Source organism: Phyllostomus hastatus, unplaced genomic scaffold, assembly GCF_019186645.2.
Source record: "Phyllostomus hastatus isolate PE091 unplaced genomic scaffold, TTU_PhHast_1.1 phas_scaffold_1674, whole genome shotgun sequence".
In the NCBI taxonomy this organism is placed as follows: Eukaryota; Metazoa; Chordata; class Mammalia; order Chiroptera; family Phyllostomidae; genus Phyllostomus; species Phyllostomus hastatus.
This window is the reverse complement of record NW_025334011.1, coordinates 31792203-31864291: the sequence shown is the minus strand read 5'-3', so window position 1 is coordinate 31864291 and position 72089 is coordinate 31792203. Positions and strand designations below refer to the sequence as shown.

Below are 72089 nucleotides of genomic sequence, written 5' to 3'. Positions count from 1 at the left end.
AAGGAGCAGAATAATCCAAGCTGGGCTTCAGAACATTCAGTCACAAAGTAGTAAGTAGGATGGATCAGGAAGACAAAGTGAGAAGCAGAAAAACATTTAGACACAAGTGTGTTAGGGACTGGGAAAGGATTTGATGACCTGAGCTAGGATGGTGTCAATGAGAAGAAAAAGGAAGGGGTTGTGAGCCCTGGCTGGTGTGACTCAGCTGGTTGGAGCATTGTCCCACAAACCAAATGGTGGCAGGTTGGATTCCTGGTCTGAGCACATGCCCAGGATGCGGGGTCAATCTCTGGTTGTGGCACATACAAGAAAGCAACAAATCAATATTTCTCTCTCTCTCTCCTTCCATTCCTCTCTCTCTAAAGGAAATTTTTAAAAATATCCTCAGGTGAAGATTAAAAAAAAAAATGAAAAGAGAGAACAATAAAAAATGATGGTGTTACTTAGACTCTGCTTTACTGGGGAGAAGATGACATAAGACAGAACACCAAAGGAAGAACAGGTTTCTTTAGAGGAAAATGATGTTTTTCTTGGAAGAAGTTAAATGTAATTATAGGCAAAACATCTGAGAGGACAGGGTCAGTACAATAGGGAGAAATTCCAGCACAGAATTCACTCAAGAGAGAAAGAAAATCACAGTACCCATGTAGAGCTGATGTGGTTATGAATAAGATAAAAACCAGAAAAGAGAATCAAAGGCATCTTCATTAGGGGAAGATGATGGAGAAAAGGAGTCTGTGGAGATGTCTGATGAGGAGGAGAACCAAGTAGTGCCACAGCAAGCAAAGGAAAAGTTTCAAGAAAAAAAAATTAACAAATGCTTAAAGTCAAGAAATCTGAAGGCTGAGAAAGTCATTGTTTTGATAAATCAGGTATGATCAGTGGTCTTTAAGACAATAGTTTAGTAGAATGATGGGGAGGTCACCAAATAACGAAGGCTAAAAAGTGAGCAGATGAGTTGTAGGCAACAGATGTATATTCTTTGGAAAGTTTGATGAAGTGGAAAGATGTGACAGTATAAGAGTAATAGAATGCAGAAAAGGATACTGGTTTTTTTTAATGAGGAGACCTTGACATACAAGAAGAGAGAAGAGGTCAATGGAGAAAGGGAGAGAGAACATACAGGGACATGGAAGAACAAGGTCGTCAAGAAGAGTCAAGGAGAGAAGGTGCACAAATCAGAAGTGGCCTTGAAAAGAAGAGGTCTTTCCTCTGGGATAGTAGAGGACATGTGAAGATTTAAGATAATTTTAAGGGGAGATCAAAGAGGAACATAAGAAGTTGAAGTCAGATGGATGTGATTTAAATCAGGTAGGAAATAAGGTAAACTCCTCATGCTTTTCAATCTAATAAATACTAAGTACCAACTCCATGCCTGACATCATAGAGACACAAATGAATAAGACAGTCCCTGACTCAAGATCACATTTAATTAGTACTGATACTCCTCAGAGTCATTTCAATCATTAGCTCAGGTGGCCTCACTCTTAAAGGAAAAAAGGGCAAATATTCCCTTTCAACCCCAGATCACATTAAGAAAGAGTAAAGGCAGTTATTTTGTCCGAAGGAAAATGATGCCAGGTGGAAGTATGGTAATGGAAGAAGGAATGAAGAATAATAATGAGGGAAAATCTAAACAAACATCTACTGTTTAAAAACACACTAATAATCAATATTTTGTAGGGTTTAAAATATGTATGGCATTAAAGTACAAGGTAAAAAATGCACAAAAGGCAGGATAGTAAATGAAGTTGAAGAATCCTATGATCTTTTCATTGCCCAGCAATGGTAAAAACACTAGTGCATACCAATAAGTCAAGTTTGAATGTTGTAATTTCTAGGGTACCCACTAAAATATTTTAATGAATATTTAATAAACTAATAGAGAGGTAACATGAATAATAAAGAACAATGTTTGGTAAATCTCATATCTATGTATGGCATTGTACAGGTAGCATCACAAATTAATCAATTCTTAGACTCACAAAGTTTGGAACTGGAAAGGGTCTTATAAATAACCTTGTCCAAGATGAGGCTGTTAAGATATGGGAAAGCTAAGTATATCTTTCAAGATCATAATAGTGCCATGAATGGGACCCATCTTTCCTAATATTTAGTTAAATATTTCTTTCATGTTACATCTTCCCTTTTACAGTGACAAATTTGATTAAAAGAAACAGCCTAAAGAAAAGTATTTGAGTCTTGATAAATAATCTCTAGGAAACCTAACCCTAAAGCTCACAATATGTGAAGTGTCCATAGTACTTAGGTCATCAAATAGCTTTATTTACAGTTGAATAAGATAGATAATGTTTAAAATGTAAACATGAGAAACATAGGTTAAGTGAAAAAAATAGTGTTCCCCCAGTAATTGGGATACCAGTACAGGCTCCTTCAAATGTTGAAGGTTTTCTTCCACACTTATATAAAGAGCCAGACAGTCCACTATTACTCTGCATTGGATTTGATAAGAGTAACAATCAGGCTCACCAAATCACTCCCTTTATTGGGAGGAAAAAAAATGTATACATTTTTTAACTGTCCTCCAAATGTTTGATCGATCACAGCAAGTCAGAGGTGAGAGTGAGAGTCATATTCATTACTCTGTTATTGTATTGGAAGTCCTGCGTGCATCTTAGGATTAACTGTCCTTGTTCCCAAGGGAACCCTGGTACGATTATTGTTTAGGTGTCAGCATAGATTGAGCTCTTGGTACAGGGCCTTGGAAGCCAAGGCCAAAGAATGCCCAGACAAATACTCTGAGATAGGACTGAGCAAAAACTTGCTGATAGTTGTGTGGGCTGGAAAACTGTCTCTTCACAGGTATTGACAAATATCTAAATACCATTTTCACCAAAGCTGTGGCTGTTGGCCTCTTTAGTGACAATGGTTGGAGTTGAAAACAGGCAAAACAGTACATCTTCAAATGGAGTTCTTTAAAGGCCACACCTCAGGGCAGGGATTTGAATGTGTAGAAACAGGTACCAGGAACATGTAAAAGATGGACCAGCAGTTCTAGGGTCCAGGCAAAACATGTAAGAAGGTAGCAGCATTGCAGTTTGGTAAATCTTATAATACACACAACTTTACACCTTCAGCCAAGGTATAGGACCTACCAGACCAAAACCACTGACCATGTCCAGGCCAAAAGAGAGGACAACCAGAGGACCAAGGCTGAAAGGTAAACATCTGATGAATGAGTCACCTGAAAAGTATCAGCCATCATCTCAAGAGCAACACCAGCCCAAGCAAACACATTTGCAATATCTAGTTCACCTAATTCCAACTATTAGGCTAAATAAACATCATGGATTTTAAAAATCTGGCTAGTGATTTTAACACATTTATAATTTTTTTTTATTTTAAATTATAACTCATTTGAAAATGGGTTACTACCAAGCAGTAATACTGTTTAATACCAAAAATTAATTCCATTAAGTGTTTATTTTATTTTTTTAAAGATTTTATTATTTGTGTTTAGAGAGAGGAGAAGGGAGAGAGAAAGAGAAGGAGAAACATTGGTGTGCAAGAGAAACATCAGTTGGCTGCCTCTCACATGCCCCCAACAGGGGACCTGGCCCACAACCCAGGCATGTGCCCTGACCAGGAATAGAATCGGCAACCTTTTAGTTTGCAGGCCAGCATTCAATCCACCGAGTCACACCAACAAGGGCCATTAAGTATCTTTTTAAAATTTCAAATCCTCAGATCACCCTGCCTCCAATCCCCAGGGTTTCTCATTTAGCAAGTGCATAGTGAAGCTTAAGAATCTACATTTTTTTTTGAAACTTCTGAAATGGTTCTGATATAGGGTTCTGTGGGCCACAATTTGAGAACACCTCATCAAGGAAGGAAAGCTGAAAGAGATCACTTTCACCTACAGGACCTATAAGACACACAGATTCAAATTTGTGAAAGACCCAAGAATATCTTTGTTTGTTTGTTTGTATAAAAAGCAAACTGAGACCTTAAGCCCCACATTTGGAAGCAAAAAAAAATTATACTGAAAATGCTCATTATTTAATCAATGTACAAAGTATAGATGTGGAGGAAATAACATTAATAATCAAAATTGTGCTGTGTTCCACCTCAGATATAGTACAGGGTTTCATAGTGTCATGGTTGAAACAGCAAAGAATATAGCCAGGTTTCTATTCAAAGAACAAAAAAAAAGTCATACATAACTCAGAAAGGACTCGAAAGCTTAGAAGATTCACAGGTAGCAGTGCTGAATTATACTGACAAGAAAAGATGTGCTCATTGTTAATATCAGCTGATTTAATTTAGTGTGGAACTTATGTTCTTACTTGATTTGATTTCATTCTTCTTCTAATCAAGGGAATTCTACCCATTAACTGTATAATGTCTTAAAAAGTAAATATGGCACTTAACATTCATTTCCACCATCACATATGCATTAGGAACTTTGTGCCACCTCCTCATAATCCTTCTCTAGAGCGGCCAGATCTTCCCTGGCCTCTAAAAACTCATCTTCTTCCATGCCTTCTTTGATGTACCAATGTAGAAATGCCCTCTTGGCATACATAAGGTCAAACTTGTGATCCAGGCGGGCCCAGGCCTCTACAACTGCTGTGGTGTTGCTCAGCATGCAGACAGCCTGCTGGACCTTGGCCATTTCGCCCCCTGGCATCACTGTGGGTGGTTGACTGTTGATGCCCACCTTGAAACCTGTTGGACACCAATCTACAAACTGAACGGAGTTTCTTGACTTCATGGCTGCAATTGCTGCATTCACATCCTTGGGAACCACATCCCCCCTATAGAGTAGACAGCAGGCCATGTACTTCCCCAGTCGAGGATCACACTTGACCAGCTGGTTGGAGAATTCAAAGCAAGCAGTGGTGATATCTGACACAGAGAAGTCCTTGTGGTAGGCACTGTCAGCAGAAATGATGGGGGCAAAGGCTGTCATGGGGAAATGTATTCTTGGATAAGGTACTAGATTGGTCTGGAATTCATTTAAGTCCACATTCAAGGACCCTTCAAACCGAAGGGAAGCAGTAATGGAAGATACTGCTTGACTTATTAACCTATTAATGATGGTGTAAGAGGGGCGTTCAACACCAAGTTTATGATGGCATATGTCATAGAGGGCCTCATTGTCCACCATGAAGGTACAGTCTGAGTGCTCTAATGTGAAATGGGTGGTGAGGATGGAGTTATAAGGTTCTACTATAGCAGTGGAGATCCTGGGGGCTGGATAGACAGAGAACTCCAATTTAGTCTTCCTGCCATATTGTACCGACAGCTGTTCCATTAAGAGCGATGTAAATCCTGATCCAGTGCCTCCGCCAAAGCTTCGGAAAATCAAAAATCCCTGCAGTCCACTGCACTGCTCTGCCTGGGAAAGTAAACAAGATATCAAAACTCAGTCAAATAAACCAAGAAGCAGTGGTTCCCAAAACAAACCAAAACTTTCGTGAAGGACTGATTTACCATTATCAACTGCACAACAAACATATTTATTTTGAAACATTCTTGAGTCATTACTTCTGAGGTGGCAATAGAGATTTACTGTAAGTAAAGTATAAATATCCAACTGTCTTTTGCTGCCCTCCATAATTATATCTGTATGTGATCTAAAGCAAGGTCTCTATCAATAACAAAGAAAATGACTAGCAAAACATTGAAGCAACATAGTTTCCCCCCATAGTAAACAAAGGGCCTAAGTTTGTATGACCAGTCAGTCTACTGGGCTGGTGTAAAGGCATTGTATTACCTAGTGATTATGGCAAATACCAAAACATGTCCTCAACAAAGTGTTTTCCAGACACACGTCCTTAAAGAATTAAGTGTCAGTAAACAGAGTAACTAATCTTCAGGTAGGATCTTCAGGTGTCTTGTTAACTTTACAAATGGTGGTTACTATTGAAAAATTACAAGTTTTAGGGTGCTTTGGAACTCTCTGATAACAAGATAAACTGTGAGTTAGCTGAAGCCAAGGGTAGATGGGGACTAGTGATTAAAGAAAAGGAAATCCTGGTGTCTGCAAACATGGAGGGATCTTGTGGGCATTATGCTAAATGAGGTAACTCAGACAGAGAAAGACAAATATTGTATCATCTCACTCATATATGGAATTCAAATAAGCCAAACATATAGAAATGAAGAGAATAGTGGTTGCTAAGCACCAGAGTGGGTGGGGGAGGGGAATGGGGAGATTTTGGTTGAAGTATACAAACTTTTAGAAGATAAAGCCAAGATCCAGGCCTCCAATGTCCAGCATGGTGACCATAGTTAACAATATTGTATTGTTTACTTGCAAGTTGCAAGGAGAGTAGATCTTAAATGTCTTCACTACAAAATTTTTAAAAAGGTAATTATGTGAGGGGATAGGAGTATTAACTAATCCTATTGTGGTATACCTTAAATTTACATGTTGTATGTCAATTACATCTCAATAAAGCAGGGGGGAAATAAAATATTTCCTTAATAAATCTTTTTTGAAAAAATAGAAAATGGGGCTATACAAAAGGTGTGAAGCCTGGCTTTTCCTACATAACACAGTGTGAACAAAGCCCACATCAGGATACTTCCCAGCTCTGAGCACAGCAGGAGGCTCTGAGGAGAGAGGTTAGGTGGTGATTATGTTGGTGGTAGAACTGCTGGTGATGCTTAGGAGGTGTCCCAAAGAATCCCAGGCACTCGGGCACATTTCCCCCAACCCAGCTGAGAAGAAGAGAGCCACTTGCCAGTTTTCGGATTCTCTCTAGCACAAGGTCGATGATCTCTGACCCCAGAGAGTAGTGGCCTCGGGCATAGTTATTTGCAGCATCCTCCTTCCCATTAATGAGATGCTCTGGGTGGAAGAGTGAGCGGTACTTGCCTGTTCGAATCCCATCTGCAGAGGGAAAAGCAGGTCAGCCACTCTACTCCATCAACTGCTAGCCTTCTGCTAATTCTCACACAGCCCTGGACCAGGGCTCCCCACTTCTCCCCCTCCTCTCCTCCCCCAATGTTGTGGTAAAGCAATGGGTTTAAACTGCTGACTTGGCCTTCCTTAGTCTAGGAAAAGGTATAACTAGTATGCTACAAATTGAAAGTATGCTTTTCCATCATATACCCTCTATTCATTTCTTAGAGCTGCCGTAACAAATAACAACAAACCAGGTGGCTCTTAAAACAAGAGAAATTTATTTAGGAGGCCAGCCGCCTAAAAGCAAGATGTAGTCAGTGTTGATTTGTTCCCGAGGCTCTGAAGGAGAATCTGCTTTGTGCCTGTCTCCAAGGTCTGAGGACTGCAACAGTTCCTGGGGTTCCTTGGCTGGCAGCTGCATCATGCCAGTCTCTGCCTCTATCATGCATGCCCTCTCCCCTGGGTGTTCACTCTTCTTATAAAGATACAGATCACTGGACTTAGGGCACACTAATCCAGTATGACATCATCTTATTTCTAAACAAAGTCATATTCTGGGGTTCTGAGTGGACATAGACTTTTAGGAGACACTCTTCAACCCACCACACATCCTGTGGCTTTTTGGCATTTTAAGACAAGTATTTCTTAATCCACAAAGAGCCAACAGTGTGCTGGAAAAGTATGAAAGAAGATACCAATGCAAATTATTACTAGTATACATTAAATATGCTTCAACAAAGAAGGTGTGGCATGCTCAAATGCCCACACAACTCAAATAAATTTAACATAAATGCTTGTGGCAGGTAAATTGGTGGTAAGATGTTGGCAGTATCCAATACAACCAAGTACAACCCTTGCCTGGTTTCATTGCCTTTTAAAACCCTGGGAAGCATAAGAAAAACAGCATGTCAGAGGCCCATGTCCCACTCCCCTACCTTAGAATTACCCAAATAGCAGGGCTCATGAAGAATTCTGCAGTGGTGTTTTGAGGGTTAAGCAGGCTTTTGGAATGTTGTTCTGGTTGTTATAGTGTGCTGCTGCATTGCATAGCAGTAAAGAGCATATGTTCAAGAATTAATATCCTACATTTATACCTTGCCTTCCTCACTTAGCTATAGAGCAAGTACTTATATCTCTAGCCTCAATTATTTTACCTCACAAATAAGGGTAATAACAAGACCTACCCCACTAAGCTATTATGAGGCTTGAATGAGATCATAGGGCATGATGCATGGCCCATTAAACAAGAATCATATATAATAATGATAAATTTGACTTCATGGCATACATTTATGCCAATTCATCTTATTATATACATCTTTGGCCTTAGCTCCAGACATCCATAGTTAGTCATGGAAACTCACTGCCTTAAAGGAAATGCACTAATTTTCTAAGAGCAAGATGGTTCTCTCAGGTCACCTTGCTCTTCTGTATATAATATGACCACAAATTTTGTACACCCCCAAATGTTTAAATTTACTAAAATTGAGTTTAAATGACTTTTAACTAACATACACATACCCCCCAAAATCCTACCAAAGTTGGGGTTTTTTAAAGCTATATTTATAAACAAGACATAAGTGGGAATATAATTCTGAGTGGGCTCTTTGTTTCTCACCAGAAGATCTAAGTCTGAGTTCAATGAAAGGGTAGAATTGAAGGAATTGACAGAAGCCTGCTTCTTCATGACAATGTCCAGTTGAGATCTTAAGGGTAGTGAGTTCCATAAATTCTCTCAGTGAAAGCCACTCTCTCAGAAATCAGCAGTACCACTCTGTTCACTCAACTTCCTGAACTTCTCCATGTTGATCAATGACTTAAGTACCTGGCCCAGCATCCTCAGGGACCCCCCCTTGGTTTTCAAACACATATTTGACTGTTCCATGGGTTCCTTAACCCTAAAGCCATTCAGTTCCACTCCACTTGAGTCATCATCACTCACAACTATTAACTCTAAAATCTTAAAACTTGCAAAATTCTTTCTCTGACCATACTTCATTTCTTCCCCCACCTGAGCCCATGACCCAGACCCAACTATCTTTCCAGTCTCCTCTCCCATCACCCTCCTATTCACACTGGAAGGTCCAGCCATGCTGAACTCTTGTTAAACTTGCACGTTCCTCTATACCTCTGAATTTGCAAATGCTGTTTCCTCAGGAGGAGACCTTGGATGACTACCTCTGTAACTCACAGAAATTTCTATTATTATGAGGTTGTAGCATATGAAATTGACATTTTTTTGTAAAAAATGGTCATCTGTTGGCAATTTTATATGGCTTAACTTAATACGTTTATTAGTGTTGTATTAACTATTTTACATTTTCTCCTTCACTCAATTATGCTGCTTTCTGTTCAAAGAGAATGGCTTTATGAGAAGGCAAACCTAGAATCACAGAAGTTCAACCCTGGATAACTCAATTACCTAAGGCAAGTTCTTTAACCTTCCTAAGGTGTAGTTTCCTCACCTGTAACTTGGAGATGACAATGTTTCCTAATGGAGCTGTTGAAAGATCACTTGAGCCTCCCTAGCCAACACTACATAATCTTATTTATATAGACTGGACTGTATAATCTAACAGCCCCACCCACTAATCATTGATTTGTTTGTTTTGATTGTGGCCCTGGTAAAGTACACTAAAACATAAACCTTATCTTACCTATAACAGTTGGCTCTAGGTCAATGAAGAGTGTTCTGGGCACATGCTTCCCTGCTCTTGTCTCACAAAAGAAAGTATCAAAAGAGGCATCCTTATGCTCCATTTTAGCAACTCCCAACTGATCCTTTTTACTGTTGAGAAGAAAGCCATCCGGATGGATTCCATGTTCCAGGCAATAGAGTTCCCAGCAAGCATCCCCAATCTGGACACCAGCTTGGCCCACATGAATGGAAAGGCACTCCCTCTGAAATAAGCCAGAATGAGTTAGAACTGAGCAGGCCTCTCTAGAGCTCATGAGTCACGTCACTCAGCATTTCTTCTTACAACTGACAGACACCAGGTACTTTACACCAACAGGAGGAATTTATTATGAGGCAAATTGGAAGTATTCATGCAAATCAAAAACCAGGATACAGGAACAACTGAACCAAGGAAGTTGATTCCTTTAAGATGTTTTTCTCAATAACATAAATTAGGCACCTATTGTGTAACTGCTTAAGCATGAATCAAGAAAAATACATATATATATACACACACACGCACACACACACACACACAAAATCAAGCTGTCTTATCCAGAAAAAAATTAGGTAGTTATCAGAAAGAATAAAACCAATATCAATGTATAGATTTGACACATATTAAAACCATAACAGATAAATTAATGATGTTATCTTTTCATATCTTGAGAATAGCAAGCGACATTTGCTATTCATATGGGCTTTGATTAATAAGGATGTTCTAAGCTTAAAAGTAGTGAAAAATTTACCAAGGAAATAAGCAATAGATTTCACAACTCAGATATACATAAGATAATTTTTAAATACACTGATTTTTTTTAAAAAGCCCTTGAGATATCTACTATATACATAGGCAAATGGCATCAACAAACAAATACAAAAGAAAAGAAATAACCTAAAAATGTACAATGGCATTCAAAATATTATAATTTATAAGGGTGATAAAACAAGGACCAATCTACTTAATCGTTCACCTATTGTTGACCATTTAAAGGAATGTACATCAATATGATGGCATGGAATGCAAGCCTCAAATATTTACCAAAAAAAAATATGACATGGAAAATGTTTATGATAAAATGTTAAGTAATAATTATATAAGTTGTATAAGTTATATAGTGTATGATGTCAAATACATTTAAAAATATAGAAAGAGTATTTTTTAAATATATAAAAATATAATTATAGTTATATCTGGATAGCGATTTTTTTTCTTATTTTAAACTTTACTGTTTTCCTTTACCATCATCAGCCTCTACTCTCCTAACCCACTTTTAAATCACTATTCATATTTTTTAAAGCCTTTAAAAAAGGTTTTTCAAAAAACCTTTTTATTTATTGAGTAGACAATATCTATTCATCTAAGGAGAAAAAAAGAAAGAATCCTAAAAATTGAAAGTGACAGGAACTGCTGATTTTAATATAATTGAGTTTTGATTGCAGGTAGACATGGGACAAGTCTAAGCAGGTGTCTTACAGGGCAATAAGGCTGTTTTTGAATCACATGGGGCCCGTCAGGCTGTCTGCCTGATAAGCTGTTAGGCAACCCTGCCTTGGTACTCTCCCAAGGTCTGAAATTCAACTACAAAAAGACTCCTGGTCAGAGGGAGGCAGGAGGCCCTGGCCGGACACACCCCTGCAATCAGACTTGGACTCTATCCTCACTCGGCACATCATGCCTTGTACTTTGCCTCCTTGATTTACAAGTCATAACATAGTCCTTTTGCTTTATGAGAAATTCAGTCTCACTAATTGAATACTTCCCCCTTGTTTCTTCTCTGTACAACTATCAGTCTCTCCTGACAAAGGCTGTGAACTTGATTTAGAAAGCACTTCACTTAGTACCGACCGATATTCCAAACTCTCAGGCACATAAAAATCAAAACGACACATTCCACCATAAAGAACCTCCTCACACCCCTACATTTAAAGTCCTGTTGGACTTTAAAATGATCTCAGTACAATAGCTGCTATAATCAGATCAAAACTCATCTAAATCCCTAGATTTAGGTAAAATTTTAAAAGTAGGGAAGGGGAACTCATTGTTTCCACAGCATGAAAACTACTTATGTGTAGATTTCTCTCACAGCATCCCTCCTCAGCTGCTGACCACCCCAGTCCACATCAGATGCACACGTGGCATTTACTCACAATAATCACATACAAAAAATCACCAACATAAAAAAAAAAAAAAACAGTTGCTGCCCTGGCCAGTGTGGCTCAATTGGTTGGGGCATCGTCCCATAACCAAAAGATTGAGAGTTCAATTCCTGGTCAGGGCACATACCTAGGTGGGCAGGTTTGGTCCCCGGTCAGGGTGTGTGTGGTCCCCAGTCTGGGCACTGTTGGGAGCTACCCAATCGATGCTTCTGTCTTGCATCAACGTTTTTCTCTTTCCCTTCCTCTCTCTAAAAAGCAATAAAAAATTGTCCTCAGGTAAGGATAAAAATTTCTTTTATTTTTAAAATTGCTGCTCTGTGGCCTGTTACCCAAATAGTTCAGACACAGGAGTGGCACTGTCTTTTGCAAACTCAGCAGGAACATTTGGCCCAACAAGGACCAACCTTTGCCCTTACTGGTTTGAGAAGCAGGTGAGTCTGTAACATAATTGTGTCCCAGGTTACAAAATGCTATTTTTACTTTATTCCTCTCTTACCTTTTTCCTCCTTCCCAAACTATGTTAAAATATTAACCAAACGCTCTGGCTGGTGTGGCTCAGTGGATTGAATGCTGGCCTGGGAACCAAAGGGTCAGCGGTTCGATTCCCAGTCAAGGCACGTGCCTGGGTTGCAGGCCAGGTCCCCAATAGGGGGATTTGAGAGACAGCCACACATTGATGTTTCTGTCCCTCTCTTTCTCTCTCCCTTTCTCCTTCCCTTTCTCTCTCTAAAAATAAATAAATAAAGTTTAAAAAATATTAACCAAACTATAAAATAACAAAATATTATAAAATACCCACTGAATATCAATATTGTATGTCAGAGCACATTAATATATGGTCATAAGAAATAATACAGAAGACCTCCTATACCTCTTACCCATTTTCCCCAACGGAAATATCTTGCAAGATTATAGTAAATATCATACCCAGAATACTGAATTAATACAGTCAAGACACATTTCCATTACCATGAGGATCCCTCATGTAGGAAGACATCATTTTTAAGAGCAAAACAATTTAAACACCCTTAAAATGTTTGACAGGAGTGAAAAGATCAAAGATGAAAAAGCAGTTTGAAAGGTTACTTCCATTTCAAAATTAAAAATTCTGAGAAATTAAAATTATTGTGATTGAAAGATAGAGATTAAAGGGAAAGTGGATCTTAAGAGGTGGTCCCCAAAGGACTAAACTCAAGAGAACAAAGATGTTCATGCACTTTACCTGCCACACACTTATGAAATCAGTAATGGGTAACCTGGGTGTGAAGTCCCCAGAAACTCAAAAATTACAACTGAAGGTGAAGTAATTGATTTCTACAGAAAAATCAGCACGCCAGGTCTAAAAACAATGCAAAAACTAAAGGAAGCAGCAGTTCATGCTTCAGCATTTCGGTTAAAGGCAATGAACACCTGCATATTAACTATGCTTTTGCTAAAAGCAGCAAAAACAAGAGCTGAATAGAGTTTATTTAAATCTGCTTCAAACGTGGATATTAAAAGAAACAAATGGTTCTTTAAAAATTTCTTTTCTCATATCAAGAATTGATTAAGAATCACCTGGTAAGGAAGAGGGCTAAATATGATGAGCAAAATTTGATACAACACCAAAGCAACGCTGGCAACAAGGTACAAGCACAGTAGTCACTTACCATGCTGAGCTGAAGGTGCCCCCTGGTAATGAGTGACAGATTGCCCAGGTGAGCCTTATCACAGCGCAGGAAGTGACTCCACCTGAGGGCCTAGCTGCTGACTTCACTTAAAGCAGCACAACCTCTTTTCAGTTTTTCAGCTGCTGACTCACAAATTAGCTCTGGTGGCCTGAACACCCTGAGATAAAGCTGTGATAAACTGAGATTTGCAAAGAAATCAGACGAAAATGAGAAAAATCTCTTTTGTAATGTAATTTTTAAGTGCATTATGTTTAAGTAATGCTCTCCTTGAAAATCTAAGTCTTCAAAGAAAAAAGTTTCCTCAAGTAGTAATAATTGGAATTTCAAGTCTGGAGAAGTCTTCTGATGTGATAGTTTTATATCAACTTGGCTAGTTGATAGTGCTCAGTGATTCAATCAAACACTAATGCGGGTAATGCTGTGAAGGCATTTGGTACACGTGGTTAACACTGACAACTACTTCACCCTAAGTAAATATTGCCCTGGATAATGGGGGGGTGGGCAACAGCCTGACCTAATCAGTTGAAAGATGTTAAAAGCCAAAGAGCTTATGTTGCAACCGATCAAGGCCAGGTAGATCCATTCTTGCCTCCAGGAGATGGAAGAAAATGCACAGTGCCATGGGGATGCTTGATGTGCCTTTATTCACGGGTGGGTGAGCCATGCTGGCTAAAGGTATGAGTCTAACTAGTGAGAAGCCCCTACCTGTTTAAGTACTAGAGGGGAACAAAGAAAACTGCCAAAACATTATATAACGTAACATAGCTCTATGAATTAGTTTGTCAGACGCAGTCTCAAAGCTATGAGAACACTGGTTATCAGGCCCTTCCAAGGCTATGAGAACACCGTTCCTCTTAGTTACCCAGGACCTGGGTGAGGAAGCTGGATGGCTTCCACTTACCCTGCAGAGAAGCTTTAGCTTCAGCTCCTTTGCAAATTGCCAGTCTCACTCATCAATTTCAGACTTTACAGCACGCACAATCACATAAACCAATTATCTGAAATAAATCTCCATACATAAATACACTATTCCATTAACTCATACACATATAAATCTCCACATACATACATACACACACACACAAGAAGCCTTAAAGGAAAAAAGTATGACCCTGGTTGGTATGGCTCAGCTGGTTGGGCATCATCCTGCAAAATAAAGTAACAAACAAAATAGAAACACTCACAGATAAGAAAACAGACTGACAGCTCTCAGAGGAGAGAGGAATTGGCGGGCTGCGTGAACAAGTTGAAAGTATTAACCAAAAAACAAAAAATAGTCATGTACACAAGCAACGGTATGTTGATTACCAGAGGGAAAAGTGGGTAGAACAGGTAGAACAGGGAAAAGGGGGTATAAATGGCAACAGAAGGAGACTTGACTTTGGGTGGCGAACACACAATACAATATACAAATTATGTGTTATAGAATGGTATGCCCAAAACCTATATAATTTTATTAAGCATGTTGCCCCAATAAATTCAATAAAATTTTTTTAAAAAGAAGGTTTGCTTCATAAAATAAATTTATCGCAAGTGGAAGTTTCCCATTGGCAGCTTAAGAAATCATACCTTCCATATCTTTAAAGCATTCTTCTAATTCTTATTTTCCTGCAAAATATTAATATGAGGGTTTGATGAAAAACTGAAATGTCTACGATGCAGTAGAAATTGGATTTTTCAAAGTGGCAGATGAAAAAGAACATGGAGCTGGCAAGAACTGTGCATCCCCAGCATTTTTCCTCTAAAACCCAAGATACATACATTCGGTAAATACACTGTGACCTTACTGGTTGCTGAAACCAGCACATGTATCACTTGATATGCAGTTTTACAAAAATAGAGTTTGATTTATTTAGATAATGTAAGAGAATAAATTTTAGAATTGTTAATTTATATATTAATTGATATTATTATACTAGTTGTTAAATATATTTAAGGTCAACATACATGATGAGTGGTATCATTGCATATGGCCTAAGGTCTTAGAAGAAATATTTGAGGAAGTCCCCCAAGAGAATATTTGCAAATCTATGGTTAATATTCTATGATTGAAGAAATATGGAAAATATTTAGGTCTAATTAAGGTAATGAGAATATCTTCTCAGGAAGGGAAATCTAGACTCTAAAGATATGTGAAAGCTGAAATTGAATCAATTACCTCAAGCCCTGCCCTGAAGAATTTGTTAATAGAGCAGGGCAGTTTGCAAGGAGCTGGGATAAAATGGATTCAGGGAACATTTGTCAGTACTGTTCTGGCAGAGCGAGACATTGCCTTTGTGGGCAGGGGCATTTGGACATCAGAAAGTCTACACGTTAGAGAATCAAGACAGTTCACCAGGCGTTTTCATGTCTTGAATGACCAACCCTCAGCATGGTCCACTTCCCTTTGCTCTGTTTCTATAGTCTTCAGCAATTTTCTGATTAAAATTTGTCTTCTATTTAGTCTTGCCCTAGTATCTAGTACAAGGCCTTAATATAGTAGGAATTCAATAAATATTTGTGAATAACTGAACAAAATAGTAAGTTCCCAAGTGTCTGAACATTGAAAAGACGTGCTCTGCAAAGAACAACAGTATTCTGATCATGAGAAAGAAATCCCTCCCCACTGAGAGTCCCTACATCAACATCCAGTATTAGCTAGTGCTTTGAAAATTGATTATTACAAGTTCCCAGAGGACTATTTCTAATTACACCAACAAAACCAGTTTCAAGAATTGTAGAACTAAGAGGTTCTACCTTCTAAAGTTCTCATCAAAGTAGTGAGTTGAAGTGTTGAAGTGAAGTTGCTGTTCTAAAAGGTCAAAGTTTGGCAATTTCACACAGTATGATCTCAGTGAGTGTGTCCTATGAAGCTCTCTCTGAGTGGAGACCAACTCCTTAAACTGTGTGCCTCTGCTGTTTTACCAAAACTGCTACAACATCAATACTTCCTAAATTTTGAGGGAGAAGGTAGGATAAGATAGAACACAGTGGTTCTTAACTATAGGCATCTTACTCCCTAACTTCTTACCTTTTTAAACCGAAAAAAAAATGTTTTCCTTGTGTTACAAATGTAATACAAGTGCCACAAAATTTAAAAAGTTATAAATACAAGAAATAAATTTTAATACCTAGTCTGACCATCAATAGACATTTTAGTACATTGATTTCATCTCTTCCTTGTTTAATCTCTTATAATTCATAACTCTGAATATTCCAAATATGCCTCTATATCCCGAATTTTTATTTAAAAGTTATAATATACTATTCTGTTATGTGCTTCATGGTTCATTTTTATTGCCTGAAAATATTCTCTCCAGTGCATTAATTAACCATTTCCCTATTATTGTTTATTTAGATTGTCTTTATTTTCTGATACCATTAGTATCTTCATTTTGTAGGGGAAACAAAATTTTACTTCTACCCTCTTAGGGTGCCTGGTTTAGCATAAGAGTTAAAATGACAGAAGACAGACTAACAAGAGAAAGGCAGATTTTTGCATGTACATGGAAGCCCTCATTGGAAAATGAAGACTCAAAGAAGGGGCAAAATCTTAATGCTTACATACTAGGTCAAAGAAAGAGAGGCCACTGGAGAAAAGTATCCAAATATATGAGGACACCAAAGTAGAAGATAAGAATTTTTTAGTAAGGTCTGTTTATACAGAATTCACTCTCCCTTGGCTCTCCCCATCTTTGGTAAGAAGAACGTTTCACTCCTCCTGGTATATGGAAGGCAGCTTTCACGTGGAAGTTTTATCTCTCACTTTCAGGAAGAAAAGGGAAGGTCAGAATGCCCTTCTTGCATCCGGTGTTCTTCAAGTGCTTGTGTTAGCACTGGTGTTTAGCTACATATTGAGAACAGAGAGCAAAAGGGACTTAAATATTGAGTTTAATAAAATGGGAAGCATAAGCCTGTTTGCTTGTTCAGCCAGGAAGTTGCAGCTTCTCACTCAAGGGTATTAAAGTATTTCTTTGCCAAGAGGATTCATATTCCTCCCTTCTCCACCTCCAGTACCAGATTGTCATGTAGGAGCATGGGAAGATAGACATACGCTCAACAGAAGTCAAAATGATGCAGGAGGAGGTGCTGGACCATAGAGGCCTGCTGCTCTAGCCTGGAGAAAGGAGAAATTAGTTGAGAGGTGGACCCATCTAAAATCCACAAAACTTTAGGAAGTTGATTGGTGCCTTTCAAAAGGTACCAGGTCTGTCCCACACTCAAGCTAATATACCCCTGGGGGGACAAAAAAGCACTCGCTCCCTCTGTCTCTTTCTCACCTGGATAACCCACACTCACCCCATGCATTCCTAAGTCCTTTCTTCCTGGCCCTGTTGTCCTACCTGCCACATGACTCATAGCCATGCAATGTCACATGCAGGCTCCAGGAACGAGCCTGAAGTGTACTACAGCTAGAAACACCTACTAAGCTGGCTTGATGCTGAACTGGGCTGTACTTCAATATGGAGCAGAAACTGTGAACACTGGCTTTTGTCTTGGCCTTGCTGAGAACATGGTTGGACTTTTTCCATAGCAGGACAAAGGAACATAGGACATTGGAAACCCAGGGGGCAGCTTATATCTCCACACGAATAAACCATGCCACACCACAGTCTCCCGTGCATCGGTCTCTGAAGTGTTTTTCTTGTGATATTGTGGAAAAACCTAACTCCCAAGGCAACACCTGTAGCTCAAAATAGTTCTAATGACAAAGCAGCATATTTTGGATAGTGTATTCTGCCACCCCTCAATGTACATGTAGTTTTAGTACCTTGGATAGATTCCCATAAATAGAATCATAGTATCAACGGGGAGGTTAATTTAAAGCCATGGACACATGAAATGCAATATATTTAAAATCAAAGAAGGTGCTCTTTAACAGCTGTCTTTTTTATTTGAGAAGGTCCTTTGCTACCTTCGTCATTCTGTTGTTGAAGGCAAGAAATTGTCTTGGCCCCATCGGCAGACAGGAGGGCTCATAATCAGATTTTAATGATTTCCTAGAGCAGCTCTAGGTGTACATTTCCCTTAACTTTGGTAATGGGCAGTTTATTTCACATGAATAATTTAGCGTATGTGACCAAAACACAAACCTCATCTCAGGTCATTACTTTCAACCTCTCTTGTGCGGTGAAAGTCCTAATAGTGAAATAGGTATCGGGTCTTGGAGATTCAGGAATGCAGTCAGAATAAAACCCGAGGCCACCCAGCCAATCTGCTGGTTTGTCCCACCCAAAATCTTTCCTGCTTCGGATTCGGCGCGGGACGGTGCGGAGCGGTAGAAGTGGGAGGGGAGAAGGGAGGGACTCACGTTTCCTAGCAACCTCACGCTGTCCCCTGATTGGCTGGTCTCAGCGCGGCCACCAGTTTCAAACGCCAGAAGGTAGCGGCGACGTCGGTGGCGCTTCTGACAAACTTGTCTCCGGACCGAAGTTGTTGGGCGCAGTGCCCGTCACGGCGGGCTTCCCGGGCAACCGGCCACCGCCCCACCCCCATCTGCGCCATGGAGCCGGAGCTGGCGGCCCAGAAACAGCCCCAGCCGCGGAGACGAAGCCGCCAGGCTGCTGAGGTCTGCGCGGGTGGCGCCGCCGACCCTTTGCCCGACACCCCCAGGCCGGACCCAGACGGCCGGTGAGCGCGGGGGCCGGCAGCGATTGGGGACTGGGGAGGCTGGTCCGAGGCCTGGTGGAGGTTAGGGGAAGAGAGGCGGTCTAGTCCTCCTCCTCCTCGGGAGGCGGCTGTGGGGCTTGGCCGCGGATTTTGGTTCTTCACTCCAGCAGCGTACCGGCGGGAATGGGGGCGGTTCCAAAATGCAAAATAGTAGGCTGAAACTGCCCCGGAGCCTGCGGACTGGGTAGGGAGGGATTGTTACTCTAGCGTGGCGACTTCTAACAAACCGAGCATTTAGCATTGCCAGAGCCAGACTTCCTGGATGTGAATCCTGGTTCTGTCACTGACCTTGACTAAGTTAGTTAATGCACTACCCCAGTTTCTTCATAAAGTGGGAATAGTCATTATACCTGCCTTGTAAAGTGGCTATGGGAATTCTGAGTTAAAGCATGTAACTCATATTGTATAGGCATCTCAAATGCCTAGAATAGTGTCTGGACCAGCATTGAACAGAATTGTTTGCTGCTATTATATTTAAAAAATTGACATCCATTTTAGTGCTGAAAGAGAGCTTTAAAAATTAGTACAACTTCTTTTCTACATTAGGCTTGTTGAAATTCAATGAAATTTCACAGCTAGATAGTGGGGGGATTTTGTCCTGTATTTCTGCTAATGTAATGTTTCGTTTGCCATGCTTCCTCCACTGAATGTCTTTAAAAGAGTTGTATTAGTAATCTTAATCAGTGAAACAATTACCCTCTCACACACAAACATGTTTAAGGAGCTCTTCTTTGCAAATGCTATAAATATTGGATATAAATAACACTTTAATCTATTTTTGCCCTGTGGGGCCTTAAGAGAATTCATTGAACATTATATGTCACCTGTATGGCAGGAATATAAATTCATATTGATCCTTTTAAGGATTTTATACTGTTTTCCTTTTAAGAGATTTGCAGTAATGCTGTCCCTTAGTAGAAAGATAATATTGTGACCTGTGAGCTACCAGTAGTGATGGAACTTACTCTTTGAATTTGTTTTTCCAGTAAAATTGATGAATTTGTAGAATGGATATCCAGGGTTAAAGGTAGTCTGAAGCCAGGTTAGGTGTTGTATAATCTCAGATTTGGGGATTACTGTTCCCTTTAAGGGAATTTAACTTTTGGGGCGGACTTTTTCAAAACATTTTAAATGATTTAGGGCATAGAAACATAAATAATTGAACCAGTTCTTGATAACCCAGGACTATTATTATTACTGTTTATAGTAATAGTTAAAAGGATGCCCACATTAGCTTTAAAACTATTTGCTTCCACATCAAATGACTTTACTTTTTAACAGTTTTTTAACGGTTATTTAGATGAAATTTGAATATCATAACATTCACTCATTGTAAATGTGCAATTTAATGATTGATTTAGTAACTCTATACTGTTGTGCAGCCATCACCACAGTCCAATGTTAGAACATTTCATCTCCCCAAAGATTACTGCAAGTCTGTTTGCAGTCAGTCCGCACTCCCACCCCCAGGCCTAGGCAGCCATGGATATGCTTTCCATCTCTGTAAATTTCTATTTCTGGCCATCGCACATAAACAGAATCATGCCATATGTAATCTCTTGCATCAGCGTGCTTTTACAGTTCATTCTATGGCATGCATAAATATTTCATTCCCTTTTATTGCAAAATAGTATTCTATCACATAAATGAATATTTTACATTTTGTTATTGTTTGTTGGAGATTTGAATTGTTTCCAGTTTGGGCTATTATGAATTTTGCTGCTATGAGCAATTACATACAAGTCTTTCTGTGGACACATATTTTCATTTCTGTTGGGTAGATCCCTATGAATAGAATTGCCGGGTCATATGGTAAGCTTATGTTTAACTTTTTAAGGAATTGCCGAACTGTTTTGCAAAGGCTACTATGTTTTTAATGACTTCTAGATATTTTTCTCTTCCCTCTCTGTTACTTGCTGCTGTCATTATCCCTGTACCCTCACTCCTGAATTTGATGTTGGAGGCAAAGCAACCTGACAAGTATGTTAGAATTGCATAACACAAAGCTGGTGTCTAGATGTTCCACTGTGTTCTAAACTAGAGATTTTTTCTAAGATGTACCTGTTATTTGGGACTCTCAAATACAGGTGAGAAGCTCCATATAATAGAGCTCCCCTGGAATCTTTATGAAGTGGGAGAAGAGACAGTTCCTTAACAGCAAAGATGCTGAAGAGTCAAAAGAGTAAGAGATGTCTACTGCACTAAATATTTGACTCAAATAAATGAATTATTTCTGTAATAATTGTCTTCTATTTTTTGTCTAATTTGTGAAGAAATTGAGAACCTGAATAGTTCAGCACCCCCCAAAATCAAACCATGTTAACTATAGAGCATAGTTTACATTATTCTTGTATAGTAATGATATCCTTAGAATTTACAGATTAACATTTTTAATTTTAGCTATTTTTGAGTTATGTATAATCAAGTTTGAGTTTGTAATTAGGCCGAGGCATTTATTTGAGCTGTACTTGCTAGTGTGTAGGAACACCTTTCTTAGCTGAGCAGCTACATTTCTTGTTTTCACATAGAAAGTAATTTTCCTTAACAGATCTAGAAGCATCCCAAATAATCTTCAGTTACATTTGTCATATTTTGGAGGACCTTATGCTTCAAGTCTTTATTCTTGCTAGTGTCAGAGTTACTTCACTTATATTGTTTGCTACACTTTATGAAAATGTTCATTGAGCTACCTTTCTGCCATTTATAATTCCAATTCAGCTCTTAATTGTCTGCCTTATTAAAGAGGACAGTGACACAAATCATCATCTCTGAGAATATTTTTATTATTTATTTTTTATTAACTTTATTGGAATGACATTGGTTAATGGGATCATACAGGTTTCAGGTGTACATTTCTGTAATACGTGATCTGTATATTGCTTTGTGTTCCTACCACCCAAAGTCAGGTCATCTTCTGTCACCATATATTTGGCCCCCTTCACCCTTTATTATCCCCAACGTGCTTTCCTCCCATAACCACTATTCTGTTGTCTGTGTCTATAAATTTCAGTTTAATATTTCACATATGAGTGAAATCATGGTTCTTAACTTTTTCTGACTGACTTATTTTGCTTAGCATCCATATTGTTGCAAATCTTATGCCTGAATAGTATTCCACAGTATGTATATGTACCACATCTAGCAAAAGACACTTTGGTTGTCCCACTGTGAATAATGCTGCAGTGAACATAATGGGTGTATGTATCTTTCTGAATAAATGTTGTGAGGTTTTTCAGGTAGATACCCAGAAGAACGATTACTGGGTTATATGGTAACTTTATTCTTAATTTTTTGAGGAACCGCTCCTTTTTCTCCATACCCTCTCTAATATTTGTTATTACCTGTCTTGTTCATAATAGCTATTCTAACAGGTATGAGATGGTATCTCATTGAAATGTTTATTTGCATTTCCCTGCTAACCAGTGAAGTTGGATATCTTTTCATGTATCTGTTGGCCATTTGTATGTCGTCTTGGAAGAGGTATTTTTTCAGGTCTCCTGCCCATTTTTAAATTGGATTGTTTGGTGTTGAGTTATATGAGTTCTTTATATATTTTGTATGTTAAGCCTTTGTCAGAGCTAATTGTTTGAAAATGTCATCTCCCATTCAGTTGGTTGCCTTTTTGTTTTATTGTTGGTTTCTTTTGCTGTGCAGAAGCTTTTTAGATCGATATAGTCTCATTCATTTATTTTTTGCCTTTACTTCCCCTGTCTTTGGGGTCAAATTCATAAAATGTTCTGTACAACCACAGTCCATAAGTTTAGTGCCTATGTTTTCATCTATGTAATTTATTGTTTCAGATCTTATATGTAAGTCTTTAATCCATTTTGAATTAATTCTTGTACTTGGAGCAAACTGTAATCTAGTTTTATTCTTTTTCATGTGGCCTTCCATTTTCCCAGTACCATTTATTGAAGACACTTTCTTTTGTCTATTGTGTGTTTTTGGCTCCTTTGTCAGAAATTATTTGACCATATACATGTGGTTTTATTTCTGGGCTCTCAATTCTATTCCATTGGCCTGTGTGTCTGTTTTTCTGCCAGTACCATGCTGTTTGTTTTTTCTTTAAGTCCTTACCTGAAGATATGGTTATTAATTTTAGAGAGGGGGGGAACATTGATGTGAGAAACATCAATCAGTTGCTTCCTGCACACACCCTGACCACAGAGGAGATCAAAACCACAACTTTTGGTGCATAAGACAGTGCTGCAACACACTGAGCCACCTGGCCAGGGTAACACCATGCTGTTTTGATTATCATAGCTCTGTAGTATAATTTGAAGGCAGGGAGTGTGATGGTGTTCCTGCATGAGAGAGGGAGGCAGGCAGGCAGGCAGGCAGGCAGGCAGGCAGGCAGACATCTATGTCAGCACTATGGTCAGCACTGGCCAGATTTCCAGTATCGATAGGTCTTGTTCTTTTTACTCAGGGTTGCTTTAGCTATTCGGGATCTTTTGTGGTTCTGTACAAATCCGGTTAGTTTTGTTTTAGTTATTTAAAAAATGACATTGGGGTTTTGATGGGGATTGCATTAAATCTGTATATTGCTTTTGATAATACGGCCATTTTAACTGTGTTGATTCTTCTAGTATATGGACATGGAATATCATTCCATTTCATTGTGTTTTTTTCGATCTCTTTTAATAATACTTTGTAGTGTTTGGTACATAAGTCCTTCATATCCTTTGTTAAGTTTATTCCTAGGTATGTTATTCTTTCTGTTGCAATTATAAAAGGTATTGTTTTTTTCTTTTCTTTTTCTGAAGTTTCATTGGTAGTATATAGCAGCCAAGTGTGCTGTGGCACACTGATGTCCCACAAAAGGCAACATTGGTGTGCTGCAAGAATTTTTAAAACATGAATACCTGACTAATTAATCAGGGCAGTGACTTCTTTCTTATATTCTCAAATAAAGTGACAGCAGCCAACACAATAGCCATCCAGTGTGAATGAATCATAATTATGCCTAATTTATTGTCAGATAGCAAAAAAAAACTTGGGGGGTAGGCCTCAGTATTTTAGTTTATGTGTGCCATGAAATGAAAAAATTTGAAAATCACTGGTATATAGGATAACAGTGGGTTTTATTTAGAGGAAAAGCTTTCAGTTTTTCACCATTGACAATAATATTACCTAAGGATTTATTATATGTGGCCTTGGTTAGGTTGAAGTATTTTCCTTCTATGCTCATTTTATTGAGTATTTTAATCATAAATGGATGTTGTGTTTCTTATCAAATGCTTTTCCTGCACCTATTGATAAGATCATATGATTTTTATTCTTTGTTTTGTTAATGTTGTGTATTACACTGAAAAACTTGTGTATGTTGAACCATCTTTATGCCTGCCCCCGGGAATGAACCCTTCTGAATCATGATGTGTTATATTTTTAATGTACTGTTGTAGATGATTTGCTAGTATTTTATTTAGGATTTTGCATCTGTATTCATCAGAGATATTGGCATACGGTTTTCTTTTTTTGTGTTATCCTTGGCCTCATAACGTGTGTTAGGAAGTATTGCCTCTTCAATTACTTGGAAGAGTTTGAGAAGGATAGGTATCAAATCATCTTCGAATGTTGGTAGAATTCACTAGTGAAGCCATCTGGTCCTGGACTTTTATTTTTGGGGAGGTTTTTGATGGTTGTTTCAATTTTTTCACTGTTGATTGGTCTATTTAAATTTTCCAATTCTTCATGATTCGTTGTAGGAAATTATGTATTTCTAGGGATTTATCCATTTCTTCTAGGTTAGTGAATTTGGTGGCATATAGTCTCTCATAGTATTTTAGTGTGATCCTTCATATATTCATAATGTCTGTGATAACTTCTCTTTCAAAGTACCAGCTCTTTGTTGTATTAGTTTTTTGTGTAGTGTTTTTGTTCTCTGTTTCATTCAGTTCTGCTCTGATTTTTATTATTTCCTTTCTTCTGTTGACTTTAGGTTGTTTTTATTCTTCTTTTGTCTAAGATGTAATGTCAGGTTGGTTACTTGGGATTTCTCCTGTTTCTTGAGATAGACCTAATGATTTAAATTTATCTTCCTTTACTGCTTTTGCTACGTCCCAGAAGTACTGATATGTCATATTGTCATTCTCGTTTGTTTATCTTTTGGTTTCACCTTTGACCTAGTCTTTTTTAGTACTATGTTGTTTGATCTCCATGTATGTGTGGGCTTCTTCCTTTTTGCAGCTGATTTCTAATTTCAAAACATTGTGGTCAGAGAATATGCTTGGTATGATTTCATCTTCCCAAATTTGTTGAGTCTGATTTTGTGACCCACCATATGGTCTATCCTTGAGAATGTTCCAAGTGCACTGGAGACTAATGTATAATCTGATGTTCTGGGATAAAAGGGTCTGTAAATGTGAATTTTGTCCATTTTGTCTAGTGTGTCATTTAAGGCCAATATTTCTTTACTGATTTTCTGTTTGGATGATCTATATAGAGCTCTAAATGGAGTATTAAGGTCCCCAGCTGTGATTGTGTTTTTGCCTGTTTCTCACTTTACTTCTGTTAGTAGTTGCTTTATATATTTTGGTGCTCCCTAATTGGGTGTATATATATTAAGTGTCATATCTTCTTGATGTAATGTCCCCATGATCATTATAAAATGTCTATCTTTGTCTCTAGTTGCTTTTGTTATCTTGAAATCTCTTTTGTCAGATGTAAGTATGCCTTCACCTGCTTTTCTGTGGTTGTTATTTGCTTGGAGAATCATTTTCCACTCTGAGTCTACCTTTGTCTTTGTAGCTTAGATGTGTTTCCTGAAGGCAGCATATGATTGGGTTCTGGGTTTTTTTTTTTTATCTAGACTGCTTGCTATTCTGTGCCTCTTTATTGGTGAGTTAAGTCCATTAACATTTAGGGTAATTATTGATGTGGCCATTTTGTCTTGTTTTCTGCTAGCTCTGTGCCTCCATTGCCTCTTTCCCTTTGTGTTTCTGTTGGTTTTGTTTTCTTTTTTTTAAGCTATGTGTCTCATGTTGGGTTTTTTATTTGTGGTTACCATTATGTTTATGAAAAATAAACTTTTATATGTATATATATATGAATATATATTAGACCTTTTTCTTCTGAATGCATCTAATCTCTATCTTCCTTTCCAAATTCAGGCCTTTATCCCCTCCACTTCTATGTTTTTGTTGTCACAAATCATTCCTGTTTATGCTGTAAGTCTGTTGGTGTTTTTACTTGTATTTTGTGACCTTTTGTTTTTTGTTTCAGGTAGAATGACCTGCTTGAGTATTTCCTGCAGTTAAGGCCTTGTGATAAATTCCTTCAGCTTCTATGTGTCTGGAAAGTCTTTATTTCTCCTTCATATTTAAAGGGTAACTTTGCTGCATATATTATTCTTGGCTGGTCATTTCTCTCTTTCAGTAGTTGGAATATTTGGTTCCATTCTCTTATGGCTTGTAGAATTCAGCAGAGAAGTCCAATGATAATCTAATGGGCTTTCTGGTATAGATTACGTTCTTCTTTTCTTTGGCTGCTGTGAGAATTCTTTCTTTGTCATCAGTTTTTTGGTTTTAATAAAATGTGCCTTGGACAAGGCCTCTTTGGATTAAAGTAAATAGGTGTTCTTTTTGCTCCTTGGATTTGAGAATCTAGCTCTTTCCATAGGTTTGAGAAGTTCTCATCAACTATTTGTTGGAATAGGTTCTCCATTCCCTTCTCCCTCTCTTCTTCTTCTGGTATGCCTGACATTCTTATATTGCTTTTTCTGATAAAGTCAGATAGTTCTCATAAAGTTCTTTCATTTTATTTCTGTATGCTCAAGTCTCACTCTTCCCTCTGCCTCATTTCTAGGTTTCCATGTTCAGTGTCACTAATCCTTTCTTCTATCTGGTCTGTTCTGTTTCTTAATGTTTGCTAATTCATTCTTGATCTCTTTTATTGAGTTTTATATCTCCAGAGTTTCTGTTTGTTTTTTAAAGGTCAGTGTCTTGGGAAAGTACACGTTTTGTTTGTTGATTTGGTTTCTGAGTGCATTAAATTGCCTGTCTGTATTTTCTCACATCTCGTTGAGTATTTTCAGAACTGCAATCTTGAATTCTCTGTCATTTATATCACTTATTTCCATGTCTTTAAATTTGTTTGCTGGAGAGTTTTCATTTTCTTTCTGAGCTTCCTCGCTACCTTGGTTATTCGTTGTATTTGATGGATCCGTTCCCTATCTAGGCATCTATGTCTAAGTGGCATTTTGCTAGCAGATTAATACAAATAAATCTGTCTCTTATTTTCCAGTAGGTGGTGCTAAATCACAAGTTTTGTTCTTTGGGGTTTTTTTGTTTGTTTTTGTTTTTGTTGTTTTAGCTCTATGAAATCTCAGCCAGATGTTACTGACAGTGTAACTACAATGCATGGGAGTGGAGTGGGCTGTGTGAACTGGCTGGTTTCTTGGTTGTTTTGCCTTCCTCATAATGGTGACCTCTGACCTCTGCAGGGTCTCCCTGCACCCCTACCCCAGAATTGGTCACAAAATGAACCCTTTGCTCAGGGTAAAGAGCAATTCTGTAGTACCAGTTCTTGAGTTTGCAGATAATGTGCTCTACAGTTGGACACCAGGGCTAAGGGAGGCAAGCTTTGGGCTCCATGGCTTTGTTACTCTACTTGGAATGCCAACCACCCAAAAATAGCAGCTGCAGCTCTGGTGCTGTGTCCTTCCCAGGTCTCTAGGCCCACCTACAGCTTGTGCTACTTGTTCCTGCAGGAATGCCCATCAAATCTCTTTGCTTCTCTCTGCTGAAGGGGAGCCCAGCTACAACCGGATTCCTTCCCTCTCCAAGCTGAACCCTGTTGTGAACTCTGCTGCTGGGCTGCATCCACAGCTTGCCTCAGCTTATCTCATTGCCTCTCCCTTTAGCTCCCACTTTCCCACCTTTAGATATTTCAATGCACAGATCTCTCAGGTGTGCTTGTATGTTGAGCAGGGAACCCTTTTTTGAGTTATAGCTGTTCAAATTATTGAAACTTCAAGAAGAGATCAAGGGGATCTCTCATGCCACCATTCAAAGGGATCAATCTGAAAATATAATTTGACTTAAGGATGAATTAGCAGGATGATTCTCTTTTTCACATCAACTTTACCATTGCAGTTATGCTTTGTTTAGACTAAAACTATCTTTGTGCAAAAATAATATACATCATTCGAAAACATACCAAATAATACAAAAGGAAGTATGAGTCCAAGGAATAATCACAGGGGTTAATAGGAAACACAGTTTGGTATACCAAGCTAGTTCTCTCATGTATTATTTATTTTATGCCTTAAATGTTATTTGGATGTATAAAAAAGGAGATTGGACAAAAATTCTTGAAAAGATCAAGGACCACCACATATTTTATCCTTGAATCTTCCCTCTAAATAGACTGTATTTTGTATCTTCTAGAAAGGGCAATTTTAATCTTAATGCTTTATGAAATCAAAAAAATTTTCCCACAAGGATTTAAAATAGCTGTTACATTTTGAGTCTGACCCCTGTGAAAAATGACTGTGTCTTTACAAGATTTTTGAAAGTTGGAATTGTCTCACATGCTTTTTGGGCACAATTTGTTTTGGGGTTACTTTTTTCCACTGGTATTCAAAATAAATAGGTACTTGTTATTGAAATGGGAGAAAATAGCATCACTGTAAAGCTGAGTATAGCTAGTGCTGGAAAGAATCTTGCCATCCAATTGGAAATATTTTTCCAGTTTGTTTCCCTGTTTAAAATTCCTAAGAACTATTTTTCTTTCCAGCTTTCAGACACCAAATTTATTGTAAAGTCAGTATGCTTAATTCTGTGGAATAAAGAAATAATAGCTTTGGTTTTGTGTTCTCCTTAGCACTTTCTTATACCTGAAAGTCAGTGTTTATTGAACATTTTAAGTGCCACTATGATTACTACTTGGAATAAATATTTCTATTAGATTAAAAATAATCTAAGAAATCATAATTGCTGCTTCTCAGCTCAGCCCTCACTGAAGACTGTATTTAACCATGTGGTATATGATAGCACTTAGCTGGAGTAGTACTTTGTTAAAAGTGTGATCTATAGAGTTGTGGTATGAAGGTCCTGTTTTTCTTATAATTTTGTAGCATTTGTTTATAATAGTATAGTTATGTATTGTTTAGTTATATGAATTATAATGTATTTCAGATGTTCTTTTTTATTTCACTTAAAAACCATATTCTAGTATTTTATCAAAAATCACACTGCTTTCTGATTCATTGTTGTTTAAGTTTTCTGCAGTGGCAAAATCATTTTATAAGTTATTTTGCTCCACTAAAGAGGCCCCCTCAAAAAAAAATTGGATTCCAAGAGTAATAAGAGGCTTACTACGTTTTTTAATCAGTTAAAGAGAAACAACAGACTTAAAATGGAGTCATTTGTGCCAAACCCCACCTCAGGGAACCAAGATTTATTACTTAAACTTATTGCAGTTTCAACTTCCCAGGAATGTAACCTTTAACTAGTCCATATGGAATATCTGGTTAGCACTAGTGAGATAATCTGCTGATAGGTCTCTTCCATTTTGCTCAGGAGAGTAGCCTTTCCTGAAACAATGTATTCTTCACTAATAATGTTGTCAGTCCCTCCCCCACCACCCGCCCCCTTTCTGTCTTTAAAAACCTATTTCACTCAGCACTTTTGGAGTTCCTTTCTATTTGCTAGATGGGATGCTGCCTGACTCATTAATAGTTCAATAAAACAAATTAGATATTTAAAATTTACCTGGTTGAATTTTTGTTACTAAACAAATCTTTCGCAAATAATTACTTATGAAATAATTTGCGTTAAATACCTTAGGACCTTTCTGCATTTATTTCTAATATTTACTAGTGGCATCATATTTCACTATGTGAAGAACCTTGGTAGTAACTGAACAGGCATGGCAAGAAAAAGGAAAAACCTGCCCACTTTGTCATCATACCCTCTTTCTAATGTGCTTCTTTTCTCAAATCTTGCTGCTATTGCAATACTCATCCCCATACCATCTATTGTAAGCAGTATTGGAGCTTCTTCCTAACTGATCTTCATGACCAGTCTGTCTTGCCTTCTTCCAATCCATCGTTCTCCTTACTTAGAATTCAATACCTAATAGCTGCCATACATTTTTTATATCAAGCTTATATTCTTTAAGAATTGTATGTAAGGCCTTTCATTATGGTCTAGCCCTTATTTCTTTTGATTATGAAACAAGGAACTACTTGCAGTTTCCTGCACTTAATTCATTTCACTTCTCAACATGTGCTATTACCTTTGCCCAAAGAGCCTTCCTGGCTCTTCTATGCTTTTTTAATTACTGGGGGGGGGGGTTTGATGCAGCTTTTTGTATTACTTAATTATTAATTCTTCTGTGAAGCTGTTTTAACACCCTCTTTCTCCTGTAGCTCTTTTCCCTTGTGTTTCTTGTCAAAATTAAACAAACTTCTGCTTTTATTTAGCTTCATAAACTACAGAAGCCCTTGTGTTTGATTTAAATTTATAAATTATTGTAGGATAAAACCACCATCTGTGGTGTTTCTGTAGTTTACAGTGACAAAGACCTTGAGGATCAAGGGTGAGGTGACTTGATCCTCACCCTTGGGTGTCCATTTGTGACTATACAAATGGACAATGGACTGATAATCCAGAAAGCTAAATTGTAACATTTGCCCCAGATGACCAGACTTGATCAGTAACTGCTAGCTTCCCTAATTTTTGTCCTCCCTTCTGAGTCAGAACCAACCAGAGCAAGCCAATTGCACCCCAATCAATCACAATAAATGCCCTGTTCCTAGTTAGCTTGCCAATAGCCTCCAGTCAAGACACATTTGAAACTCCCTCTTTTCTACAATAAAGGTTTCCCTCAGTCTGCTTTTGAGTTTGCCTAAACAGAGGTGATAGTGGCTGATTCTTTTGCTTTAGCAAGCTCTGAATAAATAGCCTTTTTTTCCCTCACTTGCTTCATCTTTATTTCCACAAAGAAGAAAAAACAAACTATATTTACATCTGAAGCAATTAGCAATAAGTATAGTTTATAAACTGTTTTTTTCTGTGCTATTCTAGTGATATTTCTCCATGTTTTATAAACAAGTTTATATTTTATAAAGGTGAAGACAGGTGTTTGTCATAAGGATTCTCTTCTTTACATTGAATGGATAGATGACACAGAAGTAAAAATACGTCACTTAATAATAAAGAGCAAAATCCTAGTGTAATTTTAATCTTACTTGATGGTTTATTAAATCATAATTATTAAAAAATTGGTAATGAAAGAGATTTAATGTGAAATGCAAATTAAATACATCTAGGTTTTTTTATTATGTTAAGAATACCCTTTTATTCTAGTTTTTAAAATATTAGGCATGAATGTTAAATTTTATCAAATAATTTTTGCATCATTTACTGTTTTTATTTAACTTACTAGTATAATATATAAAGAGATTTCACATAATTGAACCATGTATATGTTCCTAAAATAAACTCTGCTTGGCTTGGTTAATTACTTTTTTTAAATACTCTTAATCTATCCACTAATATTATAAAGGCTCTGTCACCTCTATAGAGATTCTGAAAGTGACTAGAACCTGTACCCTGATTTTTTTTTTTTTGCATACTCTCCCTATTATTTCTATGATTGAATGGCTATAAGGCTACTTTAGACAGTTTTGAAACGGAAGAAAAAGTGTTTCATCTGCCCACTGCTTTATTTTACGGACATTACTCTCAACTTATTTATTGCTTTAATTTCTATTAACAGATATTCCCTTAGGAGAGGTAGCTCCTTCACATTTTTAACACCTGGCCCCCATTGGGACTTCACTTTGGTGAGTAAATGCCTGTTTGTTTGTTTTTTAATTTGAAGGTACTATAATTAATTTGTGGGTTGTCTTTCAATCTGGTGTGCAGCTCAGTTGTCTACTTCTCTCAACATCTTTGGCAACCCAATTTAATTCTTTTCTGCTAACACTCTAAAAGAAATTATTTCAATTAAATATAAAATGTGTTTTGAAAAGTACTAGACCTATTCATCTTTAACTCTATGCAGTCCTTTCTTTTATTCCCACCAGTATTAAAGTTAAGAGAATATATTATAAAGCATAAAGTTATTTATATATATGTTTCATTTTAACAGCTTGTTTCATGGTTGAAAAATATAAGATATAAGGAATGAATTACTTTCTGTTATTAATCATTTTAGTATATGGAGGCTGCTTTCTTAGTTCTAGAATGATACTTTACAGAGGCATCTAATTTTGTGCAAAATGACACCATAAAATTAATATTTTTTTGTAGTTAAAAACTCATTACCTCATAGTATTCACGTAAATAAAGTATGTATGGGGTTGACCGGAAGTCTATTACATTTTTTCTATAAAATAAAAGACACATTTTTCATCTCACCAATAACTTTACTGATTTGAATATTTTGAGTTATGTCAGCTAAGTCTTGCTATTGGCTTCTAATGGGTAGAGGTAAGGGGTGTTGTTAAGCATCTTCCAATAACACAGCCCCACAGCAAAGAATTATTTAGCCAAAATGTCAGTATTGCTAAGAAACTTTGGAAGCCACTTTTGACATGTTTGATTAGTCACAGACCTTCTCCATACACAGCACAGATCTTTTTTGTGTTTCAGTGGTGTTTTATCTTTGTTGAAATAATAAGCATAATATGCTGAAAATGTTGCATATCTTCTTCCATCTTCAATATTAAAATAGTTGCACAAAAATTCACCATATTATTATTTTATTTGTTCTAGTGTGTTATAATCAGGTCATTTTCTGAAATATTTGGGTCAGGAAAAATCTTATTTAAATTCAGAAACTCACCAAGATCATTCTCAGCATGAGAATGCTAATTATTTTCTCTCCATTTTTGCCTTTTTTGCCATTTTTTAAAGAATGAGCTTATTGTGAAATTCTTTTTTAAAAAATATATTTTATTGATTATGCTATTACAGTTGTCCCATTTTCCCCCTTCACTCCCCTCCGCCCTGCACACCCCCTCCCACCCACATTTCCCCACCTTTAGTTCATGTCCATGTGTCATACATGTAAGTTCTTTGGCTTCTGCATTTCCTATACTATCTTACCCTCCCCCTGTCTATTTTCTACCTACCATCTATGCTACTTACTCTCTGTACCTTTTCACCCTTTCTCCCCCTCCCACTCCCCTGTTAATAATGCTCCATGTGATCTCCATTTCTATAGTTCTGTTCCTGTTCTAGTTGTTTGCTTAGTTTGTCTTTGTTTTTGTTTTAGGTGTGGTTGTTAATAATTGTGAGTTTGCTGTCATTTCACTGTTCATATTTTTTATCTTCTTTTTCTTAGGTAAATCCCTTTAACATTTAATATAATAAGTGCTTGGTGGTGATGAACTTATCTGAGAAGCACTTTATCTGCCCTTCCATTCTAAATGAAAGCTTTGCTGGATAGAGCAATCTTGGATGTAGGTCCTTGCCTTTTATGACTTGAAATACTTCTTTCCAGCCCCTTCCTGCCTGTAAGGTCTCTTTTGAGAAATCAGCTGACAGTCCTATGGGAACTCCTTTGTAGGTAACTGTCTCCTTTTCTCTTGCTGCTTCTAGGATTCTCTCCTTAATTTTAATCTTGGCTAATATTATTATGATGTGCCTTGGTGTGTTCCTCCTTGGGTCCAACTTCTTTGGGACTCTCTGAGCTTCCTGGACTTCCTGGAAGTCTATTTCTTTTGCCAGATTGGGCAAGTTCTCCTTTATTATTTGTTCAAATAACTTTTCCACTTGTTCTTCTTCTCCTTCTGGTACCCCTATAATTCAAATGTTGGAATGTTTAAAGATGTCCTGGAGGTTCCTAAGCCTCTCCTCATTTTTTTGAATTCTTGTTTCTTCTTTTCTGGTTGGATGTTTCTTCCTTCTGGTCCACACCGTTAATTTGAGTCCAGTTTCCTTCCCATCACTGTTGGTTCCCTGTACATTTTCTTTTATTTCACTTATTGTTGCCTTCATTTTTTTACCTAATTTGCGACCAAATTAAACCAATTCTGTGAGCATCCTGATTACCAGTGTTTTGAACTGTGCATCTGATAGGTTGGCTATCTCCTCATCGCTTAGTTGTATTTTTTCTGGAGATTTGATCTGTTCTTTCTTTTGGGCCTTTTTTTTTTTTGTCTTGACTTGCCTGTTATGTAGTGAGGGGCGGAGCCTTAGGTGTTCACCAGGGTGGGGCAACCCACACTGCTGTGTTGTGATGCTGTATGGGGGGAAGGGGTCTGAGAGGGAACAATGGCACTTGCTCCACTTTCTACCAGATTTCAGTCACTTCCCTCACTTTCCACAAGCCAAAAGGGGCCCTTCCCACATGGGAATCAGCACCCCACCGCCTCGCCGGGACTGCCAGGTACAGTTTTGCGCACCCCACTCTACAGTCAACTGCCTCACTGGGTCCGCCAGCTACCACCTTGCTGAGAGTCCTATCCACTCGGCTGCCTGTCTCCACCCCTTCTACCTGTCTGGAAGAATGTGTCATCTTTAACTCCTTGGATGTCGCACTTCCATACAGTTCGATTTTCTGTCAGATCTGTTTGTCTTTTATTTTAAATTGTTGTTGTCCTTCTTCTGGTTGTATGAGGAGGCACAGTGTGTCTACCTACACCTCCATCTTGGCCAGAGGTCTCAGTTGTTTGGGTTTTTTTAATGCACGCTAACATAACAGCTGCCACAATACAATTTAACAAAATTGTTTCAAATGAAGTTAAAGACAAGTAACTACTCCTGGAGCCATTGTATGGAAAAAATGTAATGGACTTTTTGGCCAGACCTATACAAACAGGGCATAATTCTTATATTTTTTTTACTTGGGTGAAATAGCAAAAATGATTCTATTTCTAGTTTGCCAAACTTTATTAGTGTACCTATATTGATATGCTGTTAGGTTCAACAATACATGCTTAATTTGTGTTCTATTCTTTTGTCTTTAATTTCTATTTTTGTTGGAGACTCCATTCAAGATTTCAGCGCTCTTATACTGATTACATATATTAATTTGTCAGATAATCTTTCACAGAAAGTGCCTCTTGATTTTAATACAATTGTGCATTTTCCTTTGAAACTTTTTCCATCTTGGTCCCTTTCCCTTACTATCTGATGAGGCTAAACTTAAACAGAAAAAGTTTAAAAGTGTTTCTAAACTTGATTTGCAAGTCTATGAGTAAAACTATTTGAACATATACCCCTCATATATTTATAATTTTTATGTTTATGCAACCATTATTAGCTAATATCTCACACCACAATACTCACCTAGAGTGAAGTTAATGATAGTGGACATAAATACATATATTTCAGATAGCCATGATAATGTCACAGTTTAGAACTGACTTCTTTTTATTATTATTCTTAAATTAATTTTATTGTATTTTTTCTATTACCATTATCCCCCTTATGCCCTCTCCCCCCTGCAACCACTATACTGTTGTCCGTGTCCATGAGTCTTTTTTCTTTCTACTCCTCCATCCCCTAACCACCACCACCCTCATTACTGTCATCCTGCTCTCCATCTATGAGTCTGTCTTTGTTTATTAGTTCAGTTTGTTCATTAAATTCCACATATGAGTGAAAATATACAGTATTTGTCTGTCTCTGACTGGCTTATTTCATTTAGCATAATGTTCTTCAGGTCTGTCCATGCTGTCGCAAAGGGTAAAATTTTCTTCTTTTTTACAGCTGAGTAGTATTACAGTGTATAAATGTCCCATAGTTGTTTTATCCACTCATCTACTGATGGACACTTGGGCAGTGGCAGGGGGGAGGGCGCTGCATCCATATCTTAGTGATGATAAATAACACTGCAATGAACACAGGGCTGCCATGGTTCTTTGGATTTAGTGTTCTGGGTTCCTTCAGATATGCTCCCAGAGGTGGGATTGATGGGTCAAAAGGCAGTTCCATTTAGTTTTTTGAGGTATTTTCATACTGCTTTCCACAGTGGCTGCACCAATGTGCATTCCCACCAACAGTGAAAAAGTATTCTCCTTTCTCCACATCCTCACCAGCACTTTTTTGTTGATCTATTGTTGATAGCCATTCTGACCGGTGTGAGATGATGTCTCATTGTAGTTTTGACTTGCATTTCTCTGATGATTAATGATGTTGAGAATTTTTTCATATGTCTATTGGCCATCTGTATGTTCTCTTTGGAGCAGTGTTTATTCAGGTCCTCTGCCTGTCTTTCAATTGGATTGTTTGGGTTTTTTTCTAAGTTTTATATAAATTTTGGATACTAACCCCTTATCACATGTATCGCATTCTGAGGGTTATCTTTTTATTTTGTTGGTAGTTTACTGTGCAAAACCTTTTTATTTTGATGTCCCATTTATTTATTTTTTCTTTTGTCTCCCTCGTCTGAGGAGATATATCAGATAAAATATTGCCACGAACAATGCCCGAGATTTTACTGCCTCTGTTTTCTTCTAGGATTTTTATGGTTTTGGGTCTAACCTTTAAGTCTTTAATCTATTTTGAGTTTATTCTTGTGTGTGTTGTAAGAAAGTGGTCTAGTTTCATTTTTCTGCATGTATCTGTCCAATTTTCCCAACACTGTATTGAATAAACTCACTGTGTACTGAATAAACTGTCTTTAGCCCATTGTATATGCTTGCTTTCTCTGTCAAATATTGACTATAAGAATGTAGGTTTATTCTGGGCTTTCTATTTTGTTCCACTGATCTATGTGTCTTTTTATGCCAGTACCATACTGGTTTGATTACTGTAGTCTTATAGTATAGTTTGATATTAGGTAGCATGATTCCTCCAACTTTCTTGTTCTTTCTCAGGATCGCTGTTGCTCTTTGGGGCCTTTTGTGCTTCCATATAAATTTTTGAAATATTCTAGTTCTGTGAAATACATAATTGGTATCTTGATAGGAATTATGTTGAATCTTAGATTACTTTGGGTAGAATGGACATTTTAATGATGTTAATTCTTCCTATCCATGAACATGGTATACTTGTATTTTTTCAGTTTCTTTCTTCAGTATAGTATTCCAAGTACATGTCTTTTACATCCTTGGTTAAATTTATTCCTAGGTACCTTATTCTTTTTAAGGCAGTTGTGAGTGGGATTGTTTTATTAATTTCCCTTTCTGCTAGTTCATTATTGGCATATAAAAATGCAACTGATTTCTGGATATTAATTTTGTATCCTGAGGACTGACTTTGTATAAGATCTGATTAGATCACTGTTATCTTTAACCATATAATGTGAGTGATGAACTCATCATCTGTACAGTAAATATTAGTAAAGCTTATTTTCAAGGATTAAGAAATACATAAAAATAAAAGTTCTAATGTCTTTTTCCTGCACTCCAGGGAACATACCTTGCATATCCTGCAGGATGGGTGCGTATCACTTGGGAAAACACTTCCATAGAGGACTCCATGACAAAAGAAAAATCTCATGGTTTATGTATTAAAACTTCCAGAATGTTATTAAGGAGTTGTAAAAGGAAGATTTATGATTTTATTTTTTAAAATATAGTTCATTGATACGCTATTACAATTGTCCCCTTTTTTTCCCCTCTGCCCTTTATTTCCCTTTATTCCCATCCTCCCATCAGCATTACCCACCCCTTAGTTCATGTCCATGGGTCATACATACAAGTTCTTTGACTTCTTCATTTTCTATACTATTCTTAACCCCCCCTGTCTATTTTGTACCTACCATTTATGATTCTTATTCTCTGTACCTTCCCCCCTTCTACTTCTCCCCCCACACACTGATATTGCTCCATGCGGTCTCCATTTCTGTGATTCTGTTCCTGTTCTAGTTGTTTGCTTAGTTTATTTTTGCTTTTGTTTTTTTAGGCTCAGTTGTTAATAGCTGTGAGTTTGTTGTCATTTTACTGTTCCCACAGGTTTTTACAGCCAGAGGTTTTGAGGCTTTATTTCCCTGCATTGAAACTTTGGTTTCCATGGTCTGTTTCATTCCCCCATTGTTCCTTCTGGTTTATCCACACACACGTGGGACTGCCTGGTCCGCCAGCTGGTGCCTTGTCACATGTCCTCTCCACCCCAGCTGCTTGTCACCATCCCTCTTACCAGTCTGGATGAATGTTTCTTCTTAACTCCTTGGTTGTTGGACTTCTATACAGTTCAATTTTCTGGCAATTCTGGTTGTTTTTTATTTTTAAATTTGTTGTTGTCCTTCTTTTGGTTGTGTGAGAAGGCACAGTGTATCTACCTACAGCTCCATCTTGGCCAGAAGACACCAAGATTTATAACTTTAAAATGCATAGTTTAAGAAAAGAAAATAACAAAAATTAAGCATCTAACTTAAGAGGTTAGAAAAATAACAATAAAGTGAATCAAATAAAAGAGAAGAAAAAGTGAGAGTGGAAAAAGTAAAATCAACAACCATAAAATTCTTGTCAAACCAGGAATAGAATAGAAATATCCTTAATCAAACAACATATATTATGATAAAATATTTAAACATGTCTTTCAAATTTAGAGAAAAGCCTGCTGTCACTATGTTTATTCAGTGTTGTACTAGTGCCCCTAGCCAGCACAGTAAGACAGGAAAACAAGTGATAAACAAATTAGAAAAGAAAGGACAGTATGATTTCATTACTTAAAAAACTATAATTGTCTGCATAGAATATCCAAGAGAAAATTAATAGCAGCTATTAAAACTAATGAGAGTTTAAGCAAGGTTACTGGCTATAAAAGTTATAAAAAGATATCAATAGAATATATATATACTAGCAATAAACAGTTAATGTAATTTTAAAGATTGCTGTTATTTTATGAAATTACAGAAATTTTAAAATCTGAGAATAAATCTATGAAAAGATCTCTGAGACTTCATGGAAACTATTGGAAAGCATTAATAAAGAACAGGACAGCTAATTACATAGAGATACACCACATTCAGGCAAGAAAAGACTCAATAATGTCAGTTCTCCCCCAAATTAATTAGTAAATTCAGTATAGTTCTGATAGAAATCCCATTGTAGTATAATAGATCTCATTCTACAATTTGCATGGAAAAGTATAAGACCCAGAACAGCAAAAGTAATGTACAAGTCAGGCATCATATGACCTACTGTATTAGCTATTACTCCAGCTCTGGCTGGTGTGGCTTAGTGGATTGAGTGTCAGCCTGTAAACCAAAAGGTCACCAGTTCAATTCCCAGTCAGGGCACATGCTTGGGGTGTGGGCCAGGTCCCAGGTACATGAGGTACATGAGAGGCAACCACACATTGATGTTTCTCTCCCTCTCTTTCTCCTTCCCTTCCCCCTCTCTAAAAATAAATAAATGAAATCTTAAAAAAAAAATTGTTCTAAAGGTACAATAATTACACAGTATGATATAGGTACAGGCATGGATAAATCGGTGGAACAAAATAAATAACTCAGAAACTGACCCACTAATATTTGAGAACTTACTATATCATAAACATTATGAAGGAGTGGTAGGCTGACGTGTTGGCTATATTACCATATACCATGTATGTACAAAAATATGTTCTAGATGGATTGAATAAGTATGAAAAGCTAAACTTTAAAATAAAAGAAAATACAGTAGAATGTGTTAAAAATCTGTTAAATTTCTTTATAGATATGCCTATACACATGTACAGTTTTATATAAATGCATAAGTATGGGCATGTATGTGCATTTTTTTCCCTCAGTACAATCCTTTCACTTGGCAGTTTTCTCTCCATTTTTCCTCCCTGTATATGTCTGTCTTCCATCCCCAACCTCTACTCTAATCCATGTCAACAGCACCGTTAATGTTTCTCTCTATATTTCGCTCATAGAGTTTTTTATAAATACACAACCTCACAGATAAAATACACATATGGAGAATTTTTGCTTAGTTTGCTTTTCAAAGTTAGCATATTGTTTATACTTTTCTGCATCTTCTGGATCTTGAGTTTTGTCACTTCATTTTTTAGTTTTTTCTAAGTCTGATTTATGTTGTTTTTTTCATGTCTTATGTCATTTTCTTGTCTTTTACCTAAATTTGAAATAGTATGTTACAGTTTTTCTCTGAGCATTTCCTTCTGAGGTACCTTCATTCCCTGTAGGGGTGTTGTTCTGACACTTAATCTCTTTTTGCTTAGTTATTTTTTGAAGGAGTCGACTTGGAGAATTTTCTGTTCTTTTCCGTGTGAATGTTGTTTTCCTGGACTCTTAACAAAGAGGCTTGGTTCAAATGGGTTTTCTAATTTCATGGAGCTCTCTCTTTTGTTGTTTTCATGTTGGCCTGCTTCTGAGACTTTCAGGCTCCACATATTTCCCCCGCTTCTTCCTGGACTTTATCTTTCTTTTTTCCTATTGTCCTTGTCCTGCTTGATTTTGATTCTACTTCCACCAGTTTCTCCTCAAGCTAATTACTTTGGGCCATGATAAAAGAATATTTTTTTTCTAGTGAAGATTCCCTCTCTCCCATAGAATAAATAATGTGTTTTCCTGTTTAAAGAACCTTTGTTGCCTTTATGTATAAATGTTTATGTATAAAACATTTACTTTTTCTCTAACAAGTATAGGCAGCTTTTGACTTATGTAAGAGTATTGTTCTGAAAAACCTTACATAAGTAAGTTTTTTAATAGGGTGGAATCACTTCACAGACAAGAAATGATTTAATCAGGGGGTGCCAATTAGACAGTATATATAGTAGAGGTAATTTATGAGTATCCCTCATAAAAAATATTCTTCTAAAACCATCAAAGGCTTTACTTCTTAAAGTGATTTTTTTCTAGTTGTATAGAGTAATGTGCATTCCTTCTATTAAGAATGAAATATTTTTTGTCTTATAGAAAAGAAAAAGAAAAGCAAAAGATGATGATGTCATAAGCCTTAGCAGCCTTGATCTGAAGGTAAGCCTTACTGCTCTGTTAAGAAAAGCACTTAAAAATATGCAGGTAGCATTTATTTCTGTATTATAAGAACAATGAATGTTTGGAGGGGGGGTGCATTTTTTAAGTATAAAACTGAATGCTATTGGCTCTTATAGGTAGCCTCTTTTGTCTGTAGTACTTTGTTAACTATGAGGAGGAAATCCCCCTCAGAACAATGTTAGGCTATAACTGCTCATCACATATTCATATGTCTAAGGAGACCAGGCCTAGAATATATGCAAAGAAAGGTGGTGGTAATATAAGGACTGTGGTGAAAAGGAGGGTGCCATACCCTCCTGAAAGAGGAAGCTGCAACTCTGCTCGCGCCCAGTGCTGCACGTGGGACTGCAAAATCTGGATGTTTATGTGAAATCTCCTGAATTTTAAAAGTCAGATCAAATTTTTTCTAAAACAACATGCAAGCCAAATAACTCACTAGTCAAATGTGGTCCATGAGCTTCCAGTGTATCACCTAAGAAAAACTAATACGAAGTGCAGACATAAAAATAATTATGTCCTTTAGTGTACAATTGTAGTTAAGTCCAAAAGCCCAGTATCTTTGGGATTAGTTATTCCATTTTTATCATTTGGCAAATTTTATAGAACTATCTTGGTTTTAAGGAACCTTTTCTAAAGATTCTTATGAAAAGTAATACATTTTTAGTGAGATTTTGAAAAATAGTTTGGCATTATGTTTAATAATGGTGGCTGCTGCTGTTTTTTAAAGACAAGGTATTTTCTAAAAATTAAATTTTAGTAGGTCTGCCCCCTCAACATATTAGCAAATCCTGTAAGCCAGATTGTGTGTGTGTGTGTGTGTGTGTGTGTGTGTGTGTGTGTGTACATAATGTCTTTCTAGAAGAATTATGTGTTTACAGTGTTAGGCTTTTTAACTACATTAAAAAAAATACACACACCTGAAATGTTTATTAAATATTCAGCTTCTTGGTGTCTATCCCAGATCTCCTGCTTTAGAATCCTGGTGCTTGGGCCAGAGGTATTTTTATTTTATTTTTATTTTTTATTGTATTTTTCTATTACCCTTTATCCCCTTTATACCCTGAGTATAAGTACCCCTTATATCCATGAGTCCTTTTTCCTTTTTTGATTCATCCCTTTACCCTCTAACTCCTATCCCACAGCTGTCTGCCTGCTATCTATGAGTCTCGAATCTTGTATTCAAAGAAAGAAAAAGTGTGAAATGGTAACCCTGAGCGTTTTTAAGTATGCTTCAAATCCAGTCATATACAGAAATAAGACAGTTATTTGTAGTTAGCCATAATAAAATCATGGTCAAATCTTCTTAAAGAAAGTCCTTCTTGTCTTCACCGTAGTTTCAGCATTTATCATGTAATCAGTTCAGTCTTGTTTCATCTATCCACTCACCTATTTTGACTCAAATCCTAGACATTGTATCATTGCATTTATCTTATCAAATGCAGTTCCCACACTTTCCTTGATTGTTAAGCATTTTTTTTGTTTTTATTTTGTTTGTTTGAATTTCAGTTCATACAAGTTTTATACATTATGATTGATTATATCTCTTAAGTATCTTCTAATCTGTAGGTTTCCTCTCTTTGTTTTATTGTAATTTGTTTTTGTTGAAGGAATCATGTCTTTTTGCCTGTAGAGTTTTCCATAACCTTAATATGTAATCTGAACCTGTAATTCATGATTACATACCCATGGTATCATTTCCTGTGTTCCTCTATTCACTGTATTTCTGATAAATTGGTAGTTAGATCTAGAGATTGTTTTGGGCTGCGTACTTCCTTCTGAGGGTGTATAATGTCTTTTTGTGATGTTTTCAAAATTATCATTGCCTAGCTCAGTTTATTTATTGCAAGTTGCAAAATTATTATATTGTGACTTTATCAGTCCTCTGTTTATTATCTGGAATATTTCTGTAAAGAGAAAATTCCCATCATCGATCATTTGGTTACTTGGAGGTACTGAGTTATCATACAGGCAGGACAAATGCTTGACTCCTTTCCTTTATTGGTCTTCAAAGATAATGAGTTTCAGTCATTGAAATTCTCTAAAAGTAACTAATGATTTTTTTCTCTATAATGTTATTAATCATGGATATGAACATATTTGTTGTATTTTGACCATTTTGGTTATTACTCTTAGGCTCAAATTATCTCCTCTTTAGCGACTGTATGCTGCTTCAGGATGGTCCCTGTGTCCTTCCCCCTGTCCCCCACCCCAGCTTTATTAAGATATACTTGTCATGCAACATTGTGTAAATTTAAGGTGTACATTGCGTTGATTTCCTTTTGACCTGTGCCTCATATTTAGCAGTTTATTGGCCTCCTTTTCTTCCAGGAGTTATTCTTGTTATTCCAGGTTCTAGGACAATAGTTACATTACTGCAAATTAATAAAAATTATACTATTACTGAAAACACTTTATGTTTTATTTTTCAGGGTTTGTCTTTGACACATAGACTGTAATAAAGATGTACAAATTACTCAGTTTCTAAATTATTGAACTAGCTCTTTTCTATGTGTAATTATGCCAATAACTCACATCTTCTGATTTTCAATTTTTAAGAATTACTGCTTTTAAGTAATAGTTCTAAATAATTATGTAACAAAGGTGTGTAGATTTTCAAAGTCAGTTCTGTAAGATTCTTGTTTCTATCCTTGGTTCTTGTACCCTGCTCCTTTCCTCTATGCAAAATCTTTTTTTGAATTTTATGGTTTATCCTCCACTTTTTAAAAATATAAGCAGTTGCATATATGTCTGTATATCCCACTGTCTTATATAAACAGTAGCATTTTCTCTTTCATTATCTGTTCTATTTTATTCTCTCCTTTTCTGTTTTATTTGTGTTTTTGCTTTATCTTTTGATATTTAGGAAAATTGGTATTTTCATTCTGTTGGTTATCTTTATATAATGCCTTCAGTTTCCTCTTGTTGGAAATTGTAAATTGACTCATTCCTCTCAGCATTATTTTAATGAACTAGCACATCTTCTTCTTCTCTGATTGAAGTAGTATCATTATTCTAAATTAATACATTCAAAGTAGTAAGTGCTTACTTTACCTTTCATGTGCACACCATTCTCCATTTTTTAAAATAGTTTTGCTGTGCTTAGCACTAGCCATTACAAGCTATAACCATCATTTAGTTTTAGTTCCACAAGTAAACAAATACATATATTTAGTGCTCAGCACCAGTCCTTATGTCACTACCTTCCTAGGTCTTTGGTTTTCTGAAGCTCATTCTCTAGTAGAGACGTCAGGAAACTGTGGCCCAGGAGGCATATCTGACGCACTCACTTATTTACATATTATTTATGGCTGCTTTTAAAAGCACTACAAAAACAAAAGTTGAGTAGTTGTGACAGAGACTGTATGACCTGCAGAGACTAAAATATTTAATATTTACTATTTTGGCTTTTTACAGAAAAAGTCTGCTGACCGCTGTTCCAGAATTGAGTGATTTAGAGGAAATGTTCATGGGAACCATATTCCCTGAGTAATTGAGTGTGCATATCAGTTTGTTTGCAGTCTTTATACTTAAAGGTTAGTTTGGATGGGTATGAGTTCCATGCCTCACATTTTCTTTACTTGAATTTATTAAATATGTCACTCCATTGTTTGTGGCATAAAGGGCCACTCTTAAAAACTTATAATAAACAGGTCATTTCAAGTTATTTTATAACATTTTTTAAATTATGGTTTTTAGCATTGTTTCTATTGTTTTCTCTTTCTGTTTTTTATATTTATGTTGGGTTTATTTTTTATATTTTTTTGGTTTTGTTTTTGTTTTTTTTTTTTAGTTTTATTTTAATCATTGTTCAAGTACAGTTTTCTCCCTTTTACTCCCATTCCAGCCCACCCACCCAACCCTCCCCACTTCCCTCCCATTACCACCCTCTCCCTAGCTTTTGTCCATGTGTCCTTTAAATTTGTTCCTGTAAACCCTTCCCATTCTCCCCTGAAATTCCCTCTTCTCTCCCCTCTGGTCATTGTCAGTCTATCCCCTATTTCAGTGACTTTCGTTATATTTTGCTTGTTTCTTTGTTTTGTTGTTGAGGTTCCTGTTAAAGGTGAGATCATATGGTATTTGTCTTTCACTGCCTGGCTTGTTTTGCGTAGCATAATGCTCTCCAGTTCCATCCAAGCTGTTGCAAAGGGTAGGAGCTCCTTCTTTCTTTCTGCTGCATAGAATTCCATTGTGTAGATGTTTTTTGATCCATTCATTTACTGATGGGCATCTAGGTTGCTTCCAGCACCTAGCTATTGTAAATTGTGCTGCTATGAACATCGGGGTGCAAAGGTTCTTTTGTATTGGTGTTTAGTGTTCTTAGGATAGAGTCCCAGCAGTGGAATTGCAGGGTCAAAAGGCAGATCCATGTTTAGTTTTCTGAGGAAGTTCCATACTGCTTTCCATAGTGGTTGTACCAGTCTGCAGTCCCACCAACAGTGCACTAGGGTCCCCTTTTCCCCACAACCTCTCCAACACTTGGTGTTTGTTACTTTGTTTATGATGGCCATTCTGACTGGTGTGAAGTATCTCATTGCGGTTATAATTTGCATCTCTCTCATAGCTAGCGATATTGAACATTGTTTCATGTGTCTTTGGATGTTCTGTATGTCCTCCTTGGAGAAGTGTCTGTTCAAGTCCTTTGCCCATTTTTTAATTGGGTTACTTGTCTTCTTAGAGTGGAGTCGTGTAAGTTCTTCATATATTTTGGAGATAAAACCTTTGTCTGAGGTATCATTGGCAAATATGTTTTCCCATACAGTTGGTTCTCTTTTTATTTTGATACTGTTTTCTTTAGCTGTGCAAAAGCTTTTTATTTTGATGAGGTCCCATTTGTTTATTCTTTCCTTTATGTCCCTTGCTCTAGGAGACATGTCAGTAAAAACGTTTCTGCGTGAAATATCTGAGATTTTCCTACCTACGTTCTCTTCTAGGACTTTAGTGGTGTCATGGTTTATATTTAAGTCTTCTATCCACCTTGAATTTATTTTTGTATAAGGTGTAAGTTGGTGCTCGAGTTTCATTTTTTTGCACGTAGCTGTCCAGTTCTCCCAACACCATTTGTCGAAGAGTCTATGTTTTATTCCATTTTATGTTGCTGATTCCTTTGTCAAATATTAATTGACTGTAGAGACTTGGGTTTATTTCTGGGCTCTCTGTTCCTTACCTTTTTTTCTTAATGCACAAAGACTGATACCTTGTGATTGTCATAGCTGTTTGGTTAGTCACTCACTATCTGACAACAAAAGGTTTTGATGGAAAGGTTCTGTTCCATTGGTCCATGTGCCTGTTTTTATGCCAGTACCAGGCTGTTTTGATTACAGTGGCCTTGTAGTATAGTTTAGTGTCAGGTATTGTGATCCCTCCTACTTTACTCTTCTTTCTCAATATTGCAGCAGCTATTTGGGGTCATTTATGGTTCCATATAAATTTTTGAAGTGTTCTATGTCTGTGAAATAAGCCATTGGTACTTTAATAGGTATTGCATTGAATGTGTAAATTGCTTTTGGTAGTATGGACATTTTGATGATATTAATTCTTCCAATCCATGAACTATGTTGGATTTTTTTAAAGCTCATCTTCCTTTTTGTCTCATTTTTATCTTAATGCACTAGTCATTGTTTTTTTAATTCTGAAGTAATATTTTTAATTCTTTCTTGGTTCTGTCACCTTATTTTAAATTGTCCTCTCTCCATTCACCTAATTTCTGAATTTTATGTTCTTTCGTAGCTTCTGTAATGTGCTTATTTTATGCTATGGAGACATTATTCTACTCCATATTTTCTGTTTTCTTAAAATAGTTAGAAAGGAGGTTCATGATTCTTTTCTGTTGCTCATTTTTTAAGAGCAGTGAGTTTTCCTACATTTTTAGGTGAATACAGCCTGTTTGCAGTGTCATAACTCTAGAGCTTCCTCTTCTGTTGTTTTTACTAAGTGATTTTATTTTACTTTTTAAAGATTTTATTTACTTTTAGAAAGGGGAAAGGAGGGAGAAAGAGAGGGCAAGTAACATCTATGTGTGGTTGCCTGTCATGCACCCTCTACTGGGGATCTGGCCCACAACCCAGGCGTGTGCCCTAGACTGGGAATCGAACCCATAATAAGCCTTTGGTTCCCAAGCAGGTGCTCAATCCACTGAACACCAGCCAGGGCTCACAAAGTGATTTTTAAAAATTCATCCTCATACTTTCTGAGATCTTCCTTTTCTGCTCCCTTTCTTTTTTTCTGAACTTTTTCTTGTCTCTGCTGCTATTGCCCTGTTCTGCTCAATTTGGATTCTACTCTTAGCAGTTTTTCTCAGAGCAGTGTTAGTTTCAAGAATTTATATGGCCCATATTGCTTCAGCACCTGTAAACTCCTTGCATGGATGGCAGTGTGCCTGCGCTCAACCTAAGAATTTGATCCTTTGAGTCCTTCCAACATTAAACTATTGTTCTAAGACTAGCATGCCACTGTGGCTGTTCCCCTAGAATCAGGGCCATCAGAGAAGCCCATTTTCCTTACCTTTTTTTCTTAATGCACAAAGACTGATACCTTGTGATTGTCATAGCTGTTTGGTTAGTCACTCACTATCTGACAACAAAAGGTTTTGATGGAAACATTGTCTCTTCATTTTGTTGTAGACTAGGTTTTCTGTTTTGCTATGCTATTTTCCCTATCTGCTTTTTTTTTTCTTTAAAAGTGAAGACCTGTCAAAGATTTAATGTATTAATGAATGAACCAACAGAATGCTAAATCTGGTCAAAGGACTATAGGAAACAGTCTTTACTAGGGCTGCTAGCACACCAGGCACTGCTGTCACTACTGTTCGAACAGTAAGTGGTTTCCTGGCTTGGAAAGCATAGCCTACCTTGAGAATCCTAGGGCTCAGCATTGAAATCCCCTTCCAGGCCTTGACAGAGACATTACACAACATCCTTGTCTACTGTAGGTACCTTAAGCTTGATCAGAATGCTGGGTCACATGGCCTGAGTAGCAGGGCAGCTTACACCATAGCCTGGACCTGCTACAGACTTCTCTTGCTTCGGATCCCACTCAAAACTGTTTCAGATTACCCTATTAATGGGTCAGAGCAGAATTTCCAAATACAGTATATGCACCCTACAGCAGGAGTTTTACATAATGCCATGTTCCTTTCTTAGTAGGAGAGGATGCAAAGTGCCATAACTTGTTCTTTACCTTAGAGGGAAATCCCAGGCCATTGGCCTCAGCTTATCAGATCTATTAAAACTTTTCTAATACTACAGCCCCTGAATTTTCTTGGCATGTATTTGACTTCCTGTGGTGTCCAGAATCCTTGCCATTTTCTGTTCACCAAGCCCTGTTAGTGTGATATCATCAGTATATTAGACTCCCATGATATTCTGTGTATATCAGGGCTCATATGGATACTTGATGGCAGAAAACAGAAAAATTAACAGCCTCAGTTCATGAAATACAGACTCCTGTCCTTCCCACATGAAAGCTAACTACTTTTGGTCCTCTTTACTAATGGCAATTGAAAAGAACACAGCTAGATTAGTAGCCATCTACCAAATGCTAGAGGATATGTTGATCTGTTCCAGTGAAGGTTCTACATCTTGCAGAATAGCTGAGATAAAAGTTTTAGTTAAGTTTACAGTAGTCTACTGTTAGCCAGCACAATCATTCTCATTGTAGAAGACACAAAGATTAATTGAATAAAAACGCAGTGGAGACTACCACTCTTGCCTGCCTAACTTTGATAGCTATCCCTATTTTCTCTTGGTATGCATGCAATTGTGCTTCTATTTATTATCTTGGTCCAGGTGTAGAAGGTGAAGTTTTAGGGGCTTCCACTTGGCCTTCTGGTCATAATGACTCTGAGAACATTATAAAGGTTATCAGCTGTTTTTTCAAGGCTTTTAAAGCAATTAACAAAAGCCAGCCAGCTCTTCAATCTTAACAATTAGTATTGCCTCTATGTTGTTCATTTATTATCACTGCTACATAAACTATTACTTCACTGCTCCGTCTATACCCAGTCCACACTTATAGCCTTTATCATCATTTTACCAATGAGTGACCCAGTTCCACAATCCCATCCTGTGTGTGTAATCTCTAGGGTCAGTCTCAATGTCAGTGTCTTAGCCAGGATTCCCTCCAGAAATCAGAGCCTGAACTTATGCAGGTGTCTGTAACTAAGCTGGTCAACACTAGACAACTGAGGATTGATCTTGCTGGGACCTTCTGTAGAGCTATGTGAAGTACACTGCAGAATTGTTTTCTCAAAGGACTGAAGGGGAAGTTTTTACCCATCAGTTCCTGTGCTCCAGTAGTCACACTATACGCTACATGCCACAGTGGCTTCCCAGAAGCCCAGGATGAAAAGCAAGAGGTACACGGTGCAGCTGAGGCAAGGTGCTGTCGTGGAGGTGTTTGTTGGGGGAACATCAACAACTCAAGTAAGAAGTCGGCTGAGAAAATAAGAGGTTGGGCATGGGCCTTAGCTGTGTTTCAGGGGAAAATCCCACTCAAAATCTTGTTACATGAACAGAAGTGATCTTACATTATACTGGGAATGATTTGTTGTCCTGTGTACTTGCAATAAAAAGTCACCACCAACAGCACCAATTCCCCATTATCTTTACTGTTTGTATTATCATTGCAAAAAGAATCATGGTTTCAGTAATACCAAACTTCTTAGCCTGTCAACTATTCTTTTTATAGTGTTTCTAGTAGTATGTAACTGATCTGACTTGATCTTTTCTGAAACCAAATTCTTAGTAAAACTTGCAGACACATTCAAATTTTTAATCCAAATGATATTTAAAAACTCAAATCCACATGTAACTTCATTACTAACTTCTTTGTTGTTGTTTTAACTCATTACTAGATAGTTTGGAACTCTAGTTTTTCTGGAGTTCTATTTTGTTAATATTTTAGTTAGTGCTTCCTTTTTAGTAAAATTTGAAATTCTGACCTGGCTGTCATGGCTCAGTGGGTTGGGTGTCATCCTGCAGAGTGGGAGGTCGCTGGTTCCATTCCCAGTTGGGGCACATGCCTGGGTTGTGGGCCAGTTCCCTGGTTGGGGGTGTGCAAGAGGCAACAGATCACCGATTGATGTTTCTCTAGCCCAGCAATGTTTCTTTCCCTCTTTTTCTGTCTCCCTTCCCCTTTCTCTGAAATTAAATAAAATCTTTCAAAAAAACATTTAAAATTCTATTTTTAACCTATTTTTAGTGAGACACATACTAGTTATTTGTATCTTGAACTCTTTAGAGTTCTAAAGTGGAATATAGTTTTCTTGTATTTAGAAAATTTTTATATACTTGTATGATTTTTAAATATGTGTTTATGTTAGTAATATAAAACATTAGAGCTACACAATGTGGAGAATATGAATTTTACTGTCATTCATATTTCTGTACAGATTAAAAGATTGTTTATGTTTTCTTCTAGGTAAGATCCTTGCAAATAATTACCAAGTTGAAAAAAGCAGATTGGCAATTGCATTTTACATTATTACTTGTAGAGGGCAGCAGAGAGCTTAGATTTAATTTTCTCTGCCCAAAATGGCTTTCTTAACCTAATTTCTAATTACTTGTTATTGTTCCAGACAAAAAGTAAATAAAAACATAATATCTAGACTAAAAAAGTAAAGATGATTTTCAGCTCTAATTTATTTCTAAATTTTAGAATTTTTATTTCATATCAAAGGGAAGGAAAGGTCTTTGTAGCCTAACAGTCCTTTTTCTATGGAGAAAGAAAACAATGTAATCTCTGTCCTTGCTTTATTCATTTTTTAGGAAATAAAACATTGAAAGCCCCATAAAAAGCGGAATAAAGGCTATAACAGCCTAGTCTTTGGAAACTAGTAACTTTACCAAAACATATTTTTTTTACAAAGCTGCATTATTTTTAGATAACTCAGTTGTCTTAAGTCTGTAAATTCTAGATTTTCTACACACATAGAAGACACTTAACCAATCTATACTTCAATTATGTCATTTGTAGAAAGTTATAAATAGTTGCTATTAATAGTATTAAAAAAGAATCAATTGAAATAGGGTCTTTTCTGAAACCTAAGTAACTGAAAGTATTTTATCTTTTTACTTAGTTGCCTTGATATAAAAAGGCTAGAAGGCAAGTAATCGATCAACTTTTGGTGTGTTTTATTCTCTATGAAATGCCAGTAGTTATTCAGCAAACACTGGCCTGAGATTAGGAGACCGAGGTTTTAAACCTAGCTCTACCCCTGACTCACAGCATGACAGTGACTACTGACTGACCACTGAGCATTCATCCAACATGTACTAAGGGTATTTACATGTAGTGACTTCTCTGGGAGCTTTGTTCTAATAGGAGTTGAACAGATCAGATTCCAACCTATCCAGACAGTGATTAATCATGCAACTTTTTTAATATTCTGAGTCTAGTTTTGTCATCTGTAAAATGGAGGTAATAATACATATTTTATAAAGCTGATTAGATAACATGCATAAAGTGCCTAGCACAGAATAAGAACTCAAAATTTCCCTTTCCTTTTTCACAAATGTCCTTCAATTTCCTCCTAAGAAAACTGAAGAGGATGAGTAAATATTCTCAGAGGACTTTTCTAGCCCTCTGATTTGCAAGGAGTATTGTTAGAGTCAAGATTCTCTCAGGTTCATCACTCAGAGTACTAATTGAACTTCCCATGTTCATTGTTGCTTCTTTAGGTTCTATCTACCATTGTCTAAATTATATTTGATCCATAAACCTGAACATTCCAGATGAAGCTGATTTTAGGATTGGTGAACGGGGATTTTTGTTCTGTGACTATCACTATTAGACCCTATTTGACCCTGTAGGCCTTTTTTAAGACTTCTACCTTTACCTTGTCAGTCCTCAACTAAAAGAGAGAAATGAGAGATATCCCTTCCCCTCATTGGCCTTACCTGTCTCAGAACTGAATAGAAAAAAATAGTTTGGAGAAAGACATCAGGTAAGAGACCATGAGAATGCCCTAGAAGCTTCGTTCCTCTCACCGTACTTAGCTGTTTATTCCCTTATGAACCTGAGTGGTCATAAAGTGTTGGCCTTACTTGCACAATTTTTTAACTGATTAAACTAACTGAACCAGACTACTGGGTTCTAGTCCACTCTCTTACTACCTATGAGGGTTTAGGCCAAGGGTATCAAACTCATTTTCACTGGGGGCCACATCAGCCTTGAGGTTGCCTTCAAAGGGCTGAATGTAATTTTAGGATTGTATAAATATAACTGCTCCTTAACTAGGGGCAAGGAGCTCAGCGCTGCCGCTGGGTAGAAACAAGGTGCTGGGGCAGGATAAAATAAGACGGAGGCACATTTACACAATGGAATTCTATGCAGCAGAAAAAAAGAAAGAGATCCTACCCTTTGCGACAGCATGTATGGAACTGGAAAGCATAATACTAAGCTAAATAAGCCAGGTGGTGAAAGACAAATACCGTATGATCTCACCTTTAACAGGAACCTAAACAACAAAACAAACAAGCAAAATATAACCTAAGACACTGAAATAGAGAACAGGCTGACAGTGGCCAGAGGAGAGAGGGGAGGGAATTTCAGGGAGAAAGGGGAAGGGTATACAGGAACGAGTATAAAAACACATGGACAAAAACTAAGGGGGGTGGAAATGGGAGGGAGGTGGGGAGGGATGGGTGGGTGGGCTGGGATGGGAGTAAAGGACAGAAAACCATACTTGAACAATGATTAAAATAATTTTTTTTTAAAAAAAGGAGCTTCTATTTGCCGCCTGTGGTTTAGACAGATCATTGTTCTTACCTGTAAAATCAGGGAATTGGATTCCATGATCTCTAAGGTGATCCCACTTTAATACTGTATATAGAACTCTCTTCTACAAACAGTCAATCACCTTTATGGCAAACCACATCACATTTCCATGTGTGACCAGGTAATAAAGGATAGGTGATGAAATATACCCAATCACCATTACTTTATGAAGCATAAAAAAAGTCATTGCAGAAAGACGAATTATTAACACCAATACAGAACACACTGGTGTTTATAGAAGGGTAGCATTGGCCCTTCCTGCAAGAAATCACATTGTCCTGCAAAACTTAGTAAATTGTTTTTATTGATTATTTGTCATTATAGTCTGTGCCACTATTTGCTCTACATGCCCTCAACCTCTGTAATCTTGTGTCTTTATTCCACTGAATTAGCACCCTTGAGGGTCCTCATTAAACTTAAAATTACTAAATCTGTGAATCTTATCCTTCTCAGCCTTTTTGCTATAACTAATACTTTTTCTCCTGTTGGCATCTTGTTTTGTTTCTTTGCTTCTGACTGTTCTTTTGCAAAATTCTTTTTACCTTAGCATTTCTCCAAAGTTAAATCCTTGGACCTCTGTTCTTTTCATCCAGATATTCTCTCTCAGGCATTTTATTCACTCCCAAGGCTTAACTCTGATCTGTGTCTACCCTCTGGCATCTTCCAAGTCCTTGCCAAGCATTTCCAAGTACTAGCTCAGTATTTTCATTTGCATGTTCTTCCACCACCTCAGATTCATCTGAAATGAAACTCAGAATTTTCTTTCAAAGCTTAATTCTTCTGTATTTCTTTATTTACATTAACAGTTACCCCTTCTAACTTGAAAATAAATCATAAGCATCTTTGACTTCTCCCATAGGTTGTCTTTTGCATATATATTCTTTTCCTACCTTACACGGAGCTTTGGTGTCTGATTGTGACTTTTGCATTATATGTCCAGTTATTTTTAAAACCATCTTGAACACCACCTTACAACATAACTTTTATTTATCTCTTGCATCTGCTCAATAAAATCCTCTCTATCTTCACCAACAGGCTGTTACCTCACATTAAGTTCACATCCTCATGTTACTTTGAGAAAGGCTTGCACTTTTCCCTTGCCCAAACATGAAGAACAACATGGCCTTCAAGGTATGAAATAACATCTCAAAGCCTCTTCCCTAGTGTCTTCCCTCATCTCAGCTCAGAAAACTACTAGAAGTGGTTTCTGCTTCTGAACTCCTATAGCACTTACAAGCTATATAGCTTATTTTGGAATTTTCAAAAGCTGTCTTGTACTGGTTGTCTTTTCATGTGACCTACCTTTACACAATGGTCTATTAGCACTCTATGAGCAAATATGAAACCTGTTTGTTTGGGGGTTTTTTTGTATCACCCTCAATATCTAGAATAGTGCCTTCTACATGGTAGATTTTTCTGTTCCTAATAAATCCTAAGAATAGAAATGTTTTTGCAGATTACCAGCATTATATCATTCATAGTAGTATATACAGTTAGGATAAAAATCCTACCTTTCAAAATACAGTACAGTACTCTATATATTAAAGAAGAAAATCTGCTTCATAGCAGGCCTACCAAACCAACAGAAGTAGTGTTTTTTCATAGGGGAAAGGGTTTAGACTAGAAATTTAGAGAACTTGAGCAGATCATTTCACCTCTGTGAACCTCAGTTCTTCAGCCGTAAAATGCAAGGCTTTTAAAGATTTCTTTTGACCCCATTAGGACTATATCAAGGTTAATACAGAATAGAGAAGGACTATGTTATACATTTTTAGAACAGAAATCACCTTTTATGTATTTGTTATAAAACTTCTCTTACACAGATATCAAAATTTTAAAACAGGAAAAGTAACTGCCTTTAAGTCTAAGAAATACTAAACTTTAAACTCTGAGGTAGCCCAATTATACTTTGCATTTACTTTAGAAACAGAGTGACCTAAAGTGTGCCTGTTGTATTTACTAGGCTAGTCTTAAGAAAAAATGGTGTGAACCAGTTTCTGAAGACTTAGATAACTTTAGAATTGTGTATATACTGGTACTCATGTAAAATAAAGGCAAGACCCCTGGATAATTAGGCTTTTCTTTAGTATATTCACTTATTTAACTCTGAATTGCAATTTTCTTAAAGTTGTCAAGTTGTCCATACTAAATTTCTTCCTAGGTAACAGGGTTTTATAAAAGGTATTCCTGCCTGTGGCTAAGTACTAAAGTAGGTAACCTAGATAAGCAATTAGTTTCCCTTAGGGGATGCTTTTAAATCAGGAAAAGTTTTACATTTACCCAGTTTCCTTTTCCCTTCTGGTCATACCGTAGATACTGCAAACCTCTAAAGGGCTTTCTCTTGCACAGTGAAAACTGAGAAGCCTAGGTGTGCCTAGCTGTCAGTTAGCTGAAGTCACGTGTCCATTAGATGCCCACCCACTGGAGCCTCGTCCGAAGTTGGCCCCGCCCACAGAGCCTTGAGGTCTGTGTGCTTTTGCACTGCTGCTCCCAGAGGCAGTTAGCTCTACCACAAGGAAGAGGCATGGGCAAATGGCTGCCAAGGGTGGCTGAGCACTCGGAAGAAAAGTCTGTGTGCCTGTGTCGTGCTTGGTTATAGAGGCTGACTTGGATGTGGATTAATTCTAAAGATTTTAAGGGATACTTGGTGAAGCATGGTGGCGCATGATGAGATTGGAGGTCTCCTACCTATTAAAAGGACTATACGAGTCCTAGATGTGAATAATCAGTCCTTCAGAGAACCAGAGGTAAGACTTTTAGAGAAAAATTAAGCCAAACGGATATTTTGTAACTCCATAGAAATTTAAAATTTTTAACAATTTATAAACAGTGCAATTCTAAACTTAACTTTTGTCCTTACTGAGTTAAAATGTGTGACTAATTTATATGCAAGTTTGAAATGTGTCTAGGAATTTTGGTATAAGTTTAGGAACTATGGTATAGTTAGTTTATACATAGCCTAGCATGAGTGTACACAAACTTTATACAAAAAGAAAAAGATTTTAAATGTTACACTACTCAATTTGGTTAAATTGGTCAAATTTCTGATGCTTAATTCAGTTACTACTTTTTTAAACTTGCATTTATATTACCTAGTCTTAGGAACTGCTTTATGGAGTAGGACTCCCTTACCAGTTAATGCTGTGAATAAATTGCAGCTAAAATGCTATCTGACCTAGTGCTTATTTTTATTTTTCTTTCCATATCTAAATAGTTAATTGTGTGTGACTTTTTTTCTTCAGAAAGAAATATATGTTAAAATATTTCAACCAATGAATTTTTAGCTACTGCTACCCTCCTTGCTTTGTCGGAAGTCATTGTGGTTTTTAAAAATCTTTATGAACATTTATCAAAATAAGTTTTGATTTTTATGCCATTCTATTTAATTTTGACAGTTGATTTAATATTATATGAGTATACCATTTATACTGTATGCTAAAATTTATATAACATACAGCATTCCTGTTTTCCATTAACTGCATACACTTATCTTGATTATGATGATGGCTTTGTAGCTATATACATATATCAAAATTTATTAATTATATATTTTAAACATGCCGTTTTTTGCATACTTCAGTAAAGCTGTGTATCATACATACACATTTTGCTAGTTAAAATAGCTGCCATGTTTAGGAGGTTTGCTTTCATTTGATGTGGTTTAGCTTTGGTTTTGTTTTCCTCTTTGTTTGGTTTCGGGTTTTGCTTTTATGTTTTAGTTTTCTCAAAATATCTAAACATTTCCATTGATTAGAGTGAGTCATGCATGGTCATCAGTGTAAATACTGAAACCGATCACCTTTTGGGCCATGAAGAACTAGGTTTTTTTGTTTGGTGTCAGGCACTAGCCATGTTTCTGCCATACCTTTATTCCAGAGATTAAAAACGCCAGGAATATTGTCAGGTTTTTAGTGCTGGCCACACAGCCTTAAAAAAATAACTGAATTTGACCATTTCAATTATTAAATTGAAAGGGAAGAAATCCTATGTGATCTTAACTCATTTTTGTCTTTTTATAAGTAACTTTTTTTCATTCTTCAAATTATTTTAAAGTTCTTGCCAGATAGAGGAGAAAATTATTTATCCAGTAACCCAAACTAATAAACACAGACACATTCTGTTGTAATTTAAGTGTCTTGATTTGGTTGACTATAGAAGAGACCCTCCTGAAATAAATCCTCTTATGTGACACCATTAATTAGAAGAAACTTTTTTACAATAAAAACTGAGTTCGCAACAGAAGTTTTCCATGTGGTTGCTATTATATGCACAGTACATCCCAGTAAAAGACTTTAAATTGATCTTAACAATTTTCTGTTTATAGATACTCAGAAAATAAGACATAAAATCTGACTTCAGATGGATTAGTGAAATAAATCGATTGATTAAAAACTCAGTCCCAAGTAGATTCCCCACAGAAATATATGTGATTGCCTAGCTAAACTAGATAGTCTGGTTAAAAGCTAACTTAAACAACATAAATTTATGTTAGAGGGTGTTGAATGTTTTTTCCTCCATCTAAGTGAACTTTTACCCTGGTGAAAGGTTGCCTATTATAGAAAGTTCCTTAAACATAGAAAACTCATTGGTGTTCTTTGTTTCTGTAGATTTTCAGATTGTCTTTTGAGGAAACTATAGTTTTAATATCTGTATCTGGTCATTAAGCTTCTTATATCCATCATAGCGTTGTTAACAGCACTCCAAATAAAAATAAACAACCACAGTAACAAAACTATTACGTAAGCCTTATTTTGGGTGGTGGTAAGATAGGTAGACTCCTGCTCCCCTCTTCCTTCATCACCTCCAAACACTGTACCTGCATTCTGTGTATGTGGAGGGTAAGTGTAGTTTTCATACCAGTTCTCAAAAACCTTTGTCGTCAAAATTTGTGTTGTGACAGTGCCCATGTTTAGGCTCTTAATATCCAAACCAAGATCATTAAAAGGGTTCATCCGAACCTCGAAAGAAAAAATACTTCTGGTTATAGTTCACATGGGCCAAATCTTAACCTGTATTTTAAAAAACAAATTTTTGTCCCAATCCTGTGGGTGACTTATGAATACATGGTCAATCCATATCACTTTTCCACATTTTTTTCTGTATTATACTTTTCAAATAGATGTATTCTGAAATTAGTAGTGAACCATAGTTTAGTATTACATCTTCACATTTCAATCACACTTTTTAAATTATTCATTAAAATGTTTCATACTTTCGAAATATACGTGCTAAATGTTTGTGTTGTGTATGCCAAATACTCTTAATGTGTTCTTTTAGTAAGGCAGGAAAGTTACTGTTGGATCCCCAAAACTATGTGTGAAATGTGCAAAGGTGTCCTCCCATTGCCCCCACTGCCACCACTCACGGTTCCTGATTTAATACCTTACTTTCTTACCATGACATTTTAAGTCTCATGCTCTACCAATTGAACTGGCTAGGCACTCTTAGCAAGGCATTTGAGATTAGATAAATTCTTACAACTAACATGTCCTTTGTGAAGAAGTGAGATTGATTATAGAGGAGTTTCGAAAGGACTATGGAACATACTCAAATACTGCTTAACATGGTATCCTGCCACCCTAAAAAGACTGCACAGACAAATCCACAGTAGTTCAGAAAGATTCCTTAGACATATTTATATTTAATTATCTAAATCTAAATTCTGTAGTTTTGATTTTAAATATTCTATAAAGAATCTTTATCATTAATCTGATATTATGTAATAAAGTAAATATAAAATATTTTCCTCTCTGCTAAGCTAACTATTCCTTTCAAATTCACCAGGAATAGTACCTTTCCATAGACTTTTAAATTGAAATTAAATATTTTGGGATTTACTAGGAAGTCACATTTGTTATGTTTTTAAACAAGGAAGAGAAATTAACTCACCTCTCTCCAAAAAGTAGAACAGAACTTCTAACAACTGCTTTGTTTCTAGTTAACACTGGCATATCTTACTTTGTGAGGTAATTATATCTCCATTCAAACAGAAGACTCTTTGTACTATCTTTACTAAATAGAAAGGAATGCCTTATGGTGGACCTTCTGCCCATGCATGTGTCACTGCTGTCTTGCACAGATGTATATTGTAAAGGCTTCACACATGTCATTGCCACACAGTGTGTCACTTTATTATGTATCTTGAAAGTTTCTATTTCAGTTCATTTAACATTTGCACATTAGTGGCTTTATATTCAGTTTTACTTTGGAGTTAATTATTTTGGCGGGGTGGGGTGGAAGGGCAGTAGGGGGTTCTATAGTTCCACCTCTTAAGCCCCTCAAAGGCCTGAATTGATTATCTACAAAGTCTCCTTGCTTTAGTAGGTGTCCTTCCTTTTTGATTTGTATGTATACCTTTAGTAGCTTTCATAAGTCTAATTGCTTCTCTGGCTTTTTGAACCATTTAAGTTTCTTTCCAGAGAATTTTAACTCTGCCACTTTATTCTTAAATTACTCTAAGGGGATTATTATTACTTAATTTCTACAGCCTTTACTTTTTTATGACTTTAGTCATATCAGAATTTTTAGAAAAAAAATGTTTCATCTGTCATTTTTAAATGGTAGTTTTTAGTTTTAAGTGGTAATTTTAATATATTTTTAATTATATATCTTTCTGAATTCTCATCAGAATTATTTTGTCAAGTATGCCACAATTGTTAAAGGCATCAAATACAAACAAATAATTATATTTCACAGACATTTTGAAGGATAGGTCTGTTTTGTGATCTGGCTTTCTTTATTTCAATAGCTGTATGAGTCACCTAAATGCTATGCCTCCATTTTCCTAGCAGTAACATTAGAATAATGCATTTTGTAAACTTTTGAGATCCTTGAATAAGTGATGCATTTGCTACACTGTTATTATTTTTTTAAATAATACATGTAGAAAAATAACTATTTCTCCTGAATGTGTATATATTTTTCCTTAAAGTTAATAAATTGAAGGTATGAAGACAGACCTAATTATTTATATATCCCAACATTTACATAGTAAGTGGAAATATTTCTAAGAAAAAATAGTAGTAGTAGCTAAAACTTAGTATATTCCAAGCACTGTTCTGAGCCCTTTAAACATATCTTACTTAATCTTAACAACTTTAAAAGAGAAGTTCTAATACTAACCTCATTTTACAAATGAGAAAACTGAGGCCCAGGATGTTACTGAGCAAGTACTAGAACCAGGATTTGGGCCCAGTCAGTCTGATTCCAGAGCCTGAGTGCTCTCCTAACCACTGTCCCCTGCCTGAACACTTCCTGTGACAGGCCTCACTGCCATTAGTCGACCCATTTCAGTGTCAGACATGTTCATTTAAAAGCAGTTCTCTAAATGAATTATTTAAGAATGAACTAATATAAAGTCTGGGATTTACTTTAAAATATTTCAGTATATAAGGGGCCAACATGAAACAAATTGTTCAACTAAAAACTGTGAAGCTAAGTAATTAAGTGCATGATTCATTATGCTAGTCAGCACTTTTGTGTGTGTTTGAAATTTGTCCTAATGTGGTTTTTTAAAAGGTTAATCTCTTAAAATAAAAAGTTTTATAGGATTTTAGAATCTAATATCTGTGTTTTAATTTCAGTTTTTCTTCTGTTTGATGATATTTGTTAATGGTCTCAGTGGTAATTCAGAGACTTGACTGGCCTTCCTCATACCATTTATATTTTAATAAATTACTGCTACTCATTAGTGTTCTTAGTATTTTTGTATAATCTGTACTTGTTTTCACAGGAACCAAGCAATAAAAGAGTTCGACCTCTAGCTCGGGTCACATCCTTGGCAAATTTAATCTCTCCTGTAAGAAATGGAGCAGTCAGACGTTTTGGTCAAACACTACAGGTCAGTGGAGGAGAAAATGGGTAGTGAGTAATGTAGGGGGATATTTTATAGAAGCCTAAGATTTGTATTTTTCTCTAAGTTGTACAAAGAGGTTTATACTATTATACTTAAATATTAGTTTTCTTTTTGGAATATGCTGTTAAGATAGTTACTAGAACATATTTATATAACCTCATTATATGTATATCATATCAAAGCATAGTTTTGGATATAAGATACAAAAAGTAATTTTGGCTGATAAATACTTTAAAATGATAGATTGCAGCTTGCATAAATGATTGCTTTATGCATTGAGAAATTATCAGAATTTTGTTTTAAATTTGTCTATTTTTTTTAAGAAAAAGGAATAATTATTGTATCTTCCAAATCTTTTCTCTTTTATTCACTTCTTTCTTTCTTTTTCTTTTAAGTCATTTACCCTTCGTGGTGACAACAGATCTCCAGCTTCTGCCCAGAAGCTATCAAGCAGAGCAACAGTTCCAACACCTGCCAAAAGGAGAAGTAGCGTGCTATGGTCAGAAATGTTAGATGACAATACGAAGGAGTCTTTACCTGCCAAAGAAATCAAACGTCAGGAGGTATATTTAAAAATAGTCCCTCTTTCTTAAACATATGTTTTATGAGAAGAATAGCAAATTAATACCTCTGGCAAAAATCAACCTGCATTTTTGTATTTAAGCAACAATTAATAATACATGCTGAGCAGCACTTTTTGATGGATAGTGGTCATCAAATTTAACAACTCTTAAGGAGAGGGTAAAATGATGAAACATGGCAACCTCTTTTGAGATTCCATTGTGAATTACAGGCTTCAAACTGAGTCACTTTAAAAAGCACTGTTCAGAAACATCAGTTAGATAATGATAAATATCAATTATATATAATTTTCCTTTCTCAAAGGAAGGAATAACCTATGATGTTTGCTGGGGGTTTTTTGTTGGGTTTTTTTTTTTTAGGCAATATATGAAATGTCCCGGGGTGAACAGGATTTGATTGAGGATCTCAAGCTTGCAAGAAAGGTCAGTAAATAACTTTCTTATCATATGCCCTAATTTTTAAAAATTATACTTCATAAATTATAAAAGATAGTTTACTTGTCTTTAAAAGAAGAAAAGTAGAAAATATTTACTGGTGTCAATATTTTTAGATGATTTATTAGATACACCCCCTCAAATATGAATACCAGTAAGAGAGAGTCTATTTGGGCATTAACATATACTTTAATTTCTTTTATATGTAACAAATAGAATCCACGCTAGCTTTTATATAGTTAGTCATTCAAGAACAGATTTCTCATTGTGTTTTATTTGCTTGATCTCTTTGTGTGACACATTTTTTTCTCCTCTGATAGGCCTACCATGACCCCATGTTAAAGTTGTCTATTATGTCAGAAGAGGAACTAACGCAAATATTTGGTGATTTGGATGCTTATATACCTCTGCATGAAGGTAAAATATGCAATTTAATTTTCATTAATGTCTGAATCTAATTTAAAATCTAAACTGCTAATTTAGTGCTGAATTATTTTAAAAATAAACCTATTATTGGTATTTCTGCCCTTTTACACTTCAGATTTGTTGGCAAGATTAGGAGAAGCAACCAAACCTGATGGAACAGTAGAGCAGATTGGTCACATTCTTGTGAACTGGGTATGTAGCAAGTTGTTTGCTTTGGGCAGTTTTTTAGGTATGCCATACTTGTCATTTTTGATGAATATCAGATTGATTTGATCCAGTAACTGGATTCTAAAACTAAGATAAATAAGTCATTAAAACTGAAAAAAATTATGTAGCTATAAGAAGTTACAGTCTATTTTAAAAAATACTTTATGAGTGATATAGTTTTTTTAAATAAAAATATGTTCCTCCTTGGACAGAATCCCCACAATATATGCCATTAATTATTTGTTTCATTCTGATGGTAGGCACTGTTCCAGGAGGGATCACTGGAGATTCAGTGATGAAAGACAGTTTCTACATTTATAATCTAGTGAGAGAGTAATCAAGTATATAAACAATCCCTAGGTTGGTGACAAATGTGTCAGAGAAACACTCAGGTGTCCTAGGAATACAAAAAACTAGCATCTAGCTGAGATTGGGGAAAGTAGAAGTCATGAGTCTTTGCTTGGATTTAGCCAAATTAGCGAAATTGGAATAGGGGGTAGTGATGTCAGCCAGAACACCATTCCGCTCCCGTTATTACTTACAGGAGAATTTCCACAGCTTGTTGAAATTTTCAAGAATAGCTGTAGACTTTGTGTTTCGTGTTCACAGGCTTACTAATGAACTAAATCCTAACAAAAATTTACCATACTCTTTTTTTTCTCTTATTACTCTGTAGTTGCCAGGCTTGAATGCCTACAAAGGCTACTGTAGTAACCAGCTGGCAGCCAAAGCTCTTCTTGATCAAAAGAAACAAGATCCAAGGGTCCAAGACTTTCTCCAGCGATGTCTTGAGTCTCCCTTCAGTCGAAAACTAGATCTTTGGAGCTTCTTAGATATTCCTCGAAGTCGCCTAGTCAAATACCCTTTACTATTAAAGGAAATTCTTAGACACACTCCAAAGGACCACCTTGATTTTCAGCTTCTGGAAGAAGCTGTAAGTAGTCAAATACATGATTCCTATGTTTTTACTTATTTACATATTAGCTTCCCTTAGAAAGGTTTACAATGATAACTCTTAAATTTTATGCATATTAAATCAACATAGTGAAGTGTTTTGTTGTTTTAAGCACCTAGTATGTTAGTGCACTGTACACTAGGCATAAAGAGATTTAACACATTTTATATTTTAATCATAAGACTGGATTCTGATCTCTTTCACTAGCTAGCTATGTGACTTTGGGCAAATCACCCAATTTGGCTGAGGCTGTTTCTTCATCTGCAGAAAGAAGAGACTGACTGAATTTATTGATTTCTAGAGTCCCTTTAAAAAAGCTTTAAAGTCCTGTCATTTTAATAAAACATCATAGCCCTACAGGAGAATGAGTTAATAGGCTAAAAGTGCTCCATCAATGTTTTGATAATTTTTAGATACTGATAATACAAGGCGTTCTCTCTGATATCAACTTGAAGAAAGGTGAATCAGAATGCCAATATTACATTGACAAATTGGAGTATCTGGATGAAAAGCAGAAGGATCCTAGAATTGAGGCAAGCAAAGTATTGCTTTGCCATGGGGAACTGAAGAACAAAAATGGACACGTGAGTACATTTGAATGCTGATGTGAAGTGAGCTATTACTTCTCTTTCCCACCCAATTTAAATTTTCCACGTAAGTTCTAAAGCAGGTTTATAAAATAAATTCATTACATAATGAAAGAAGGCTACTGGTTATCAGTTTTGATAAAGCAAATGTATGGTTTCTGTCATTACAGAATGACTCCAGTGCCTTTGGGTGAGAATCAGTAATACTTCATTTTTTAGTTTGGAATCATAAGTTGTCAACTTGTTTGGCTAGGGATTCCTTTCTAAATAAATTATTAGATTCATATTGTTTGATAAAAAATGAATATTCAAAAACAATTTTGTGGAATTTATTTTATAGTGATGGAAGTCATGTTTAGCACTATTAAACAAATTCCTGCAGCAGATTGAATGAAAACAAACTTATTTTTAAAATAATTACAACAGTACCTTCCAGAGCTATATATAAGCATGGATAGTAGTTTTGTTTCATTAAGTATTTTTCAGAAGCTCAATTTGTAAGTTGAGGTTCTTTTTGGGAAAAAGTTGAAATCTAACATCTCTGATTTCTGTCATGAGGCCTAATTGTTTTAAAAGGCTTAAATTTGTGTGTGACAGAACAGAACCATTAACATTTTTACCAGCTTGCATTTTTAAATGCTTTGTTTGAAAACTGGTATACAGTACTGGCATTTCCAGTCATGTTACTGCTGGCGATCAGGTCTTTGTGGGGAATAGCATTTACTCAGAGGCTACTTAATCTCATGTTATGCATCAATTTAAAAAAAGTTTTATATAGTCTGAGATTAGTAAAGCTCTCCAAGTAGAACATGCACAGTGTTGAAATCCTCATCTTTATGGGGTCATTTCTAAGGGTATCTTAGTAAATTAATGTGAAATTAATGTCAAATCAAGTTATTTTAACAATGGATTTCAATCACCTACAGTCACAAAGTTCCATAATTAGTAAGCATTGGTCTCCCATTTCTCCAGAAACTTTACATTTTCCTGTTTCAAGACATATTGGTGTTGACCCGGCCTGTTACTCGAAATGAGCGTCACTCTTACCAGGTTTACCGGCAGCCAATCCCAGTGCAGGAGCTGGTCTTAGAAGATCTGCAAGATGGAGATGTGAGAATGGGAGGGTCCTTTCGAGGGGCTTTCACCAACTCAGATAAAGGTAACAGTACTAGCTTTAAAACAGTTTAAGAACAAACTCAGAACCTAAATGAATTTAGTTTTAATCTTTAAGAATTCTGTTCCTACACACAAAAAAAATTAAAAATGAAATGGGTTCCATTGTCCTATGCAAACTATTACACTCATTGAGCTGTAAGTGCTTCTCTGCTCTAACACCAGCATATGTATCTGTTAAGTCATGTATGGACTTTTTCCATGTTTCTACCTAATTGATTTGCGTGTTATATAAAGAACCAGCACTCTTACTAAGATGATATGACTACTTTATCTAGAATAAACTTCTTAAGTCTGTTTTCATTTTTGTTTGTTTCTCTAGCTAAAAATATTTTTAGAGTTCGCTTCCAAGATCCCTCTCCAAGCCAATCACACACTCTACAAGCAAATGATGTGTTCCACAAGCAGCAGTGGTTCAACTGCATTCGCGCCGCTATTGCCCATTTCCAGCAGGACACCAGTTCAGCCGAGCTGCAGGGTCTGCCAGACCTCCATGAGGAGTGTGAAGAGAACAGCCCCTCTGCTGTCAACATCAGGGCCCAGCGAAGGGCATCCATGGTGTCCAGTGTGACACAGGTTGAAGTTGACGGAGATGCTTCAGAATATGGCTCCCCGGTGCACACAGCAAACAACATTAAGGGTGTCAAAGCACAGCGAACACAGCGTGGCTTCCGAAAAGCAAGGGACAAAGCCCAGTTCAGTGGCAAACGGAAAGAAACTTTGGTATAACTGGCGGAGAAACTGTTTATTTATAAATGTGTACAGTTTGTTTTTTCTTGTAATGTGAGCATGGAAGCATTGCAGGGTTACTTAATACCAGTTTTAACATTTTCAATGTTTTTTGTTGGTTTGGTTGTTCCTTACTTTTCTATTTTTTTTAAAGGCAGCTAAACATACATATATACAGATTGCTGTTAAACTGCAATCCTTTTTTATTTCTTGAGATATTTTCTCAGATGGTTTAGAACATTCAAGCCTAGTATTTTTAATCAAATGAAATATTTATGAAATGGGGTTTCTCTTCATTCTGCATCATGACTTTTCAGTACCAACCAATTGTGATATTTACATCATTTGCCAAAACTTAAAGTTTTGCAAAGACTGGAATTTTACCCATGTTTCTTTGATAAATTTTGTGTGCAAAATTTGAAATCTTAACCTTGGCACCTAAAATTTACATGGAATACATGTAATATATCAGAATGTACATTGAAACAAAAGTTCCTTGGGAAACAAACCATGAAACTTAATAGGTTTCCCATTTTATCAACTGGAATGCTTTATATTAGTTTGTTTTTTTTACACATTCCTCTTTTTTCATTCATTTTGCCTGCCAGTTATTTAATTTTTTATTGTAGTTTTTAGTGTTTGCTTTTATTTTTTTACTTTGATGCCTTTCAAATTGGCATGTCTTTAAAATATTTTTCTTCCTTGATTAAAAAATGTGTGTGTTTGTGTGTATATATATAAATATATATATTTTAAATCATATTAACTTTAACCAAGTGAAACCAAGCCATACTGTTTTTGAGCCAATTAAGAAAATTGCCATGTTTAAAGTGTAGTTCATCTCGGTAATGAACACACATGAACTGACTCAGCATATTATGAACTACTGAAGGGAAACCACCTTAAGGATTTTGTTGAAAGTTTTAGTGCTACCTGAAGAGCAAGAGAGAAGGCAGTTGACTGGTAATAAGTTTTGGGGTTTTCTTAACAAAAAAAAAAGAGGGAAAAAGAGAGTAGCTTTGTCTTAAAGGAAAAATGTCTGGTTGTGCCAGAATGTGAAAGCAGATAGTAAAAGCTAAACTTGAGGGTGTGTAGTAAGTCGTAGAAGGCTTGGGGGAAGTGAACTTTATTTGCTTTGGTTTACAATGCCTGCAAATAATGGTTTTGAAAAGACAATGAAATATGTTGGAATTTTGACAATATCAGGTCAGTTGTGGTGGATTTATTCACAAGAGGAAAAATCTGATTAATCTTTTACAGTGTGAAGTGTACCTGGTCAAACGAGATCCCAGTCTTTAAGGGGGGACTGAAAGCTCTGTGTCAGGTCAACAACGATGATCAAATTGAGCAAGTGTTGACTATTTTGTGGAAGGGAAATTTGAAAAATATTGTAAATAGATCAATCCAAATGATTTCTCTGTATAAATGAATTATGCAATTAAAAAAAAGCACACACATAATCACACTGAAAGGTTTCTTGGCTGGTAGTGGATGATATTGGGGGACATTTGCCAAAATATGTTGGTATGATAAAGGAAGTAATGCCAGACCTCACAAAAGTTTTAAAAAATTATACATACTTAAACCTTTCCACTTCATTGATGAATAAGAGAAAGATTCAGTTCGGTTATTTTGTGCATCTTATTATCCATTTAGGATGCAGTATAATGTGAAATAGTGATTGGATTAAAGACAGCTGAGTATCTGGGCAGTTTGTGGTTATGATAGTAAGGCTGATAGCAAAGCATCCTGATGAGTTTGATTAATTTCAAATTTTAATTTAGGTGTCTCAGGTTTCTAACTATGACTTAAGAGACATATCAAACAATTGCAATGTATGGACTTAATTCAATCCTAAATCAAGCAAACCGTTTTAATAATACAATTAGAAATATTCAGTTCTGATTGGGTATTTAGTAGTACTCTGATTATAGTCTCCTGAGAGACAAATTCTGAGGTATTTATTGATAAAATTGTGTGATATCTAGGATTTCCTTCAAAATTACAGGGAAAGAAAGTGGTTGGAGCTAAAAATGAAGTAAGATTGGCCATAAGCTAGGAATTACTGAAGCTGGATGAGAGTACTGCAAATTCATTATAGTCTTTGCATATCTTTTTGTATATGTTTGAAATTTTTCACTAAAAAAGGAAAAGAACTTAAGGAATTGCAGATATTTAGTGAGTTTCCAACTCTTCAACCTCTTAAGCCCCTCCAAGGTCCCAGTCTTCACTTTACAAAGTACAGTCAAAATGATGATCAAACACAGCTGCCTTTGCTGTCTACTGACTCACAGAAACTCAACCTTTTGCCTGAATTCAGCATTTGTATTCTTTTCGTGACACCTTGGCACGGCAGTGTTAGACTAATCTGGACTCCAGTTAATTCACATGGCCCTTTCCTCCTCTACTTTTTCCCCCCGTTTCTCTCCCTCTAGTGTACCCCTTTTGGAACCACAACTGTATCAATGAGGTATTGAGAAAGGTATGTTTCCAGTTCACCCCATGAAGCAACTCCATGTAACCCAACCCTGAGAATTTCCACATTCCTGCCTCTTAAGAAAGGAACTAGCATTATAATATCTAATAATGTCTGTACTATTGAGCAGACCAAAAGTAAGACAAAATTAGCTACATTTAAAGAATTCTGATAATCCTCCATAGAATTGATTCCTCCATAGCTACTACTGGGGGCAGGGAAAAAGGTTTTTACTCCCTCCACTGAGCAGGACAAGCAGAGACAGTTCAGCCACATTAGGCCTCAGCATTTAGTCTGATCCCCTCACCATCCAAGGCATCTGAAATAAAACATCAAGTGACTTGACCAAGATCACACAGCTGTACGTGACAAAGCTGAGATGATAGGCAGTTATGTACCAGTCCTGTATTCTGGCTTTTAAACCAAGTATGCTTGTCACCCCAAGATTGTCCCAACCCCACTCCAGGTTACCATCATTCAGCAGTCCACCTTTGGTGGAAGACTTTGTCCTTCCCCCTGGGCCCAGGCATCTTGAGCGTACACCACAGCTCAGTAGTCCCAGCTCGTTCTGCACCATGACTCTTCACCTTCCTCTAAACCCATCATGCCTCACTCCTCCAACTCCTATGCCAGCACATCTCTCCTTGTTCTACCTTCCTAGCATCTTCTCTCCTTTGGACTCCTCTCCCAGATTTCTGAAGTTGGAAACCCTAGTCCTCAGTCCCCAGACCTCCTTTTTTATGCTCCTGGACAATCTGACCCATTCCCATGATTTGAAGATTACCAACACCCAACAACCACCAAATTTATGTCTTCAGTTCTCACCTGTCCCTGAGCTCCAGACTCACTACCCAGTGGCCTATTGGACATGCCCACTTGGAAATCTGCATGTCATACTTGACACAACCCAAGAGAACTATTGCTTGTTCATTCCCAACCCTGACCTCCCCAAAGTTTCCCATCTCAGTAAATACCATGACCATCTAATCTGATTCTTCTTATTCCGTGACCTCTCCATCGATAAGCCATGTCTACGATATATGTAGAACCCTACCACTGCCCAGCACTTTCATTGTTCCAAGTTGGTGTTAGCTATAGTAGCCCTGGTGTGAAGAACAGCAACAGCCTCCTAACCGGCCCCCACACTCTGTTCTCACTACTTTTCACTCCACCCTCCATCTGGCAGCCAGTGATCTTTCTAATATAAAAATCAGGCCATGGTAAAATAGAGTAAAACAGAGCTTTAAATTTTTATGCTAACATTTTACGTTTAGCTAAAAATCATGCATTTTCATTATGAAATATTTGCAAAATTCAGAAAATTACAATAAATTACCTGAAGAGAATGAGAAGACATTCAAACCCCAATTCCACAGACTAGGGGAAAAACATTTGTAAGAAACACATCTGATAAAGGACTATTACCTAAAATATACAAAGAAAAGTCTTAAAACTCAGTAAGAAAAAGAACAAGCCAATTTTAAAATGGGCAAAAGACCTGGACACTCACCAAAGATACACAGATGTCAAATTAAGCATGGAAAGATGCCCATATCACATGTTAAGGAATTGCAAATTAAAGCAACAATGAGATACCATTACACACTCATTAGAATGTTGAAATCCAAAACACTGAACATCAAATGCTGGTGAGGATATGGAGCAACAGAAACTGAGTCACTGCTGGGAGAAGGCAAAATGGTGCAGCCGCTTGGAAGACATCTTGGCAGTTCCTTACCAAATCACAAACACGATCCAGCTACTTACTCTGATCTTTACTCAGAAAACATACACTCAGAAACCCGCAGCTTGATGCATAATTGCTAAAACTTGGAAGGAATCAAGATGTCCTTGGTGAGTGGATAGACTGGTTCATCCTGATAATGGAATATTATTCAGCGCTAAAAAGAAATGAACCAGCAAGCCACTAAAAGACATGGAGGAGACTTAAATGCACATTAAGTGAAAAAAGCAGATTTGAAAAGGCTACATACTATATGATTCCAACTCTGATATTCTGGGAGAGGCAAAATTATAGAAACAGTAAAAAGATCAGTGGTTGTCAGGAGTTCGGGGTGGAGAGGGATGAACAGGTGGAGCACAGGACTTTTAGGGCAGTGAATCTACTGTGTGTGACACTAGTAGTGGATACATGTCATTAGATATTTATCCAACAGAATATGTAACACCAAGAGTGGACCCTAATGTCCACTACGGACTTTGGGTGATCCTGATGTCAGTGTAGTTTCATCAGTTACAACAAATGTACCATCTGGTTTGGGATATTGATAATAGGTGAAGTGTTGGAGAGTGGTATTGGGAGAATATAGGAATTGTGTACTGTGCACCTAATTTAGCTGTGAATCTAAAGATGCTCCAAAACACAAAGTCTGTTTAAAAAAAAAAAAATTACCCAGACCCAGAAAACAAAATGCACCATTAGGAGTACACATCATTCATATCTAGAGATCAAAACTGAAATAATACTGTACATATTCTACAGACAGACATTGAATGTAAACGCTTAGCATGGTGACCTGAGCCTGTCTGGGTGTGGGGGCCACAGCCCCCACTCCCAGACTGTAGCTACGTGAGAGAAATCATACATACAAAGGTCCGAGTCTAACCCCAGGCCCAGCTGGCCAGAGCAGACTGCACCTCCAACTGCCAAAGAATCAGAATCCAAGACATAAATGTAATTGTAGGGCCCACGCTTCACAAGTAGGGACAAAGCAAGTGGGAGTAGGGGGAAAAGAGTGACAGTGTCATTCTACATCCCAATGTCAACAGCAACACCCCCTGTGTTTTTGTCCCTCCCAGTTGAGTCTGGGACTAACTGGACTCTGTTTCCAACTAACTTGGGGTTGACGGACCAAGGCCAACCACATCTGCATCTCTTTTCTCCTATGCCTGCTGGTAGAAGAGAAAGTGTGGTGGGAGTCAGAAGCAGGGCCCTCTCCCCTACCACCCAGAAGTAGGCCCAGAGCTGCAGCTCCAGCCCTCCCCACAGCCCAGCCAGGTTGAGTGATGAGATCATGAAGGATCAGGCTGCACCCCTTTGGTTGGGTTGTTTCTCTCCCCTCCAGGCCCATTCTCTGCAGTTTAAACTATAACTTGAAAATGACTTGAAAAGTTGGTGTCAGGCCTTCTTCCACTCCTGGAAGCTGCTGCAGGGCTGGAAAAGCGTCTGTTATCTGACATCACTCACCTTTGCCAACCATCAGGCAGAGACCTTGTCTGTCTTCTCTTGGTAGAATCCACTCCAGCCCCCAACACACCCCTGCCCACCGGGGCCATATAGGTTCTCTCCATCTTGGGTGATGTCCAGGTACGAGCCCAGCCCACAGCTCTCCTCCACCCAACTGTCCAGAGACACACATGGAACCTGCGGGGACTGGGGAAGGGGAAGGAACAAACCTCAAGGGGCCATGGTGAGAGAGAAGGGGAAATGGCAAAAGGCAGGAGGTACCCCAGGGTCCATGCTGTAGATATCAGAGAACTAGGCACAGAGTGGAGCTGCAGCCCCACTTTCTTCCCCTGGTTTCTGTCATGTTTCAGATGCCTGTGTGCTATGTCTATGCCCGGGACAGGAGGGACAGCTTAGCACTGTCTCAGCCCCAAAGGAATATGTCATTTAAGACAGTGAAGCTGACCACAAGACTACACATACAGTAAATAGCGTATTACTTTTCCAGAGTATCAAAGGTATAGCACATATTGCAGGGTGGCAGATGTAGCTGAAAACTCAACACAGCCTTTAGACTTGCCGGCACAGTCAGGCCTGTGAGTCACACTTGTTCTCTTAGGCCTATGTGTGCCTGCCGGTCCCAGTGGCAAACGTACTTTTCCAAAACAAAGGAAAGTGACACACAGGCATATAAATACACACTCCTGCACATCCCCACCTGACAGCAACTGGGGAGGGGGTCCCTAAAACCTCGAAACTGTTTGCCTACAGGCAAGAAGTATGAAACAATCTTTTCCACAAATGGAAACTATTTCTAT

The 72089-nt window shown here is 36.9% G+C and overlaps 2 protein-coding genes across 4 annotated transcripts; one reads left to right on the top strand and one right to left on the bottom strand.

Moving 5' to 3' along the window:
- Nucleotides 1–4001: 4001 nt before the first annotated feature.
- On the bottom strand, nucleotides 4002–13422 carry TUBAL3 (tubulin alpha like 3). Of its 2 annotated transcripts, XM_045857896.1 has the most exons (5): nucleotides 13364–13385; nucleotides 11842–11962; nucleotides 9535–9778; nucleotides 6714–6862; nucleotides 4002–5362 (listed from the first exon to the last, which is right to left on the bottom strand). In XM_045857896.1, the coding sequence occupies exons 3-5, from the start codon at nucleotides 9635–9637 to the stop codon at nucleotides 4418–4420; spliced, it is 1197 nt and encodes a 398-aa protein (XP_045713852.1). In that variant the 5' UTR covers nucleotides 9638–9778; nucleotides 11842–11962; nucleotides 13364–13385; the 3' UTR covers nucleotides 4002–4417. The 2 variants fall into 2 exon arrangements, with proteins under 2 accessions (XP_045713852.1, XP_045713851.1); XM_045857895.1 differs by lacking the exon at nucleotides 11842–11962 and having other exon boundaries at nucleotides 13364–13422.
- A 5350-nt stretch (nucleotides 13423–18772) lies between these two features.
- Nucleotides 18773–67079, top strand: NET1 (neuroepithelial cell transforming 1). Of its 2 annotated transcripts, XM_045857894.1 has the most exons (12): nucleotides 18773–18994; nucleotides 31760–31826; nucleotides 40805–40864; nucleotides 60393–60500; nucleotides 60911–61078; nucleotides 61457–61519; nucleotides 61852–61948; nucleotides 62073–62149; nucleotides 62841–63098; nucleotides 63533–63703; nucleotides 64679–64865; nucleotides 65202–67079. In XM_045857894.1, exons 1-12 carry the CDS (start codon nucleotides 18867–18869, stop codon nucleotides 65606–65608), a joined length of 1791 nt encoding a protein of 596 aa, XP_045713850.1. In that variant the 5' UTR covers nucleotides 18773–18866; the 3' UTR covers nucleotides 65609–67079. The 2 variants fall into 2 exon arrangements, with proteins under 2 accessions (XP_045713850.1, XP_045713849.1); XM_045857893.1 differs by lacking the exons at nucleotides 18773–18994; nucleotides 31760–31826; nucleotides 40805–40864 and adding an exon at nucleotides 55155–55407.
- Nucleotides 67080–72089: the final 5010 nt, after the last annotated feature.

What these genes read in the sequence shown, in the direction of transcription:
- TUBAL3 (XM_045857895.1), bottom strand. An exon ending in CCTAGAGCCAACTGTTATAG is followed by an intron (nt 6,863 to 9,534) that starts GTAAGATAAGGT and finishes TTCCCTCTGCAG; the next exon opens with ATGGGATTCGAACAGGCAAG. An exon ending in TAGAGAGAATCCGAAAACTG is followed by an intron (nt 5,363 to 6,713) that starts GCAAGTGGCTCT and finishes TTACTTTCCCAG; the next exon opens with GCAGAGCAGTGCAGTGGACT.
- NET1 (XM_045857894.1), top strand. Translation starts at nt 18,867, where the DNA reads ATGGAGCCGGAGCTGGCGGCCCAGAAACAGCCCCAGCCGCGGAGACGA. An exon ending in CCCATTGGGACTTCACTTTG is followed by an intron (nt 31,827 to 40,804) that starts GTGAGTAAATGC and finishes TTTGTCTTATAG; the next exon opens with AAAAGAAAAAGAAAAGCAAA. An exon ending in TTCAGCTTCTGGAAGAAGCT is followed by an intron (nt 63,099 to 63,532) that starts GTAAGTAGTCAA and finishes GATAATTTTTAG; the next exon opens with ATACTGATAATACAAGGCGT.